Source organism: Mercurialis annua, linkage group LG1-X, assembly GCF_937616625.2.
Source record: "Mercurialis annua linkage group LG1-X, ddMerAnnu1.2, whole genome shotgun sequence".
Lineage (NCBI taxonomy): Eukaryota > Viridiplantae > Streptophyta > Magnoliopsida > Malpighiales > Euphorbiaceae > Mercurialis > Mercurialis annua.
The window spans coordinates 55,711,532-55,783,620 of NC_065570.1; the positions used below are offsets into that span (position 1 = coordinate 55,711,532).

Below are 72,089 nucleotides of genomic sequence, written 5' to 3' on the forward strand. Positions count from 1 at the left end.
GATTGTTCATCGGAAGACGAACAATTGGGTCTCAAACGGCAGCGGTGTCAACGAACCGACGAATAATATTTTTAAAAAATAAACTTTAAGATGAATATGACATTTTTTTGTTTTTAATAGAATTTAAATTAATTATATATCCATCAAATATGTAAAATAAATTTTGGTAAAAAATAGATTAATTTTAATTAGCATTAAATAAAAAATATTATCTTTTAAATATAAGAATTTTATTATAATATAATTAATCATTTAATTATTTAATTTTATAATTAGTTTTATTCACCTAAAAATAGCAAAACTATGCATTTTGTGTCAGTTACAACCAAAACTAATTTAAATATTTCAGCTGTCATGCCAGCCAATTTCTTAGTTAGCAGTGACGTGGACGACACGATGTCAGAAAAACCGGTTCGATTCAAAAATAGTTAAAAAAAAACCGAACATATAAGGTTTGACTAAATATGGTGATTTTTAAAGGTTTGGCTATAATTGACACAAGACGTATAGGTTTGGCATTTTTTGGTGATTAAGCCAAAAAAATATAATTATTATTTAAATTTTTAGAAATTTTTATGAATTTATTTTTATTTGTTATTATATTATTGTGAAAAAATATTTTGATTAATTAACTTCCTTAAGATATTAATAATAAATTTTAATTAAAGATAATATATAAAAATTAATGGCTTAATCATCCAAAAATATCTCATCTTTTCGACTTTTTTCTTTATGGCTCCATTTTTTAAAATTTTCAGCTTTAGCCCATTTTTAAATTTCAATTTTAGTTATAGTCATTTGTTTAAATTGGAGTTAAAAAAAATAAATCAAATTTATCTTTTATATTGCTTCATGTTGAATTTTTTATGATAGTGCAAATTGTAATAATATGAAATAATATAAAAGATATATGGTTTAATCATCTAAAAATACCTTATTTTATGACTTTTTTTGCTTACGGCCCACTTTTTAAAATTTTCCGTTTTCGCCCATGTTTTAATTTTTAGTTTTAAGTATAATCATTTGTTTAAATTGGAGAAGAAAATTCAAATGTGCTTTTCATATTAGTTCATGTTAGAATTTTTTTTATGATAAAAGTGTACATTGAAACAATAATAAGACACGGTAGTATTTAATAAATTATTCTTTAGTAAAAATAAAAAAATTAAATTCAAAATCTAAAGAAAAATTCAATTAAACTATTTATTACGTCTGAACCAGATTAGCTAACCTCATGTTTAGTGTTGCTTAATAAATGTAAGTACAAATTGATGGCAACAAGGTCCATGCCTTCCTTCCTAGCTAGTTAAGAAATGAACCATGCCTCATATTATTAATATTTTTAACTATTCATGATCATGATTGATAAATGATATCATTCGCTTGAAGTCCACCACTTAAGTAGATCCGCATCTTATTTTCTACTAATGCATTCAAAATCAAGTACTATAATTCATTTAAATCAAGCATACTACAAAAAGAATTGCTTTGTATTTTTACTACTTTGAACGTAGGAATTTTTTTATCTATATCAAGAATAATATTCTAAAGTCTAAACTGATTGTAAGAATTCAGGGTTGCATGGTGAAGTTAGAAGTGTCAGCAATGGGGGAATAAAACTGTGGTGACATTATATATATAGTCGCTGTTGTGCTAGTTATTTGTGATATTTAATTTGCTTTAAACTGCAAAAATTATTTTTACATTAATTAAATTATAAAATAGTCATGCTTCTATATTATATTGATAGCTTTTTTCTGTTTTTAACAACTTCCTCCGGTTATAAAAAAAAAAGAAAAAAAAAAACAAACAAACAATAACCCTTGACTAATTGACTTGGATTATGTTAAATAAGAGCATATATAGCATATTGTGTTTTTTTATGGGTTCAAATTTTAAAGTGGGAAATTTTTTACTTATGGTACTTTAATTTTTTGTTTTTCACCTATTGTGGTCTCTAAATTTTGATTTGTAAAGATCTAAACTATAATTACTTAAATTGTAACATCTCTATTTATAAAGAGGGAGAAGACTCTTTCTCAAAATGAACGAATGATCACTTTACCCCCCGAACTTGGTACACAGCATCAAAAACGTTTAAATTAGCAAAACCGTATCACTTGTACCCCTGAACTTGGCAAAACCGGTTCAAAGACACTCCTATGCTGATGTGGCACCTTAAGTGGAGAGTGAGATTCTAAATTTAAAATAATTAACTCTAATTAACCCTAATTAACTTAATCTAATTAAATATTTAGCCCTAATTAATCTAAAACCCATCTTCTTCTACCTCCACCACTACTATTCCTCTTCCTCCATCAACCACCATCAAAAATCCATCAACCACCGCCCGAACCCGTTAATAACCGCCTAAAACACCACCTGCCGCCAAGAAATGAACTCAGAGACGAACTAAGACGAACTCAATTCGTCTCTTGAGAGACGAACTGACTTCGTCTCTCAGTTCGTCTCTCATCTGAGAGACGAAAGCATGAACCTAGATCTGGGTTCGTTTGAAGATGAGCACATCAGAATTTAAAAAAAAAATATTGTAAAAAGAATAAAAAGGTCCTTTATATTTTTAGTTAATAATTTTAATATGTAAGGTTTTAAAATTAAATTGGTTTTTTTAATTATTATGGACTAATTTATACAATATTAAAAGAATTAGGAAAAAAACCACCACGTACTAAAACTAGAGAGTATATCTCACTCTCTTAGGTGAATAAGGGGGGGGGGGGGGGGGGGGGGTTATACCAAATTTGACAAGTTCTGGGTAAAAGTGATCCTCTTTTGCTAATTTAGACGTTTTTGATACTTTGTGCCAAGTTCAGGGGGTAAATGATCCTTTGTACCAAGTTCAGGGGGTAAAAAGATCCAACGGCTGCTGTTTGAAAATCTCCATTTTGGAGCTTTTTTCCAACAGCTGATAATTGTTTCAATATTTTTAATTATTTTTGAAAAAATTACCCCTATTAAAATATACACTTTTTTTAATATATACAATTATTTAAATTATTTTTAAATACTCTAATTATTTATAAATTATATTAAATTATTTTATTTATATTAAAACAACTATAATTTAATAATTTTTTTAAAATAAATCATAAATTTATCCAAAAAAATATCTAAATAAATTTAAATTAAATATTATTTTTTATAAAAAATAATTATTAATATTTTTATTAAATACTATATAAAATAATATATTTATAGTTTAATAAATAAAAATAAAAATTATGCCTTTTACGGTCATTTCATATATAATCAGCAACAACTAATTAAATCTCACCAAACATGTATGGTCTATCAGCTATCAGCTACCAGCCAACAACTAACAGCTATCAGCAACAGCTACCAGCTACCAATTATAAGAAACAGCTGAACCAAATAGTCCCTTAGTTACCGAAAAAGTTAATAATTTATTTTTTATTTTTATAAGATTTGTGAATCAGCCAGCATGTTATCTGTTCTATGTCAGGTTATCAGATTTATTTTTTAAAATTATCCTAAATTTTTTATAAATGTAATTGTTTTATGAGCAAATTACTCTAAAGTACCTCACATTTGTCATAATTTACAGTTTGGCATCCCTTGTTTGAAAATCATACGATTTGGTACCTTAGTTTTGATTTTGTAAACTATAAAGCCCTACTGTAAATATAGGTACTCAATCGTTAACGGAATGAAATGTGAGCTACCAAATAGTTTACAAATGAGGTATCTAATCGTTTACATAATTGAAATTGAGGTAACAAATCGTTTATATAATTAAAATTGAGATATCAAATCGTTTGAAAATAAATTTCAAATTATTAACGGAACTAACAGAAGGGCCTTATAGTTTATAAAATCAAAACTGAGGTACCAAATCGTTTGATTTTCAAATAAGAGGTACCAAACTGTGAATTATGACAAATGTGAGGTACCTTAGAATACTTTGCTCTTGTTTTATATTCGATTTAATGAAATTTCATGAATTCAAAAAAATTATAATCGTATGACTATTTCAAAAAGAAAAATGTTGGACTATATAATTTATTTATTTTTAATTTTAACATTAATATTTGGCAGTCAATCAAAAAATTATTGATTTGTGAAGCATTTCTTAAGTCAAAAACTCAGATTTATCAAAAAGTTTGAGTTTCAAAATTTAGAAAACATCTAAGCGGAAAGTGTTTGACCTTGTATGGGGATCATTTGCGGGGGTTTTTTTTTTTTAGGAGCTGATATAATTTTAGCACAAACACCTATCAGAGGTGGCCCTTGCTTTCCCCAATTTGTTGGTTTTTTTTTGGCAAAACCCATACGGAAGCCCCTCTACTTTATCGATTTTGTTCGAGAGGTCCCTACTCCAAAGTTTGTCACGTCCGAATCCCTGTACTTGACAAAATCCCGATTTTAACACCCTTATATGGATGGAAAATGGCAATTGTAATTCACTCGCCGTTAGTTAACGGAAAAAGGTGACATGGAGTTTCCTTCTATTTATTAATGTCCATGTGGCATCACAACTTAAGGACTTAATTTATATAAAATTATAATTTAATTAAAAAAATGGTAAAATACAATAATTTTGATGGCAAAATTATCATTTCTCCATCATCTTCTTCATAAATCAATTAGACATCGCCTCGTTTTAATAATTCATCATCAAAGGTTTTCTTGATAAACCTTCAAATCTGTAATTAAGTTCAATTAAACACAAATGGATCATCTTCAGTCATACCAAAACGACAATGGTTCATCACCTTCCTCACCAGATTCATCACCACCGCGTCTCCTCCCATTCAGATCCGCCGCACCGAGAGTCGATGACACAACGTTAGCCCTAGCAGTAGCACAAGCAATCAAATTCTTTCCAAACCAACAGATCCCGTACAACACGTCGTCGCTTTTAACCCTACCTATGACCAGCTCTAGGCTCCAATTCAAGGTCCTGCGCATATGTACGCCTAGGACGGAATTGCACAAGAAATGCGTTTTCTGGAGGCAGCGGCGGAGTTTTCTAGAGGCAACGGCTGCAGGATAAGAAATTTCCAACAAAGGAAGCGATAAAAGGGGTGCTTGTTTGATTTGGGTAGACATTCATTTAGGAGAGAAAACTTAGGTGGTTGTTTGATTTATTTAATTCTGGATTGTGGTGTCAAAATCAAAGAGCTAGACTCCATTAATGGTTAAGTTAAAGAAATTACTCCAGAATTAGGACAACTGATTAGACGAGCCTTTATTAATACATTTTATTGATTTGGGTATTTTACCAAATTTTGATTTTTGTTTTGGATAAGAAATTTTTGTTTGAGATCGTTAAATTTACTGGTTTTGGAGAAAACTTTGGAGAAGAAAGGACAAAATTCATTTGAGGTCCTTTAATTTTATGTGTATTTTATGGGGATTAAAAGTTTAAAAAACCATTCTAATTTTTTTTACACACTCTCACATAACGAGAGTGAATTACACTTGCCATTTTCCATCCATGTAAGGGTGTTATAATCGGGATTTTACCAAGTACAGGGATCCGGACATGACAAACTTTGGAGAGGGGGCCTCTCGAACAAAACCGATAAAGTAGAGGGGCTTCCGCATGGGTTTTGCCTTTTTTTTTTTCTTGAAAAGGCCTTTTTTTTTACAAAAATATAAGTTATTAGCTTAGATTGTTATATAATAGGCTCCCCCATAAAAAAAAATTCCCTTTAAAAATCTTCTTAATCTTCTTTCAAAAATATAGTTGTTAAATTTGAATTTTTATATAATTTAACTCTCTTTAAAATCAATCTTAACTCTGCCCCTGACACCTATATAATTATAAATAATGGTTATTCCCAATAATATGCCAAACGTTTGCAGGTTTAGCCAATTATAACAAAATCTTTCAAAATCGAATTTTGCCTACTTTAGGATATTTAAACTTTTTGTAGCCATTTATGAAAAAAAAAACCGAAAAATTTAGCATGCACGAATGGACTAAATTAGCCGATTATGATTGGTTTCGCTAGAAAAGGTTTCAAATATCCCATATCATTCAAAAACGGTTAGTTTAGCTCATTCATGAATGACAAATTTTTCGATTTTATTCACGAATGGCTAGAAAAGATTTTAAATATCCCAAAACGAGCTGCACTAGCTGATTTTGAAAGGTTTGGTTATAACCGATAAAATCCACAGGCGTTTGATATTTTATTAGAATTAACCCAATAGAAAAATGTTTTGTAACCCACCATTTTTTTTTAGAATCAAATTGAAATTCAATTAATCAAAGCTGCAAAATCAGCCATTACATAAGTATGAATTTCTGAAGGGACAGACCCTCTCCAGACAGCATGTTCAGTCTGCTCCATAAGAGCTTTTCTAGCCAAATAGTGAGCAGCTAAGTTAGCTTTCCTGCTTAAAAAACAGAAACCTAAGCAACTACCATCTTTAACCATATTCAAACATTCTCTGGCTATAAGACTAACATCATTGCAAGGCCAATCAGTGTTGTTGAAGGTATCTACTACACTCTTAGAATCAGAATTGATAATAAAAGGAGTTAGATTTTCTTCTTTCGCCAAAGCAATCCCATTTTTAACCACCACAGCTTCTCCCACATCAATCTCAGCATACCCCTCATAATTCCAGATACCTGAAGCTCTTACATTACCCTGCCAGTCAATAATAATTGCTCCAGTACCATATTTTCCATTTCTCGTATCAAAACCAGCATCCACCTTAACACAGAAAGTGTTTTGTCTTGGTGGAATCCATCTTCTGTCTGCCTCTTTAGCCTGCTTTTGCATACTCCTCTGGTTTTCTTTTTTGATCTTGCTTTAAATCTTCTGATACGTATCAATGTAATCCACAGACCATTCTAGAACTTGCTCCACTGGTTTGCTTTTCTTACCAAAAAGACAACTATTTCTATTATTCCATATACTCCACAGCAGAGTTATGAAAATACAGAAATCAGATGTTTTGACACTTCTGTACACATGCAGCATTAATTCCACAACTTTCCAATTTGTCCCAGGCTCTATCCTATCTGCAACACTCCAATTCCTCCAAACCTTCCTAGCCTCCTCACAGAACCAGAAAACATGAATGAGAGTCTCATTTTCCTCTTTGCAACAACAGCAAATAACATCAATCACCATCCCTCTTTTACTAAGACAAGTTTTAACAGGAAGCCATTCATGAAACAATTTCCAAGCAAAAATTTTAATCTTTGATGGAATCTCTAATTTCCAGAAATGTTTCCACCATTTTATATTCTCTACACTATTAGAAGCAGAAGCCCTTGTTGAATAAAAACCCAACTCGTAATACTCGGTAAATACGAGGTCGAACCCACAAGGAGTGAATTTAGGAGTGAATTGATGAGAATGAATTTTAGTTATGATTCAATTCGTTTAGCGACACAAATAGTTGAAGGTTCAAGTATCCAATTACTAACTAAGAATTAAACTAACGTGAAATTGCAATTTAAACAAGTAAAGAGAATTAATTATCAAGAATCTAATTCAATAAAAGGGGAACGTCAAGGAGTTAGTAATCCAACCTAGGTTATGCAATCATGATTGGTCAAAGTGTAAACTACTAAGGACCGAGCGAGGCCTAAAATGTCATTCCCGCTCTCTCGAGTCTCAAGGAATGCCAAAACCGCTATCTAGTCATTCAATCACACCATGCTCACTCTCGTGTTACAAGGCAAACTAAATCAACATCAAACGATTAATCAATCCGCTCCAAGGTCACCTAGGTTCAAACCCACTCTCGTGGAGCTCTAAAATCTAGGTTTTCTAACCTAAAGGTCGATCTAATCAACCACCTCTCGGTGCGTCAATCAAACTATGACATTGATTAAGGTAGCTAATCCTAATCAAGCAATGAGTAATAGGAAAGAAACATGAGCATACAACACTAAGGACCAACCAATCAATCAAACCCCTAAGTTATCATACTAACCCCCTAACAAAGGAAATTTAGCTACTCATATTTAGATTAACACAAACAATCAAGGAATGAGAAAAGTAGAACATTAAAGTAAGAAGAATTACCTTGATTAAATAAGTAGAACAAACAACCATAAAGATAATGAAGATTCACAATAAGTAGCTTGTAATAAAAATGAAGATCTTGTTCTCATAAAGCAAATAAAACTTGCATCAAGCTCCAACAATGGAGGAATCTCCAAGTAGAAGATGGCTAATCTAAAAGAGGTAAAAACTAGAGAATAATCCAAAATGTCTACAACTTGTTGTGTACCCTAAAAAAGATAAAGTGCTATTTATATGGGTTACAAATGAGGTAAAATAAAGGACACCCTTCTAAGGAGTGTTGGGCCTAAAATAGAAATTGAGCCCTTGAGTTTTGTCTTGTCTCGAAATTCAAATTCTGAGCCTCTTTTTAAGGGGCTCGATCGAGCCATCCACTTAAGAGTGAGGGCTCGATCGAGCCTTATGTCTTGAAGAAACTTCTGGACAGCTTTGTTCATAGGGCTCGATCGAGCCTTCTTTCATAAGTGAAGGGCTCGATCGAGCCCCTCCTCTAAACGCCCATATCTTGCCCGTTTCTTCGCTCTTTCAACTCGCTCCTATTTCGATACTTGATTTCTTCATTCTTTAAGCCCAAAACACTTCGCATTGCTTCATTTTACCTGAAACGCTAATACACAAAATAAGCACACCAATACGGGGAAAAAAACGCTTCAAAGTATACTAAAAACAAGCGAAAACAACTCCTAAACATAGGTGTAAAATGCACCTATCAGCCCTCCCCTTGTAACCCACCATTTTAACCCACCTTCTATAACACTCTTTAGGTGACAGTAGTTTATTCGTTCAATTTTTCTTCAAAAGTATATATTTCAAAAACCAACTTTTAATCCATCCACTATTTTATCGTCACATCAGGTAGGTTAAGGAAAATGGGTTGAAAAAGAGGGCTACATAGTATTACTCATAATTAAAAAAATTAAGAGGGCGTTTGATCCAACTTTCTCGTGGAATTTTTAACTTTTACTTTTTAAAAAGTATTATTTAAGTGTTTGGTAAAAAAAAATTAAAATTGCTACTAGTTTTTTGAACCTTCTACGGCTGTTATTGAAAAAACTATATTTTGAAGTTTTTTTACCAACAGCTGATAGCTGTTTTGATTTTATTAACTATTTAAACAAAATTATCTTTAATAAAATATATTATTTTTATAATTAATAAAATCATTTAAAAAAATTAAATAATCCAATTATTAACAAATTGTACAATTTTATCTTATGTACATTATAGTAGCTATAATTAAATAATTTTTTATTTAATTATAAATTTAACAAAAAAATATTTAAATAATTTAAAATTATAATTTATTCTTTATATAATTTTTTAAATTATTTTTATTAAAAAATATTTATTTATTATTTAAAAATAAAAAAATATTCTTTAATATTATATAACATATCAACAATTAATAAAATTTCATTAAACAGATATTGTCTATCAGCCACCGACTACCAGCTATCAGCAACAGCTACTAGTTATAAGTAACAGCTAAAAACGGGGCTTAACTGTCGCAAATAAAGACATGGCTAAGCATTCAAGACTGAAACCGATCAGGCAAAGTTATACACAAAAACCGGGAACTATTAATAGATCTCGCACTCAAAAGACATTAAAATAAGATCAACTTATTTTAAAGCCTAGATCTCGCACTCAGAAGACATTAAAATAAGAGCAAATTATTTTAAAGCATCGCATTGTCATAATTCACACTTTGCCTCCTTTTATTTGAAAATCAAACAATTTGGTCCCTCACTTTTGATTCTGTCAACAATTTAGTCTTTCCATCTATTTTTGGCGTTAGTCGACCAAATCAAAAGGCATATGGGTAAATTAATGTCAAACATGAGCGACAAAAGCATAGCACATCGTTTTTTTTAAATTAATTTTTTTATTTAGTCTTTTTACTCGGTTGACTAACACAAAGAATAGACGAAAGGACTAAATTATTGATAGAAATAAAAGTGAGAAATTAAATCGTTTAATTTTTAAATAAAAGGGATCAAAGTATTAATTATGATAATTGTGAGAGTTTCTGAATAATTTGCTCGTAAAATAACGAATAGAAAAAAGAAATCTACCTAATGCACAAGACAAAACCTAACTAACCATAAAATTGGTTCCAAGTAAACTCCAAATACTACACTGTTACTTATTCTTTTTGGGCGTAATCGGGCATAAAATTCCAAATCTTTTGGCTCTCATGTAAATAAAGTTTGTAATTCTTGTTCAATTTAAAAAGTTAATACTAATTCTAATAATTATTTAATTTAATATAAATTTTTATTATTTTGAAAGATAGATTAAGAATTTATTTAATTTTCTTATTTTACATAAATAATTTTTAAAATTAATTTCTTTAACGCATCATATCATATGCATACTAATTAAGTAAATTTTAAAATTGATTCAGAGTTATTGCAAACTTTAAACTGGATACAATTTTCAAAAAAGTATTACATATTTATAAACACTAATGTCGTTTTACATGTTTCACACGTGGCTCGTAGTGTGACTCGTCAAATTATCAAATAAAATTTGAAATAATAGTTACTTGGAATAGTTTATCTTATTAAATACTTTAGATGACTGTTTTAATTGTTTAAATTTTTTTAATTGGTACTTAAATTTTATAACTATAGAGAATTTTAATAAAAAATATAAAATTAAAATTAAAATAGTAGTTCATTGAAATAGTTTACCTTATTTAGAATTATATACGATTAAAAAATAATTTAAATAGTAATCATTAAATAGTTAAAATAGTCTATTTTAGTTAGTACTCTATACAATTATCTTAATATAGTAGTTTATTTTAGTTAGTATTCTAATAAAGTAGTTTATTTTAGTTAGTACTCTAATTTTAATGATTATCTTAGTAGTTTTTAATTAATAATTAAATTTTATAAGTGAAAAGGACATTAACGTAAATATGTATGTCCCTTCCCCTCCATCCGTGCTTTTATATATAGTATAAATTTATATTTTAAAGTTTATTAAACCTTTTTAATATTTATTACAAAAAGAAAAAAGAAAATAAACCTACTTCTCCTATATTTTAAGATAATATACTATCACTACAGAGACCATATCTATATAACATGAAATAATATCCGCAAATATAATTAATGTCTTACTGTTGCTTGCATTTAGGCCTGGAATATAAATATATGACAAGTTAATTAATACCCTTAAAGAAGTGTATATTGAGACCTTATAAATTGTAAGATTCTTCTCACTAATCCTCGTTATATTGAGCTGCACTATTTTTTTTTATTATTATTTTGAAGAATGTGTGTGTGGAGTGTAAAGAGAAATTTTTGTGTGAAACAAGTTCGCCACGTAGGATAATAAACAATCCATTTATTGTGTGACACGTGGTGTGATTAATATGAACAACCAATCATTAAATGACATATTAATAGGTCATTTAATGATTGGTTGTTCATATTAATCACACCACGTGTCACACAATAAATGGATGGTTTATTATCCTACGTGGCGAACCAGGTTCACACAAAGAATTTCTCGTAAAGTATTCCATTGTGTCAGAAATCTGTGTAATCCTTTCCAATCTTCTTATGTTATGGTTCGAGTATGACCTACGCTCCATACTTACTTATCTCTAATTTGGTGTGATTCAACCTTCAAATAGCTTCTATCTTATTGAGTTATTCTTAGATTTTATAGCTTTAGATTTAACTTTATTGGTGTTTTCGCACATGCTGTTTTAATGATTGTCATCTAACTACTTGTTTACATGAAAATGAAATTATAGTTGAAAATCTGAAGGTGGCTCATCAAGCTGGCCGATATCAATATACTAACTGGAGATACACGCATTGGCTACCATATACAAATGGCAAATTCATCAACTTCATAGGGCTGCTCTGCGTTGATTAATCTGTTAATATAGTACACAATTGATATTGAATACAAGTACGAATCCAGTTAGAGCTGATTTAACAAAAACCAGGGTTTTGTACTATTGCTATTGGATTATTATTAAGTGAGAGTTTGGGATTAAGAAATGATGACAATTCTCTTTCCAACTCTATTTAAAATTTTATCCTCATCTTAGCACCAAAAAAAAAAAGTTACTTAAAAGAACTGCTCAACCTACAAAATCAATTTGTTGCTCCAGAATCTGTCATTCTTGCACTACTGTGGTGGCAATTTTCAGAATTGTGGTTTGCTAGAGGCTATATAGCCCATGCAAAATGCTGAAACGGAAAACTATGAAACAGTGTTTATTATAATAACAGGTTATAAATATAGAATTTCTCTGTTATAAAAGCTTTTTGAAAAACATAAACAAAATGCTGAAATTTATGATTCATCATCTAGACCTGGATCACTTGACTAGCAGCTATGTTCCACAAAAACGAAAAATGCTGAAACAGTAAAACGATATTTCTTTTACAAAAATATATTGTTAATGTAAAATTTTTGAGTTTCAGAAGAATTTTTGAAACTAATGTAAAATTTTTGAGTTTCAGAAGAATTTTTGAAACGAAACGAAATGCTGAAATTTTGGGTTCAACAAATTTCAGTGCAACATAGACTAGCAGTCCTCTACCACCTCAGTCAAGACTCGAGGGTTTAAGTGTTCCTCAGTTTCAGAAATGGAGTTTATGACACTTAGCTGCCAATCACACCAAGTTATAGATTTAGTCCATTTCTGTAGGTTTATTCTGTCACAGCTCGAAAGGCAAATCCTGCAGCTCTCACAATCTAAATTAAGCATTGTCTCAGTAGCATGTGACCGCTGCTAAAAATATGCAAGAACAGCCCAAGAAGTATTTGACCTAAAGTTTCCTCCAGCGATATCAGCTCAAGGAGCTTCAAGACATTATTCCTTAAGCTCCATGCTGCCAGCTTACAGCTGTACATATAATGCCCGCCCTCTGCGACCTGAGTCCTTCAGCAAACATAAAAACCAGGTTAAATATAAGCAAAGAAACAATTCTAAATTAGAAACCCAAGTAAATATTAGCAGATAAGAGATCAAACCTCTTTCTTTTTTATCGTGATTTTCTATAATCACGCTTCGGATGCTGCCACTTAAACTTCGCCCATCAGGCAATACTCACTACAGATTTCGTTTCCTTTATGCACAAGGTCCCAGGTATAATACTTCTCGTACACTATCGTATCATCATCTTCTGAACCATAAATGGTTTCAACTTCTTCACTCGCCAGTATCTATCTTCTATTCCGTCTCTTATTTTTTTATGGAATTCATCATCTAGCAAATTTACATCTCCAAATGACTTCATTGCATCACAAACCAACTTATACGTATACTCCCTAGGTACCGAGCCACCATTAACCAACTCAACTAATAAATCCATAGCCTCCAGCACTCTTCCAGCTTCACATAAGGCATGTATAATTGGAGTATAAGAACTCGAAGTAGGCAATCCATGGTTCACCTCCTGCATCTTCCTTAACATCTCAACAGCCTTATCAGTCTCATTCACAGCACTATAATACCTAATAAAGGAATTATAAGTAATCCGATTTGGAACACAGCCCCGTCTATTCATATCCTCAAAAAGCTCCAAGGCCCTCTCGATTCTATAAGTCTTACAACACCCATCGATCAAGCAATTATATGTAACAACATCAGGGACAAAACCTTTCGATAACATGACCCTAAACAAATGATTAGCCTCGTATATCCTTCGCCTTATAGCCTTTCTACACCCAGTTTGCAAACTGAACTTACAATAAGAACTTATGAATATAGTGTAAGTAAAAGTATCGGGTGGGCAATAAAAACCGGGCAACTCCATTTGTTCAAGCAGGAATTTAGCTTTGGTAAAATTCCCAATTCTACAAAGAGCATAGATAATGGTATTATAAGCATAGACATCGGGTTTACAATGATACTTTTTCATTCTATAAAACAGAGTTACGGCTTGTGAAACTAAACCTTCTTCTCCTAGGACTTTTATCAAACAGGTAACAGTCGTAGTCGTGACGAGTTTAACTCCATCAAAACTGTGTCGTTTTGCCATGTGTTGCAGAAATTTCCAGAGCTTGTCTAGCTTATTTGCTCTAGCTAAAACAAAACCCATTTCTCTAACGGTCATTTCAGTATGTGTAAAATGAAGATCAGTTTCCAACCAATAAAAGAAGTCCATTGCTTTGAGAACACCTAATTTGATTCTTTGGAGGTCTTTATAAGCAGCTGGGCCAAGAATGAGAAGTTTATTGCTGCGTTTGTGGGCTTCTTGCTTGAGATTGCGTTGTTTAAGAGGAGAGCGGTGACGGGTAGAGTTTTGGCGGCCAATTGAGCGGGTGGATTGGAAGAAGAATTTTGGGATTGAACGGAGAATGTCGGAGACTAAATTGAGTGAGAATAAAGAGGCAGTGGTTGAAGAGGCGAGTTGGGTATCAAATGGGCGGTTCTGTATCATGATTGATACAACTTGGTTAATTAGATTGGCAGTATTGTTTGTGTTTATAGGTTTTGATTGAATCATTTTGGTGATTACAATTAGATGAATCCGATAGAAGTATTTGATGTAAATTGATAGGTTAGAAGCTTAGAATGGTAATGAGTCAGTGGCCTCAATGAAATATGAACAGAACAGTTTTTGGCGCTCAGAATGCGGAATCAGAATGCTACACCAATCTGTGGCGGTCTCAAATCTCGATTTCATGACCTATGTGAGCAATCGAATCGAGTCGAGTCGAGTCAAAATATAGTTAAAATTAGATTCTGCTCAGCTTTATAATCTAAAGTTCAAAACTTGACTCAAATTCGATCGAATTTATTATAAAAGCTTAACCTCGATATCAAAAGAATAATTGAAGTGCGAGTTTCATTCGACTAGACTCGATTATCTATAAAAACAATTAAAAATTAATTTTTAATACAAAAATAAAAAATATTATTGTAAATATATACTATATTATAAAAGATAAATAAGTAAATTATCTAAATCTCGATTAGGCTCATAAGTTCATTACTCGAACTCGATTCGGTAATTAACTCGAGTAGTTTGATATTACCGAGATGATTTATTTATGGAATTTGAAAAGAGTAATGATATTTTGAGAGCAGTTTTTGACACATTAGAATAAAGCACAATCTAGTTATATTACAAAATTATTCCTTTATTAGCCAATTTAAATTTTACTGTATTTTTTTAAATTTAATATCTTTTATATAGTTACAATCCAAAATTGTTGATAGTGCAGCCAAATAAATGTTTTTTGATATTTGTGAGTTGTGGAGTTCCAGTTTACACACACTCTTAAAAAATTGACCCGGCTCTTAAAAAATTGACCATGAGTGGTGCTATGTAAATTGTATGAGCAATTTCCTTGACGTTTTGAAAATGACAACTAATTAGAAAGTCCTACTTAGTTAGGCGCTAATTATGGAAAATTTAGCAACGACAGAAACTTAGAAATCTTGTTCCATTTGCCTAATCTTGAAGAAAAAGGTATGGCATTCACATTACAGCTATCCACAGGTCATCTTGCTCCTTATTTTATGGAAAATGGTTACAACTCTTGTGGTTTTCAAAACAAATCAAAATTACGTTTTATATTTATACACAGAAAATGTTCTTCAGAAAAGACCAAACCCTGCCCATTCAGCATCGCTCACAGGTCTTGGAGATGACTGGGACGATGAATTAGATGACATGGATGAATCGTGGAACGGCGACAATGACTTCCGGCTTGATAACGACCACCTAGCTTTTGTCTCAAGGTCGGATACATAATCGGGTTCAGGTGGACGGGTCCTGGTTCTTCTCTTGCTACCTTTCCTCTTCAATAATGGCGACGGCAAGCACCCGTGTGAGACACATTCGGGGCTAACACGAGCAGGTTGATCGAACCACCAACGTTCGGATCGGGAACGTGGAGCAGACTGGAAGGAGCAGGTACGGGGCTCCACAGGAGGAATGAATATGAATCCAGCTGGTGGAGGTTTAAGTTTTAGCTTTTGTTGAGGTTGTGTAATAGGCAATGGTGATGGTGATGATGGTGGGTGGCGGCGGTTAAAGGGAAGTGATGGTGATGGAAGTGCTGGTGGTGTTAGTTGTTTTTGGAGTTGGGTCTTGGGTACACCGGGTCGAATCTCCCACTTAAAAGGGACCGATCCAGGTTTTTTAAAAGATTCATCAACAGACATGTTTTTTAAGTTTGTAACTGAAAATAGTAACTACCAGCACTGATGAGTAGGTGCAAATAAAAGAATTATGTAATTTTCTGTTTGTGTTGGGATTGGTTGATTTATATAGGTGCAGAGAGGTGAAGAAAAAAAAAATTATAGTTTGGTCTTGGCGAGATTAAAGGCATATAGAGTGGGGGTGGTAGGCCAAATTAGATAATGGTCAATGATCAAATTGAATAAGCATGCAAAAAGTTCAATATAGTACCAGTCCAATTGAAATATATGACTAATTGGAGCCAAAGATTCGTTAAATAAAAAAGAAATTACAAAATCAACGTTTTTGTAATTTTAATATAATTTTAAATTTTTTATAATACAAATCACAATCCGAGCAATTGCATTTGACGTTAAAATCTTCCATACTTTGATTTTCGATTGTTTCTAAATTCGAATATTCCAAGATTCATCAAATTTTCAATTGGGGATTCAAATTATAAAATTCAAATACTCATATTTAAATTTCAAATATATTATATTTCATAATTTTATTTGTATTTAATTATTTTTAGTAATACATTCAGTTAATTGATACATCGGAGTCAGTACAATAAAAGTCTGAAAATTCAAATTTATTTTGCAGTTAATGGAAGTGAGAGTAGACTAATGACAATGGGGACCATTTTGAAGTCAGAAAGGAAATTATAAGAGCGCACATGAGAAATTATCTACCAGCATGGCGTCTAGCCCAAATTTTCAACATGAATATGTTTAATATAAAGACTCTGTTAACCGCATTATTAAGCTAATGAAATTAAACACATTATGAAATGATGTAAATCTCAAGCCTATGCCTTACTTTCTAGTAGATTGTATGTAAATCTCAAGTAGTCGGATATAGAACAAAAGTTCAAGTACAGTGCCAGATTCAAGCATACTAATAATCATATTAAACAAAATGAAATAAAAAGGGCCTTGGCAATGGCAAGTGCATTCTAAGCTGACACAAAATCTTACCATGTGCTGCATCCGAGTCTAAATTTGAGCAAACTCCTTAACTCTCATAAGAGAATTCTACTGGCATGTCACAATGAGCTCGCATCATGTTGCTAGCCACATCCAGCAGCTGCAAGTATTCATCGGCACCATCAACAAGACACTGAAGATTCACATCATGTAAAATTTCTGTCAACTTTTACGGCAACATGTTATTAACCGGAATAGAGATGATAAACAATAAAAATAAGCAACGGAATTCAACCTTATCAGCTACACCCAAACTCTTGCATATCCGAGCTTTCTGTTCATCTGATATATCATCAGCTTCAACCACCAGCTCCAATAACTGGACAGAGTACACTATCATTTGTGTGCTTATCTAGTAGCTAACAATGTAAATTAAACAATCTTTATCGAGCAAAGGATGTACCCTAACAAGCATCTGGGAGACGGGATATCCTTCTGCAACTACAGTATTGACCTCTTTGTTTGCCACATCAAAGTCGCCACTTTTGCATGCAGCATAAAGTGCACCTACAGCTTCTTGAGGAATAGCCTGGTGTAAAAAAAATTACATGTTAGTATTCCATACAATATCTTGTCGTAAGTTTTACTGCAAGATCCTGCATATTAATCAGAAATACAACCCTGAATTTAATCATTTCTGAATCTTAAACAAAACATTTTCTGAAAAAAAGAATCATTAAAGGCTACTAGTTATTTGCATAGATGTGTGAAAACGCATGCATGCATGCGTATCATCAACACTGAGATACCGAAAGATATTTGAAGGAAGTATATTGCCAAAACAGATGAAGAAATTCATCACATTACCCCTGATATACTTATAAGGTCCGTTGATGAAATTGTTGATCCATATAATCGAGCAGCTCCCTACAATATTCCATGAAACAAGAATTCAAATTATTTTTGGGCATGAGAAGACAATGCTAAATACAAGATCGTTGTTTTATTAAAACTCTTATGCTAAGACATTGCTCATCAATGCTATAAGCACATCAACAGATTCAATCTATTTAATGAAAGATCCTTGGATAAGAACAGAAATGGAATTTTGGATAAAGATAATAACGCAAATGTCTAGAAGCCTGCGGTAAACTTAACTGAAATGTCTAAGTCAAAATTAGATCTACGGCTCAAGCCCAAAAACCTTTTGAATCTAATCCTAAATTACTAGGATATCTAGAAACCCCACATACCCAAGTACTCAATAATGCCTGCCACCAATAATTGCAGCACTTCAACCTGTAAAGAACCCAATTTGAAAATAGGCTCACATTCAGAAGAAAACTTATAAATTATCTCACTATTTAATTTAGGTAATAAAAGAATTCCTAAATTAACCATAGTCGTTCTAAGAAGCATGAGAAACTCCAGCATTAGAATCTTCTCCTCATCCTCCCAATCACATGAAACTTTAACCTTTCAACTAGTAGATCTGAAAAGTGGTATTTTATGAATTATTCATTTAGGTTTCAAAAAAATTGAGTTCCCCATCCCGGTAGCCACATAAAAGAATACGAATAAGTTCCAGATAGCTGAAAACCTGAAATACAAGAATAAGTTCTGCTCTAAATAATCTGTGTGCCAATAGACTTTGGTGAAATAACATCTTATGGTCGACTAAAGTAACAGAATAAAAGACCTAGTGTAACTGGCCTCTGTTTGTTATTCATGTTGTCCAAAGAAATATTTATCCCAGCCAACATTTAAAAGCAATCAATAGATTGTATACATGATAATGAATATTGCTCGACTATTTCAATTCAGGCTAATCATGCAGCTAAAATCAATTTGTTCTGAAAACACTTCAAGAATAACTCATGCATTCAAGATCTAGTATAAATAAATATGTGGTAGTTGGAATAGTTTGTTTAACATGTGTATTTGGTAGCATTGCCGTAACAGTTGTTGGTAGATAAATTGCATAATTATTACTAAAATGAAGCATATTGGTCAGTTTATGAAAGGAAAATAAAACCATATCTTACTTGCAAGTACGTGATAGCCCGACGAAGATCACCTTGTGATACAGAGCTTAAAGTTGAAAGAGCCTACAGTGTATATCATATGTTCAGTAAAAACTTGATAGTAAAAATAAGACCAACCTAAAGCCGTCAAGTGTGTATACCTCTGCATCCAGCTTAAGACCTTCTTCTTTGCATATATGCAATATACGGCTGCCCATGATTTCTTCTGAAAGAGGCTTGAATCTGAATTTGGCACATCTTGAAGCGAGTGGCTCTATGATCCTATACGAAATACAAATAGGGTTATGCAGTTGCAGAGTCTTCCCTTCAATCATTAAAACATTCCATACAAGGCTATGAGCAAAGATTGACCGGGTTGAATATATCAGTATTCATGTCATATGGTTTTCCACCAAAATTCCACTTTGTTCAAGTTTAGATTAAATAACATATGAGTAACAATAAAGTAGTTAAAATGAAGGACGCGACCAGCAAATTTACTCAACAAACAATGTCTACAATGTTCATATGCTACAAACTGCCAGACATCATCTATATAAACTTCATTTACATGATAATGAGGATGGAATGTGATGCATTGTGAATATCAAAACATATTATTCCATAAAGTCAGTTTGAAACAATTTAAATTGTTAAATAGTGCATCAGAAGAGGTCTGATACAATGAAAAACTAATTCAACAGAAAATCTGCCATTTCAACCATAGTCATGGGCGAACAAAACTATACATCCTTGAAAATGTCACAGCAGCAGAAACACGTTAAAAATTTTCAATTAGGCAGAGCAGTAACTAAATTGCAAGATATCTATCCAAACAGAAAGAGAAAAAAAGCAGCACCAAAATGTTTGGCTAGTATAAGCACATGCAATATCATAAAAATGTAGAGCTAGATTCATGACATATAAGCAAAGTAAAAGAAGAACCTGCTGATATAATTACAAAGAAAAAAGAATCTTGTAACTTTGGTGTAAGTTTCCATCGTACGCCTCAATGCATTCTGAGCATCTTCAGTCATTGAATCTGCCTCATCTAAGATAATTATCTTAAATGGTGGACAAGGGTAGCTCCTGAAAACCATATAACAGGTGAAAAACATGACAATCCGATTCAAAAATATAATCCAATCTACACCCAGAGGAAGTTATTGCTCAATAGAAATGCAAAGAGATACATACCCTGCACGCTGACCAGCACCAACAGCCACGGCAGCAAAATTCTTAATCTTTGTCCGAACAACATTAATGCCACGGTCATCACTGGCATTTAACTCCAAAACCCTAGACTTGTAAAGTTCAGGCCTGTAAAAAGAGTCTCGTTAGATTCTTCGCTTATATCTTAGAATTAGCAACTTTAGAAGCATAATCCAGATAAGCTTCAATTTTTCTGATACAACAATCAACATTATCAACATTACACTTTTTTGCAATTACTACAGCTTCACCTTTCCACAGTCTTAGACCCAAGAAGCACTGAAATCACCTCTCAATTTTAAACAATAACTACATTTTACAGCAATCACATAAACTAATGAATACTTGAATTTAATTTTTATAGAAGTACCCGAAAAGCTGGTGAGCAATAGCCAGAGCAGTAGTGGTTTTGCCGGTACCAGGGGGTCCATAAAAGAGCATATGAGGGCACTACAACAAAAGAACAAAATCCAATTAGCATTTCGAATAAATTAGAAAGAAAATTCAATAAGCTTTACAAAAAAACAACTGACATTGGAGGTTTCGAGAGTGTTGGTAAGCACGCGAACCACTTCTTCCTGGTGAGCTACGTCTTTCACTTGCTTTGGTCGACTGGTTCAAAACGCACAAATTAGAGATCTCTTTCAAACACATAATATAAATAAACTTAATTTCATTTTGTGAAAGGAATAAAAGTAAATACTATTTCTCAACCCATGGTTGTGAGCTCTGCAACAATGGCGCCATTTTTTTTCTTTTTCCTACCGCTCTCGAATCAATTTTATTTTTTTTCATGGTAATAAAAGTCGGGCCTTTATTTATTTGTATTGGGCTCAACTTTATGTCTATATTACGATATTCTGAGTCCACTTTGGCCCGTTGGAAAATATTTTTGCTTTTTACATAAATACTACTCCCACCGTCCCGTTTAAGAAAGAGAAAATGACATAGGATCCCCCAAAATCTACATAGTTTATGTTTATAACTCAGAATATTTTTTTAAACAAAAATCCCCTTTTTATTAGAACAAGTTTCTATCTCTACCCTTTTTTAATTAATTTTCCTATTATATCCTTATGATGTATTTTAGTTATTGTGCTTTTATCACACCAAATTTTCTCTCTCCGTTTCCTTATGTATTACCGCACACAATTATTATTACTCCCTACCTGCTCATTTTTTTTTACACCTGACCTGCTCTTTTATTTTTTTTCACGCTCCTTCATGCACCTTAACCAATATTACATCTAACTGTTATTTGTTCTATATAATTATTTTGTGTGTGTACCCACACCTATTATTCATCCTATAACATAAAACTTGTACATGCACCTTTACAAAAAGAAAAAGTTAAAAATGATAAAAAAATATAAAAGGTTTTTCAATTTTAATTATAAAATTAATATGGTTCTTAAATTTTTAATTTTTTTATCACACCACACCTAAATTAAATTAAGAGTTTTAATGAAAAATATCAATTTTAAAATTTTAAAATTTTAAAATATTTAAATTTATATATAAACTCAATACTAATTTAATATAGAATTAACTTAGGCCATTCAAAATTATTTTTAAAATAAATTTATACTATTGAAAATAAATTTATAAAATAACAAATAAAATAATAATAAACTAAAAGTAATTTTTTTACGATGGTCGGTATATACTTAATGTAAACTCAATATCAACTAACCCAAAGTAAATTCTTAGTAAAATGATTATCAATTTAAAATTAACTTATTCTAATCTAATAAATTTAATAATAATGCTATCGAAAATACTTATTAAATTACAAATAATTTAATAGTAAATTGAAAAGAAATTCAAAGTAATTATTTTAATATATAATTTGTGCGGTGGTCGGTTGGAATTTAATGTAAACTCAATGTGAACTCAATATATATTAATGTAAACTCAATATGAACTTAATGTAAACCTAATGTAAACTCAATGTGAACTTAATATAAACTCAATGTAAACTCAATATGAACTTAATGTAAACCTAATGTTAACTCAATATGAACTTATGTAAATTCATTGTAAACTCAATATGAACTTAGTAATAGATTAAAAGTAAATTATTCAAACTCAATGACGACTTAATGTCGACTCAATGACAACTTTATTATTTATACTATTAAAATAATTTATAGAATGACAAATAAATTAATAGTAATTTGAAAGTAACTTATTTAAGGTGTTATTAAAATGAACCAAAAGTAAATTTAAAATAAGTGAACTGAATATAAACTTAATATGAACTCAATGTCAACTCAATATAAACTCAAAGTAAACTTCATGTGAACTCAATATAATTTCAATGTCAACTTAATGTAAATTTAATGTTTACTGAATATCAACTCAAAGTAAATATTTTGATAAATAATTATAAATTTAAAATTAAATTATTTTATTATTATTATGGTAAAATTATTTTTCTATAATTTATACTTTTAAAATAATTGAAAATAAATTTCCAAAGAGACAACTAAACTAATAGTAAATTGAAAATAAATTATCTAAGTTTTTTACTATGGTCGGCATAAATTTAGTATAAACTTAGTGTGAACTCAATGTAAACTCAATGTGAACTCAATGTGAACTCAATGTAAACTCAATGTGAATTTAATATAAACTCAACATGAATTTAAAATAATCCAATTTTAAATTAAGTTATTAGTAAATTGATTATAAATTTAAAATTAACTTATTCTAATTAACTTATTTTATTAATAATTTACACTATAAAAAAAATAAATTTATAAATTTATAAAATGACAAATAAACAAAAATTAAATTAAAAAAATAAACTAATATAAATTTAATTTAAACTCAAAATATTGTAATTTAAAATAAACTCTGTGTAAATTAATTATAACTTTAAAATTAAATTATTATTTTTAAAAAATATACACTATTAAAATTAATTCAGAAGTGTGAAATTAAAATTTCTAATTAAAATAATTAATTAGATAATTAAAAATCGAAATGAATTAAATCATATATTTATTTAATCAAAAAATTAAAACAAATTAAAAAATAGATATAGTAAGTATTTTCTTGTAGGACCACATGCTAAAGGCAAATTATTACAACAATTTGTAGGAAACTCTTATTGGTCCACATGAACAATTTTCAAAAGAAAGCCACACATGTTCAAATAACAGAAAGAGAGAAAATATATTGAAAAATTCAAGTTCATTGTTACAGTAAATCTTCACCATGCCAACTGTCCATTTGCGCGTGAAGTGACATGCAATATGTGCGGTCCCAGCTGACTAATCTTTTAGGAAGGATAAAATTGTCCTATTTTATGTAAAGACCAATTTATTTTGGGGTATGAGGGATTTGTGAAAACTTTTTTATATTTTTGAGTGATTATTGTAAGAAAAAAAAAGCTGAGGTAAAAATATTAAACTTGAGCACTTTTAAGGGATTTGTGTAAATTACCCTTTAAGAAATGATATATCCTATTTTTATTTATCTCATCTAAAAAGACTATATCGTGTCTTATGTGCCAATTTATATTGAATTTCCACTTTTATCCTTATAGTTATTTCATTATACATTAAAATTTATTCAATACATTTATTCAATTCAATTTACTAATTAATTGGGGTAAATATAACAAAATAAAATATTGTCTTATTTAATTAATATTTGTGCAAAACTCATTCGTCCCTTCTTAAACGGGACGGAGGGAGTATTTTTTTCAGTGGATTCATTATTTTTATACGCTGCAAGACAAATTATGCTTATCAATTTTTGAATTTAATTGTGTTAGAAAAATCATAGGTGTAAAAGTTTAAATTCAAACAAGCAAATAATTAAGTTGATCTTTATACTTGACAAATAAATTTATGTTAGTTTTAATTTACTAAAAAATGTAAATAAGTATGACTATATTAGTAACTAAAAACAACCAAAATAAAAACAACTAAAAAACAATTAATTTTTTAAAAGCAACGAAAAAGCAACCATGCACATCTAAAAAACAATCAAAAATCAACTATAGAGCAACCAATAAGCAACGATATAACAACCACAAAGCAATAAAAGAGCAACCAATGAGTATAAAAAAAGTAACTAAAGAATAATTGAAATTGAAATAAATATTAAAAGCACTATAAATATATCCCTTTTTAGACAGTAATTTTATTCTTGTTACATCAAAATTCATGTAATATATAATTATCTTATAAAATTAAGATATTTTTAGCTTGAATATAATCCAAATACTTCTAAAGAATTAATCATCGGAAGACTACAGTAATCGAGGATTGTTAATGATAAAGTTTATTCTTTTGAATACATCTCGGTCATAGGTATTGCCCATCAACGCTTCATTCTCATCTAAAAATGCCTCGATTCGTAACATGTCTCGATTGAGACAGGAGTGTCTCGATCGAGGCCTCCTATAATATCCTCATGTCTCGAATGAGACATGTAGGTCTCTATTTGTGGAGTTTTGGTTCTACTTCTTTACTAATTATGGTTTAGATCGAGACAAGGTAGGTCTCGATCGAGATCTCCTTTTCGTAACTCAGTTTTGTACTTTTTCGCTCCGTTTTTTCTACACTTCAATTATCGGTCTTGAAACACTCACACACGTAATAAGATATAAAAGACTTAAAATTATAGAATATGATAATGCAAACTAAAAAAATCTGAAAAATAGGAGTAATTCCTGTCAAACCTTCAATAAGCCTTTAAGGTAGTTTTTTTTTTTGAATATTAATGTGTTGTTAGTGGAGCGTGGCACGACCTTTAGAAAAGATCCCACTACCACATAAGTCACTTTCAGCAACACTAACACAGCAACACTTTCGCTACCGTTGCAATAGTATATATAAGACAACAGAAAAGTTACAGTTAAAAACGGTTGCAAAGAAATTAACAAAATTCACAAATTTACAGCATAAGGTAACAGATATGGAATACTGCTGCATTAGCTTAAGAAAATGCAACAGTTTGACTGAATCTAGCAACACTTTTAAACTGTTGTCTTATCTTAAATACTATAAAAAATTTGAAAATTTTTAATTATAATTTTTCATTAAAATGTGAAATCTTTTACTATATTTTCATTAAAAATTCAAAATCACTCTATTAAATTTTGAATTAAAATCTCAAATTTTTTAGTTTTGAAGTTTTTTTATAATTTAATTTTTCCTATTATGTTATATTTGTAATTATCATTCTCCGCTATTTTTTCTAAACAAACTTAATCCATTTCTTCTAGGATAGTTAAGTCATAGTTTTTTTTGTTAAAGTTCTTTTTTTTGTATTGTACGAGACTACCAGTTCCACAAATTTGTACAATTTTCATAAATATGATGACATATTATTAAGTAGCAGTAGATGATGAGATATTAACATTATTTTTCAATTTCAACAATCACTAAATAACTCTATGTTTGGTTTCATTAAAGCTTCACCAAATTACTAAATCAATGTCAATCTCCATATTCTTTTTTGTAATCTCTCTTCGCCATCTCTCTTCGATTAAAGGTAAGCGATCGTTCTTCATTTTTATTTTTGATTTTATTTTTAATTTCAATTTGATTTACAGTGCACAACCTAGGGTTTATGGATCATTTGAAGGTAATCTCAATTTCAATTTCATTCTCTTCTCCATCGATTAAAGTTAATCTCATTTTCAATTTTATTTATAGTGCGCAACTTAGGGTTTACAGATTATTCGAAGGTAATCTCATTTTCAATCCATTCTCTTCTCCATCGATCGAAGCTAATCTCATTTTCAATTTCATTTACAGTGCGCAACCTAGGGTTTACGGATAATTTGAAGGTAATCTTATTTTCAATCTATTCTTTTCTTCATCGATTGAAGCTAATCTCATTTTCAATTACATTTACAGTGCGCAACCTAGAGTTTACGGATAATTTGAAGATCTCTTTTAATGTCTTCACCTACTAAGTAAGTCTAATTTTAATTATAATTATGAGTGTTTTGGTGTACTTTTGATAGTAATAATTTAGCTAAATTAATCTATCTGAATTTGATTTTCATTTTTATTTATTTAGATTTAATGGAAACTAGAATTGTTATTGACTAATCAGTTAAAATTCTTGATATTCTGGTTATGATTTGGTTGTGTGAAGTTTAGTGTTATTTTGCCAACTTTTGATTACAATGGAGTAGTGGGCTTAAGTTTGAGCATTTATAAGGGTGATTTTATTTATCACACAAAGCTTTGATTGTGTATTAGTATCTAATATTTATGATTAAATTATGTGTTTTGACACAATTGTTAGATTCAACAGTTTGTTGTACCACTTGTTTTGAATTGTGTATCAGCCTGCTTTTACTTGTTATGAGTTTGCTGTTCTTTTATTGACATAATCTCAAGAGAAATTTTAAATGATTCATATGTAACCTTAATGACAGCAAAAGTGGTTCTATGGCACAACTTTTATTTTTTTTATTTTGCCTTTCATGCTCATTTACTTTTATTAAGCCAATTTCTCTACTGTCAACTTTTAAACAATGGAGGCTACATGCTTTTACTTTGGACATAGCTATTTGCGTTTCACCATGAATTGATATAGAAAACTATAATGTTCCAATATATTATACCGATGTTTCTGTTTCAGGAATTACTCTTTTACTTATTCTTTGTTGTGATGCTAGTGATACCATTTTGAGTTTAAATGAGCATCAAAATGGTATGCAATGCAGTTTGCGTAGTCTACTAAATTAGTATCCGTTGTTACTAAGTTATGATAGTACATAGTTTGTTAAATATTTTCTATTCTTTAATCATAGAAGTTGAAATATTCAACCATCATTTAAGTTGTAAAGTGTAAACCGGATTCTAAATAATGTTTATGTTTCTTTCAGTACAGTAAATCACAGACATACATGATTCTACTACAATTGCCAACTCAATAAACATTTAGGTGAATAATCACTGTAGTTATTATTTTAGTTACCTACTTTATATTTTAATATGATACTAGACTTCTGGTAATGAATCATTGAATGTTTTATACATGTTTAAAGGTATGTATGCTTGGTCTGAGTTTTGGTTTGCTTATGTTGAATATCTTTGCAGAGTTGCTGACTGGATTTAGGAAGGAAGCAGAGACCGACTTTAAATGTTACAGCATGGATGGAAGAAGTTCTCCAGAATTATAGAAATGCAGTAAGTATTATACCTGAAACACCTATTTTTAGTGCACCACATTAATGTATGTTCTAGTAGCATTTTATTTCTGAACCTGCAACTAATATGAGATAGACCACATGAATTGTATTTTCTGACTCTTTTTGTGACCCTATAAATTTTGTTTGCTTTTTCCCGTCTGCATTTGTTTATGAAATAAGTTTACTCCTTTTCTTGTTGTTATTAATTGCTTGTTTGTCAAAATTCTCATGTAAGGTGTCAGAATTAGTTTTGCTTGTCTAGGAATTCTAAAGTGTCCTCTTTCTTACATCATTGTTTTTATTTGGTTGTTGTTGTTCCTAAAGTAAGGTGTTATAATGGTATTCTAATTATTGTAAGGAGCTTGCTAGAATTCCTTGATGCATTGTCTTTTATGCAGGTTTGGTAAGGAGCTTAACTAAGAAGTTGCCATCAAAGTCATTGGCGGAAATGTTCATTGCCACGCGCAAGAGAAATGCGGGCCGTTTTTACAAGGAATTAAGGGAAGATACAACTAACAAGATTGTAAGATTCCCATCTGTAACTCTGTTTTTGCAATCAGAAATTGTTTCTACTCTACTTTTGTTGAATTTTGTGTTTTATCCAAATAGTGGTTTATATCCAGTTATAGGTTAGCATTATATCAACATTTACAATGATGAAACATATTGTTTGAAGGGAAAATTATACCTGTCCTAAAGTCAAAGTTAAAAAGTGTCGTTTAATTTGTTTTTAATTTAAAGACTTTAAATAAAACACAATATCAAGAATTAATCAAGAGAATTCAGCTTTAACTAAACAATGAAAGTGTTATGTCTCAAGTGAATCCGATGGAAAATGAACGAAGTGAAAAATTAGATTCTAAAAGCGGTTAATTTTTAGTGACAACTCTTCTAGTTAAGTACTTGTTCTTTTGCACATGTATCTTATTATATATTATGCTTGCATATTCTCAGTATTACTGTTTGTGGTTTTGCAGGATTTCAGCAAAATATTTGTGGAAAATGGTTCCGTAGCAAAAAAGGCGCTCAATGTTTAGTTATTTTTAAAAAATACTTTGGTGAACATTTTCTGCTTGTGATGTAATGGATGGATTTTCCGATTCTGAATTTTATGAATAATTTCCGTTTTCTAATTTTGGTGAATATTTTATGTTATTCCAATTTAGTGAATGTTTTCCGTTTCTAAATTTAGCGAATAATTTTAATTTCTGCTTTTAAATTTTGTTCCTCAAATATAAACTGTTGCGCTTTCTATGAACCATTGCATATAGTACTATCCAAATCGTTACCTTACGAAAAAAAATGTTGCCTAAAGTACTATACAAATCGTTGCCTCATAAAAATAAATGTTGCCTTTATAAAAATAAATGTTGCGTAAAGTACTATAAAAATCGTTGCCTAATAAAAATAAATGTTGCCTAAAATACATTATAAAACTGTTACAGTAAATGTTTGAAACCGTTGCTGTTGCTATTAATTGCAACAGTTTTATTTCTATTACAATAGTATAAAAAAACTGTTGCAATAGCTATCAAGACCTATTGCAGCGGCCGCAAATGTAGCTGATTGAAAAGTGTTGCAATAGGCCTAAGGCAATGGTTTTTATACATAAAGCAACACTTATCCGGTGTTGCTGAAAGTGACTTATGTGGTAGTGTCCGCACCACCTTAATTTTTTTGTCAAAGATGATAATCGACTTATTAGAGTCTCATTGTTAGTTATTAATTATGGGAGTATAGTTCAAATTATAACCTCCCAATATATTTAGAGGTGTTTTAGCCTTACAAGTTAAGCCCACGTTGGCCAACCCCAACTTCATTCTTCTGAATTTGGAGGAAATTTAAGTACTTTCTAACTCTGAGCTTATTAACTTCATCTTCATGATGATTACTTTTTGAGTTGGTTTAAGCTAAAACAAATAACATCTCAAGTCTGAGTATCTTTTAGATTCTGTTCTTATATTTTAACATATTAAATTATACTAGTATTAATAATGTAATAATTCATTTGTTATGATAAGTTAAACTTTTATGAAAAAGACTAATAAAAGACTAAGAAATTTTCAAAGTCGAGTTTTTACAAAAAAATATATCAAAATGATTTGTTTTCAAAAACCATGGCAATCCTTTCTTAAAAAGTGACAAAAATCAGAAATCACTATAACCGGCTAGATGCTCTCTCTTCACTTTAAATTAATAGATAGTTTAAAACAAACATATATATATTTTAAAAGTTCTTCATCTAGATAAAATAAAATATTTTATAAAAAAAATTAGCACACTTACCCTTATTCAATATAGTAGTAATTTATGCCTTTTATATTTGTATTGTTTCTGAAAAAATATATTATATTTTTTATAATTAATGAATACATATGTAACAATTAATCATCCAAGTAATAAATAAATGCCTATAATTGGGTGCAAACAAATTAAAATAGTGTATTTCAATTTGAAACGAAGGGAATAGTATTAAGCTCAAAATTTTAAATGAATGATTTATTTTACAGTTTGATAAAATCTACATAAATAAATACATATATGAAATTTGAAGTAAATTTTTAGTATATTTTGAATTATTATTTCGATTAATGTAGCATCAACTGAAAAGTTGAATTGAATAATCATTTAATGAAATTTTAGATAATCTTTAATATTTTTGTGATATATATAAGTAAAAACAAACCCTAATGCAGTCATATGTAAGCTAAGTAAGATTTCCAATTTAAAATTCAAATTTCATTTGTAATTTTGAATTCACAAACATATACCAACAAACCAATATACACTATATTCAATGATGGGGGGGGGGGGGGGGGGGGGGGGGGTAACTTTCAAACATAGTTTAAATCAGTACATACAGACTACAGTTACTATATAGAAACTTTTTAAAATGACCCCTCACATATAATATATGGATTATTAATAATTCTCCCTTGCATTATCAAATCGAGTGTCAACAGTAATTTCTTTTGGGAATTTTTGTCATTATAATGGGATTCAAATTCAATATGCGATATTTATATCGAATTTCAATATATATATCGTTAAACTATGGTTGCCAAGATAGTTATAGTTAATTTTGAAAAGATACTTGAAGGCATTAATGTATAATTTGTACGTACAAAAAGCCCCCTCAAATTTTCTACTTTGTCCGACTGAGCAGCTCAATAATTCAGAAACATGCGCTCTGTGCTTGAGTTACACTTAAACCCTCCAGTGACCGTTTAAAATTCAAAAATTTGAAAACAAACTGCCATCTCATTCGACCCGTCTGTGACTCAACTCTGCCTAAGAAAATCAAACTAAAAGAGTGAAATCCACGTGGCTTAATTTCATTAGTCATTCACAAGGAAAAAAATGAAAGGCAAAGCAGTAGGAGAAGAGATATGGTCCCCACTCTGTTACGCTCCTAACGAATACCGAGCCAGAATGGAGGGTGAGAGATGAATGTTGAATTCAAATCAACCACTTCCCCCGCCTCAAAAACATTAAACAAATATTAAATACCCAATCCCTTATATCTCTGTCTCTGTATATTTCTTTCATTCAAAACGAACGCTGTCTCTGCACAAAGAAAAAAAGTAAAACCCTTTTCTTCAATTTCAAAACAAACACTGAATCACTTTCTTTTCAGTTTCTTTAATTCTTGAATTTGCAAAACAACCCCTCTCTTTCTTTTACTTCTTTAGTGATTCAGAGAAAAAGAGAGGCTTCATTTGGTTTGTTTTTGGAAAATGTCGTCACGCCGCTCATCGTTTTCGTCTTCTACGACGTCGTCTTTGGCCAAACGCCATGCTTTGTCGTCGGAGAATGTTGTGGGGAAGGCCACTGCTACTGCTACTACTACTACGTCGGCAATGACTGCGAGGAAACGTGCGCCTCTTGGTGATATCACTAACCATAAAAATGTGACGCAAAAAGGGTCGAAAACTTTGATTCCATCGTCTACATTGGTCAGTATTTACTCTTTTTAATGAATTCTGTTATTTTGTTTTATGGGTTTTGAAGGACTAGCATAGTATTTAAGTGGGTCCGAGTCTGATATTTGTTTTGGATTTAATTTTATAATGCATGGTTTAGTATTGGGTTTTCAATTCTTTCTTTAGGGTTTTGATAATTGAAATATTTCTTGGGGGGTAAACCAAGATTTTGAGAAATAATATCTGACAGAATGATTGACTTTAATATAGAGAGTGCAAAAACTTTGTAATGAAAGTTAGCGTATTACTTATCATTTTGTTTCTTGAATCTTGATTGTCTTCTTTCTTTTTCGGGTCTTTCATTTGAAGAATATTTTATGAAAAATTACTTCTAATTTCAATAATTAATGTGTTGTTTTGTTTATACTTGCAACGTACATGTTTGTTTTGTTACTTATTAATTTCTTGAGCATTTGTCGTGTCTAATTGTATGTCTGTATATATGTGAAGGCACCATGTTCGAATAAAATTGCTAAGGTGAAAAAGCCTGCTAGCATCACCAGCGGCACAACCAAATACACATCTTTCTCTGCAACCAATTTACCTGTATCTTTGAATGCGAAATCAAGTGCAATTTCCGCTTGGAAGGTTCCAATTGTGTCGACAAGCGATGAGGCAGTAACCAGTATCATTTCTGACCCTTCTCCGTGCAGCATGGATATGTCTCCAAGTAAATCAGACGTAGGTTCTATTTCATTGGACGAAACAATGTCGACGTGTGATTCTTTTAAGAGCCCTGAAGTTGAGTATATCGATAACGATGATATTCCAGCAATTGATTCCATTAGTAAGAAGACACTCAGCAATCTTTACATCTCAGAGCATGTGCAACCAGCAGGTTTAGTTATCTCAGTCAATTGGTAGTGGTAATTATTTTTAGTTTTGCAGCCGCAACTTTCTAATTCCTGAAAATGTTTGGTTGCAGAAAATGTGTGTTGCAGAGGTGCATTTGCCGAAATGGACACGGATGACAAAATTCTAAATCTTGATGACAATTATGAGGATCCACAGCTATGTGCCACAATTGCTTGTGATATTTACAAGCATTTACGTGCATCGGAGGTTTGTTATGCTTCAGTGATACAATTGCATGATTCTAGTAATGCATCTCTTGGGATGATGCTACTCAAAATTCTGTTGCTTACGTTTAATTTTTTGGCTCTCTTTTCAATTTATGGGAATTATAGACGAAGAAAAGGCCTTCAACAGATTTTATGGACAGAATACAGAAAGATATAAATCCCAGCATGCGTGCAATACTGATTGATTGGCTTGTGGAGGTAAAATATCATCTCTGCTTTTTGACTACTATAGTATTGTACACAAGTATTGAAAGTTGCCTTTTTATTAAAGATGGGACTTCCAGGAACCACACACCTTCCTAGCGCTGAATTGCTGCTGTAATGTGCAGGTGGCTGAAGAATACAGGCTTGTACCAGATACATTATACTTGGCCGTAAACTACATAGATCGGTATCTTTCTGGGAATGTGATGAACAGACAAAAATTGCAGCTGCTTGGCATTGCCTGCATGATGATTGCTTCGTATGGAAACATTCTCTGTTACATATTTCATGAAGCTTTCGCTGAATTATATTTATACTAACCATGCCATGATGTCTGTGGCAGTAAGTATGAGGAAATTTGTGCGCCCCAAGTTGAAGAGTTCTGCTACATCACAGATAACACCTATTTTAAGGAGGAGGTATCAGTCCCAGAGTTCTTATGCCAACTTATATTACTAAATTGTTCTTGTTTTTCTTTTATCCCTCACTAGCCTAAACACTTAACATGTCATTTCTGTAGGTTCTGGAAATGGAATCAGCTGTTCTGAATTACTTGAAGTTCGAAATGACAGCCCCAACATCAAAGTGCTTTCTGAGGTAATGCATAAATTTTGAATCTCCCATCTTATGTTATCTTCTTGCTTCTTTGTTTTAACTTGGTTGCATTGCCATGGCATGTAGACGATTTGTTCGTGCAGCGCAAGGAGTCAATGAGGTATTCATTTATTCTTCAGTTAGTGTGTTTTATGAAAAATGTTTCATCTTTCAAAGTTTGATCATAGGAATCAATTTCTTATCGCATACGCATAGCTTCATATTATTTCTGTCAAGCTTCTCTACCTGAGAAGGCATCCATTACAGTTGTCAATGTCAATAAATTTAAAGAATCAATGTTATAGAACCGTGGTCTATAAATATTTGCTTTTTTCTTGTATAGGTTCCATCAATGCAATTGGAGTGCTTGGCCAACTACATCGCAGAATTATCTCTCCTAGAGTACAGTATGCTTGGCTATGCTCCATCACTTATTGCTGCCTCCGCAATTTTCTTGGCAAAATATATACTTGTTCCTTCAAGAAGACCATGGGTATGTATGAGAAAATATGTACTTGTTCCTTCAAAAAGAAAAAGCTTAAATTCTCTTGGTGGTGTAAGCTTTTGAAGACTAAAATATTCCGTCTTGAAACAGAATTCGACCTTGAAGCATTATACACTTTACCAGCCTAGTGATTTGAACGACTGTGTCAAGGATCTTCACCGCTTGTGCTTCAACTGTCATAATTCTACCTTACCTGCAATTAGAGAGAAGTACAGTCAACATAAGGTAAGTATGTCAAACCGAAACCGAACCAAATTTGTCTCTTGAGCTGTTTTTTTTGGGTAAAATGCAAACGTCCTTATCTAACTTGAGTTGTTTTAATTTTCAGTATAAATTTGTAGCAAAGAAATACTGCTCTCCTTCAATACCTCAAGAATATTTCCACAACCAAGGCTACTGACACAGTTCAATTACTCTTCCAATGCTCTGTTGGATATATTTCAAGGAAACAGCGCCTCTTGGTTTAGTGGCATCTTCTAGTTCTAGGAATTGGAAATTCAATTCACTGTATCATTTTTTTTTCTCTTAGAAATATTGACTGAGGCTATATGCTGAGTGTACCCTTTTCAGCAATCATGTTAGTGCTTCATAATCTTGTATCATATTTCTCTATCTTGTTTTCTGCATTCGTTAGTTTTCCTGTCATTTCTGCTTCCATTTGGAACCGAGCCAACCGAAATATAAAAACTGAAATAACTACAATCTGCTCCTGTTCGCTTCGGTTTAGTCTCTATATTACCTGCTTCAATACCCTTGCTACTGATATTTATCAATATTTACGTTTATATGAGGTTTGTCATCTATTTTTTTTTAATAATTGGGGAGAGGGAGCACTTGAGGATTTCAATTTTGACGATTTGAATTCACGACTAGCGCTTATACCATTTGTGATAGAGTTTGCCATCTTTACTATGAAATTTCATTATCATAGCCTCATAGGATTCATAATTCCACCAAAAATGCATTTTTAAAATTTATTTTGACTAATCTGTTTGATCCTTGATAACTCCAAATTAAGAAACTGCATGTACATATAATATGAAAATAATTTAGAAAGATATTGAATATAAGCATGCTAGAGGAAATAATTGAATTGCCTAATTAAGGTAATTGATTGATTAATTATAGTAAAAATGGTTTTTCAATTAGCAATATAATTTTCTTATTTCATTTACAGATTCCTATCGAAATAAGGAAAGAAAAACAAAAAAAAAATCCTACTCTAATTATGATTCGGATCCTACTCCATCGTATATAAATTAAGCTCCTCTACTGGTATCCGTCATAAATAACCTAAATTAACAGCCACAATGGATCCTCCTTGCAGGTGCGAACTCAGTATTTGGGAAGAAACAAGCGATTCAATTCCAGAAGATGATGACCTAATTCGAAACGACAATAACCTCTACATCAACATGAGAACACGCTTTGTCGTTCTTGACCTTGAACATCCCCAACCCCTTACCTATCTCGCCGACACATTCCGCCAAAAGCTCTTTCACAGTCCCTCCTATCTTCCCTCCGGTGAGCCTCCTTCCCAGCGCAGCCAGCAGAAAACCATCGACAGAATCGTTCGTTTCGCCAGAAGTTTAATTAATCAGAACGCCGATAATAACAGCAACAATGTGATTACTATTGGAGTTAAATATGGAGCTACCAATGAAGAGGAGGAAGAGGACGACGATGACGATGATGATCAATTGAAAAAATTACTATCCAACTGCAGTTGATGGATTAAAGACTGAATTATGTTGATGAACATGGCGGACTAGCTGCTATTACTGCAGTTCTCTCTCATTAGGCATTCTTTTTATGAGTAATAAATTACTATTACTATATCTTTAGTGGTAATATCGGATTATTCATAGTTATTATTATTAGAATTTTTATCAGTGCCTAACTAAATCCAAATGTTTCTTTTTTTTTGCCTTTTCTTCGCTCAATTTTAAAGGTTTTAATTTTTAAACGTTGCTGATTCTATTTTATCTGCAGTCAAAGATACTTTAAAGACAATGTAAGAAAACATAGGTTATAGAGGTGCCTATCCGGCTCAAGTGCGGATTAGCCTAAAAATGCCGTTTGCCTTTTCATGGTTGAAATCCGTTTAGGACACCTAATGGTTAAATTAAAAAAGAAAAACATAAGTTATGAAAGTTAAAAACATAATAATTAATTATAGCTACTATTATATGAATAGATTATTTTATATAATTATAAATAATTAGATTATTTAAAAATAATTTAAATGGTTTTATTTGTTATACATATAATATATTTTTAATAAAAATAATTTTATCTAAATAATTAATAAAGTTAAAATAGCTTGTTGTGGAAACGCAATTAAAAATGAAGATGATTTGATCTCAAAAGCAGAATTGTTGATCGATAATAATGGAATTACAGTGAAAGGAAACGATGGAGAAAATTGAAAAGAAACTAGTTGAGATGTATTTACTTAACAATTATTAAATACAACACAATCCATTATCTTCTACTACTTTGTATACAGAGTCTTAACTTAGTTGCACTTTCCAATTTATAAAGATTGAAAAATGCAAATACCATTTAAATTGACATTCAAAGAATTTATTTTTATTTTAAATTTGAGTTATGCTATTACAGTAAATTTCTTGGAACATTCAGTATCTGTGTATTAAAAACAAAGGATTGATAAAGTGTGCATCAAATTAAATTTCTAAAAAATCCAAGTAAAATAGGGAAAAAACAAACATTACTAGAACAAAATCTGACACGGATTGCAATTTAGATTTCTAATAAATACATATCCTATTGAAATAGGGGGAAAAACAAACATTCCTAGAACAAAATCCTACTCCCATTATGATTTAGATGAACCATCCTATATAAATTAAGCTCCTTGCATCCTGCATAAAATAACTTAATTTACAACAATGGATCCTCTTTTCAGGTATGAACTCAGTATTTGGCAAGACACAAGCGATTCAACACCAGAAGACAATCACTTCATTCAAAACGACAGTACCCTTTATGTCAACATGAGAACGCTGTTTGCTGTTCTCGACCTTAACCACAACGAACCCTTCACCTTTCTAGCCGAAACGTTCTGCGAAAAGCTCTTTCAGAATTCCTCTTATCTTCCCTCGGGCAAGCCTGCCTCCGAACGCCGCAAGCGAAAAACCATCCACAGAATCGTTCATTTCGTCAAGCGTTTAATCAGTCATGGCACCGATAATAATATCAACCAGAATGTGATTACTATTGGAGTTAAATTCGGAGTAACGAGTAGTGATGATGAGAGTGGTCGATTACAAGAATTTATATCCAACTGTAATTATACGGTGCCGGGGAGCAAAGCTTTTATTAATGGATTAAAGAAAGTGAAAAATGTTGAAGAAAAAGAATGTTGTATATGTTTTGAAGAATTTGAAATACATGGAAAGGAGATTAAAAGCTTGCCTTGTACGCATATGTTTCATGAAGATTGTATTGTTGAATGGCTTAAGAAGAGTCACTTGTGTCCGTTGTGTCGATTCCATATGCCGGTTGATCGGTTTCTGGCTCGGAGAAGATTATTTCATGAGTTAGCGAGTTTAAGGTCGAGATTAGTGGATATTAGTGTAGCTCTCGACGTGATTATGCTGAACTTGTTGGACTAGCTACTAATGTGGTTCTCTGTCATTACACAGTTTTTTGTCATATAAATAAACGTTATATCATTAGTAGTAATGTGGGATCATTTTAAAAACTGCAGAACAAACAACAAATCAGGACCACAAGCATATCAGATAAAAATGCTTCTCTTGTTCGCAAATTCTAACTCAGATTATGCATCAAAACCATTATTGTGACAAAGGCGCATACAAAAAACTTAACAGACTAATTACATATCTCTCAACTCGCATTATTTTCGCAGAATCAAAGCAAGAACCATATAGCTACTACTTATAATACACACAAACTCATCCTTTGTCTATGCACCGCACTGAACGGTGCTCGACGCTAGTGATTCAACCTCAAGGCTATGCTTCTTGAGCCAGGTCCAGCCTGCATCCTTAAACGAACATTTTGATCCTAGTCCATATTTCGGCCACACCAAGTCTGCTGATTCTAGATGTTTAGGACCCCATGCTGGAGTTCCATCTTCAAATGAATTATGTGTCAACCGTTTTAAACCAGAACCATCCACATTTATGATGTAAATCTCTCCATACGGTTGATACATATGTTGGTTTGAGATTGGTTCTGCTGATAGTCCAGCATAGTCTGTGGTAAACACAATGCTCTTCCCGTCCGGACTAAAATACGGGTGATTACTTCTTCCGCCTGGTCCGCTTGTAAACAATCGTGTCAACCCTGTTCCATTTGGATGGATCAAATACAAATCAAAGCTTCCGGCACCCGGGTCTGCTCGATCCGAACAAAACACGATCCATTCACCATCTGATGACCAATCAGCCATTGTATCGTCCCACGGACCTTCTGTCAACCTTATGAGTCCGCCTTTCTCGCCTTCGACAGGGTCCATTAAGTACAAGTTTCTGTAACCCGAAATACCAGATCGGAAGACAATCCATTTCCCGTCGGGTGAAACAGCGGGGAACGCATTATTATCACGATTAGTAGTCAGCTTTCTGTAACTATCCGGTTCATCAACATTAACTGCAATTATATCAACCTCAGTGGTGGGACTACCAAAAGCAGGCCCGGTACTGGAGTATATAATCCCTGGTCGAACCGGGTCCCAAATTGTGGGAAATGCTAAACGGGGATAAACTTGACGCCTATCAGAACCGTCAGGGTTCACCACATAAAGACCCGGAAATTTAGCAAGAGCAATACGATCACCACCCGGTGACCAAGAAGGAAACCACCCATCAATTCTAAAGAGCGAAATTTCAGGTGCTGGACTCTTTAGATTCTCTAGCATGAACCGGGAACTACTTTTACCATTGGTGGCACTTCTACATCTATGATACCCAATTCGACCCGAGTCAGGCGAGATAAACGGGTTAAAATGATTGGTTTTTGGGGATATCAACCGAGTGAACTCAATAAACTCGTTTTTGACAAGGTCGAATAGCTCTATGTGACGATAATCTGAACCGGTTCTTCTAGTAGCTACTGCTATGAATTTATTATTACCTGGAGAAGTAGCGGGAGTGAACGCGTGAATCCCAGGTGGCGTCACTCTTTCAACGATTACTGAGTCAGTTGAAATCGAACCAGAAGTCGGTAAAATCGCTCTGTAAATGCTTATCCATCCATCTGCTTCATTTCTTCTGTGGAAATAAAGCGTCGACTCGTCGACCCAGGTGGGCCAACCTCCGTTTTCAACAACTCTAACTCGTTGTGAGCCGTCACGAGTCAAGAAAACATAGATATCAGTAGTCAGTACTTCAACTTCACCATTCCACCCTCGTTCACCGTAAGATGCAACAGCTGTATAAACCCCAGACGGAGAAACGGAAGGGCTAAAATCAGCAATTCCGTTAGGAGTGAGACGCCGAGTCGACCCGGTTTTCAATTCGGTTGAGTAAACAGCAGCCCAGCTGGCTCTGGGCTTGCCCGGATCTTCATGAGTTGAAACATAAATTAAGTAATCACCAACCAAACTCGGCTTATCCTTAAACGAAGGCCCAACATCATTCCCCTTCAACAACGGAATTTGAATTCGTCGATCTTGAAACTCAAGAGCTGACCTTGAATCGGTGCTCAGAGAGTTATCATAAGAAAGTACATCAAAGTAGATGGCCGGCGATCCGTCGCGTTCGGTTGCATAAACGACGCTGATAGAGGTAGAATTCTGTTGAGAGGGGGAGGATTGAATTAGGGTTTGATTGGGGAAAAGAGAGAGCAGAGAGGCTGATGCCGACGGAGAGGGAAAATGACCGTTGAAATTGAAAGATTTAGCGTCGGTAATTTGCAATTCGTGTGATGAGGTAATCAGTGAATCGGTTGTAGAAGGAGCAGGGAGAGTGAAGATATCAAAAGAATAAATGTCTCTGCTGCCCAGTGCACCGAAGATGATTGTGGAACCTCCCGGCGGCGAGTCATGGTCTGCCGAAGCACCGGAAAATGCTAATAGCAGGAAATGGAAAAGGAAAGTTAAGTTTAGAAGTTTCATTGCTGCGGATTGTGTGAGTTGGAGGTGGTGGGTTGGGAGTATATTTATAGTGATCGGAGGTCATGGGACAGCCATTTCTATATTATCCTCAGGCACCATTTTAAAACTTATTTTAAATAACTCGTATATTCATGCTACTGTCGTACAAGATACAACCACTATAATTTCTTTTTTATTTTAATACGGATTAAATTTTAATTTGTTTCATTTCTTTTTGGCTAATAATCACCCATGGCACCTCAACTTTAGGGGTACGGGCGCTAAACCCCCTGAAGTTTAAAAACGGGCGCTAAACCCCCTGAACTTTGAGGCGGCGCTCACAAAACCCCTTTTGGACGAAATATGACCAAAATACCCCTGGCGCCGTTTTTTCAGTCAACTGACATTTTAAAAAAAAAAATCTGACACTGTCATATCATCTGACACGTCAGAATTATATCTTAAAAATTTGAAAAACCCAAAATACCCCTAATTTAATTTAAAAAAAAAAAATCAAACCAACCCAATTTAATATAAACCAATCTATCAACCCAAAAACCGACCCAACCACCACCCCACCAACCGACCCGTCACCCGACCACCGCCGAAAAATTTTCCGGTCATCTTCTCCATTTTGAAGATGACCGGAAATTTTCCGGTCATCTTTATCTGTTCCTCAGAGGAACAGATCGTCGGATCTGTTCCTCTGAGGAACAGATTCAGATCTGTTCCTCAAGGAACAGATCGGCCGCGATCTGTTCCCTGAGGAACAGATCGCGCTGATCTGTTCCTCAGGGAACAGATCGCCGCCGATCTGTTCCCTGAGGAACAGATCGCGCTGATCTGTTCCTCAGGGAACAGATCGCCGCCGATCTGTTCCCTGAGGAACAGATCGGTCTGTTCCTCATGTTGAGGAACAAATCTGTTCCTCATGAGGAACAGATAATCTGTTCCTCATGAGGAACAGATCTGTTCCTCAGAGGAACAGATCGGACGATCTGTTCCTCTGAGGAACAAATTTTTTTGATGACCGGAAATTTTCCGGTCATCTTTAAATCGGAGAAGATGACCGGAAAATTTTCCGGCGGTGGTCGGGTCGGTCGGGTTGGGGTATTGGTCGGGTCAGTTGTTGGGTTAATTCATTAGATTGAGTTTTTTTTTGTCTTTTTCTAAATTAAAGTAAGGGTATTTTGGGTTTTTCAAATTTTTAAGGTATAATTCTGACGTGTCAGATGATATGGCAGTGTCAGAATTTTTTTTTTAAAATGTCAGTTGACTGAAAAAAACGGCGCCAGGGGTATTTTGGTCATATTTCGTCCAAAAGGGGTTTTGTGAGCGCCGCCTCAAAGTTCAGGGGGTTTAGCGCCCGTTTTTAAACTTCAGGGGGTTTAGCGCCCGTACCCCTAAAGTTGAGGTGCCATGGGTGATTATTAGCCTTTCTTTTTTGACTATTCTATTACTACTAATACTTCTAATTTAAACACAAATTAAATTTTAATAAACTACTATATTAGAAAACAATTACAATAAAGTATATTAAAATAAAAAAAATAACTCCAAAAAAATTTCAAATTTATTAGTTTAAGTATATCTAACTAAGACTTTAATTTTAAATATATTTTACCAGTTCTATAAATTAGAAAATAAATAACTGAAAATTAAATAAATAATTTATATAAATAATCTACATAAATTAAAAATTCAATAGAATGCTCCATGAGCACTATTTTCATAATTTAAAATAAAAATATTGTACAACTATGGAGAAAAATGGTAATTTTAGCCTAATATAAGAGAAGTGGTAATAATTACTCTTACAATTATAATTTAACTATAATTAATTTCATTGTTGTTTTTGAAAATATCAATGAATTTTGTTTATCATTATTATATTTGTTAAATATATAATTTTTTTTTAAAAAAATTATGTACTAAATTTATATTATTAGGCATTTTTAATGCAAACACTATGAAATGGATAATTTTAAAATTAGGCAAAATTAATTGGGGCAGCTGGTGTTCAGTGTGCAAGGAGTGACGTGGTCTGAAGGGAATAAGGGGATGCATGGCTACGTGGCGAAAGCCAGACAAGAGTTGTAAGAAGTGAGAAGTCTCTGTTACTGTTTTGGTTGGGCAATTATGATTTTGCTGCTCCTTCCTTTCACAAATCAATAACTGCTAGCTGTCAATTTGTGTCCTCCAAACTACACAGTGTTCTTTCATTAAAAAGAAGTGAACAACGAATCAATTCACCCCTCAATTTAATACGGAATATCAAAAAATAATTTTCGTTGGTTTTGATATAAATCAACTCGCAACTATATTTAAGTGCATCAAATCAGCCCTTTTGACACAAAAACACATTAAAAAAAAGTGAGATAGCCAGATTTCAAAATTTATCCCTAATTAATCCTATTAACACTAACTAAATATAATAGTAAAATTTTCATTATCAGCCATTCTAATCCGCCGCCGCCCTGAATTTGCTGGCGGCCACCCTACTCCCACAGCCGGTCACTGTTCTCAGACGAAAACAGATTCATTTGTTTGTTCTCGTCTAAAAACTGTTGGAACAATTGCTGAAACTGAACAGAATCACGATGAGGCTGAGTCGCGGACTAGGTCGCTCTCTTTTAGACGTTTCGCGGCACAGCTCGGTGGTGCAAAGCTGACTAGCAACTGCGGCGTCCCTAGGATAAAACAGCCGGAAAATATACTGCTCTCACTGCACTGTGAAAGCAACTCTGTAAACACTTTCTGAGTATTGCTCTTTTGCTTTGTTTCTATATATTTAGAAATGAAGAAGGGACCAGTATTTATAGGCTGGAGGAAAAGAGCTGTTGAGACAATCATAAAGATTGAAAACGTTTTTGATAATAAATTGTTTACAACAGTCAAAAACGTATGGAGCAGTTCAAAGGTTTATTTGAAAAATAAAAATCTGTTATGTATCAAAAAAAATAATAGTGCCAACCGAACCACCCAACCCAGACCAGACCGGGCCGGGCCGGCCGACCGGACGGACGGCGCGCGCGCGTGGTAAATACGGTAGGATGTAACTCCTAGCCCGTTCACAAAATTGGGTACCCCTTGGGGCCCAAACCCAAGTGAGAAATTCCAAGTTAATAAACTCAATTACTTGAGTTCTCCTAAGCAATGTGGGACAACACATAAACTCTCCATATTCTCATTTCAAATTAGAAGGCACTTCCTTTTTATTTTATTTTCCAAATTCAATTAATTTCAACAATCCCCCACTTTGAATTTTAAAAATAGTTTCTCGAGCAATTTCTGTTAAGATTGTGCATAAACAAAGGTATCTTTCGATTTGAACCTTTGCGTAGTGAGTAAGATTCTGATTCAACAAGAGTGACTCGTAGTCTTGAACTCTATCTCGGATATCAAACCACACACGTTCTTTTCATAAGTGTTTTTGTAAAGCCCGTGCATTTATGGCCCTGCACGTCTATCCCAGTTTAGTGAACGCTCTAGAAATTTTGCCTCAAATTTCATAGGAAGCGGACCCACTTCCACATTCACAAAGGTGAAGCTATCAAGAGTACTCCTATAGCTAGGTACTCCACTCCATATGGAGTATAGACTTCATTAAGAGATTCTATTAACTCATCCTCTACTCGCTTCAGGAATCATGCATTAACATTGCATGTTCTGGCTCATATCATTCATAATTTGTTATTACCCATTGAACCTATTTTTTGGGATCTCCAGTCAGTTAGGTCGGGTTACCATTATGAATGAGTCATTGTATAGGCATTAGTCCCATTCCTTTTGATGTTTTATGGACTTTCTCTCTAGCTAATCCTTTTGTCAAAGGATCTGCTAAATTATCATCTGTGCGTACATGATCCACTCTAACAGCTCCTGTTGAGATGAATTCTCTAACAGTGTTGTGCTTACGACGTATCTGTCGTTTCTTACCATTATAATAACGGTTCTCAATTTTTGCAATAGCCGCGGTACTATCGCAATGGATCAACACAGCTGGTATCGGTCTTTCCCACAAGGGAATTTCAGCTAACAGGCATCTTAGCCATCCTGCTTCTTCACTAGCAGCAGCTAGTGCTATCATTTCTGACTCCATCGTAGATTGATCCAGAATCGTCTGTTTCTTTGATTTCCAAGAAACAGCTCCACTAGTTATACTGAAAATATAGCCGCTCGTGGCTTTGGAATCATCTGACAATGTATTCCAATCTGCATCACTGTACCCTTCAAGTACATCAGGATGCTTCAGATAATGTAATCCAAGATTCATTGTTCTTTTAAGGTATCTCATAACCCTTTCAATAGCATGCCAATGCTCAATACTAGGTCTACTAGTAAACATGCACAGTAATCCAACGACATATGCAATGTCGGGTCTAGTACAATCAGTGGCATACCGAAGGCTGCCAATGATGCTCGCATATTCAGACTGTCGTACACTATCACCAGTGTTCTTAAAAAGTTTTACACTTGGATCATAAGGTGTACATGCAGGTTTACAGTCGAAGTAGTTATACTTCTTTAGAATCTTCTCAACATAGTGAGATTGATCTAAAGAAATTCCTTTTTCAGATCTAGTTATCTTTATGCCAAGAATGACATTCGCTTCACCTAGATCTTTCATATCAAAGTTAGCACTCAACATTGATTTCACAGCATTCACAACATGAATATTTGATCCAAAAATCAGCAAGTCATCTACATAAAGACATATGAAAGTGCAAAGTTCCTTTTCAGATTTGTAGTAAATACATTTGTCACTTTCATTCACTTTAAAGCCATTTGAGATGACAAGATTATCAAATTTCTCATGCCATTGCTTAGGTGCTTGTTTTAGACCATACAAAGATTTGTCTAACTTGCACACCTTCTGTTCCTGACCATGTATTACAAAATCTTCAGGTTGATCCATGTAAATTTCTTCTTCCAGTTCACCATTTAAAAAAGCAGTCTTAACATCCATTTGGTGTACGACCAAATCATATAGCGCAGCGATCAAAATCAGCACTCTAATGGATGTTATTCTAGTAACAGGTGAATAGGTATCAAAGAAATCAACGTTTTCACGTTGTCTGTAACCCTTGGCTACAAGTCGAGCTTTGTATTTGTCTACTGTGCCATCAGGTTTCAATTTCTTTTTTAAGATCCATTTACAACCTATGGTTTTGCAACCGGGAGGCAGATCAGTCAAATGCCATGTATGATTGGACTCTAATGAATCCATCTCATCATTTATGGCTTCTTGCCACAAATCAGAATCTAATGAAGTTAAAGCTTCCTGGAGGTTTGTAGGATCCTCCTCTAAAGAATAGACATGGAAATCAGTTCCAAAGTCTTTCGAAATTCTAGCTCTTTTACTTCTTCTGATCTCTGGTTCTTTATCATTAGTAATCTCATTATTCCTGACCACAGGAACATTACTAGATGATTCGTGTCACGACCCGATTCACGGATCGAGACCGGCGCTAGGGAATGGGAGTGGTTGCTCCGAAACCCGTAGCAAGCCTTAAAATAAAATCCATTTTTCCCATTAAAACAATTTAACTTTTCTTTAAAAAGTTTTCTCATATAAATTTGTTTCGAAATTCACTATAAATTTTTCGCGGAATAAAATCATACATTTTAAATTCCGAAACGTAAACATTAGGTCAACCATTTCACGGGACCTCTTTTCCATTTTCACAACATGTCAATTTTTGTAACCCTTTTTCAAAACGTTTTTAGGGTAAGACATGCAAATCACATTTATGCCACGTCGGGCCCACATACACATTTTGCCTCGATGCCAACAGTTTCATTTACTGTTTTCCACATTTATCTCGGTATCTCAAATACCCGAGAGGCATTGCAAAATAATCATAATAAGCATGCATACATATACATAAATATAGGCGATGAAAATAAAACAGAGTTATAACGTGGCAGTTCATCGCAAACTAAGCATGCTAATGTACGTCCGTCTAGACAGTTCTACTGCAGCACTAAGATAGATAAATATTTACAAAAAATACCACATCGTCCAAACAGAGACTTCATGAAACAAAAATATGAAGCCTCACCAAAAATGACAGTCTACGTACCTGAAAAATTGGTACAACAACGGGGTCAGATTAACTGGTGAGTTGACATCTTACAAACACACATTAAATAATTTAACTCGTTATAAAATAGATATATTTAAATATTTACTACCGGTTCAATCACAGAAACGTAAATCTTTTGAAATGAAATGCTGTTTCTAATCCATATTTCTCTAAGTCTCCTTTCAGACTTAGATTAATAAACTAGTCGGCTGAACCCGTAGATTCACTCGACTCTAGTTTATTTTCCACTATCCTTTACAGTTCTAAACCTTTCTTTAGACTGTTCCCAACTTTTCTCATGAACTCAACGACCGATAACATTAATTGTTTCATGACGCCGTTAGTTCTTAAATCAATCGGCCGAACTCTATCGTTCTGTCACCGTTAACTTGTTCGGGGTTCTAGACCGTCGTCTTAGAAGCTCTCCCGCAATGTCTGGACCGTCGTCTCAGACTTCTAGACCGTCGTCTAGATTTCCACATCCACTTAACGTAAAAATAAATATGCATGCAATAACTAGTGATCACATAGTCCTATTATAGCCCAAATAGGATGACACGTTTCATAGACTCATTCCATAATAATTTTATTTACTCAAAATAAATATACGATATATTTAAAATGCTTTATGATATTAATTTTCCCACATTAAAGTAATAATAATAATTTTATTACTTTAATGTATGCATGTAATAATGCAAACTCACAGACTGTCGTTCCACAATTATTTACGCACGCTAATCCACATTTAGCTCCTCGGCAATTATTCAACCATTGCCCCGTGAATGTCTCGCATTCCGAGATTGACCTTTCGTCAATTCAATAAACGTTTGATAATCAAAACGTTTCCCACTAATCATCACGATCGACATCGTTGCCCGTACACACACTACGTATCGGGTTCAATCTTAGGAATCCAATTAAATTCATAATTTGGTCCATTCTAAATCCTTAGGTAAATTTTACCATTTTACCCTTTCGCAAAAAAAATTTCCATATATTTTAAAAAATATTATTCGGTCCTCATTAGTTTTCCATATTCCAAAATACCCTTATTTCAAATCCTTTTTTATAAAAATACAATATACATATATACATCCTTTAATTAAAATTTTCCAATTTTAATTAAATAAAACATTAATTAGTTTATATCTAACTAATTAATTCTTACCCATTAAAAATATAAATCTTTTGGGTCCAAGCCCAAATTAAAATTTTAAAACTTAAAAACTTTTAATTTAATAAATCCAAGGTTCCACTTACCTTTCAAGTCCACCAAAAATCCATTTAGGACATACTAGTCCTTATACTTTCAAATCTTACATTTTAGTCCTTTTACCACATTTTTTTTTAATTAATTACTTACCTTTTTAACTTTTTAACTTTGGGTCCAAATTATTTAGTCAAGTCTAAATAAAAGTCCAAAGTTCTAAGTCCGGGATCTAATTACGGTTTTGGCGCCACTTGGCCCCGGTCCATAATGGTTCGGTTTTAACCCGACCAAATCTTGGCTCGGTTAAACAGAGACACCGTGCTCCGTTTACCGGCCGGTAGTGGTTCGCCGACCACCACCCCACTCTCTAAACCACCTATGCCAAAATTTAGCCAATCAATTTCAAATTGAACGAAATTTAACTTTACTAAAATATTTAATCACACTTGATTAAATATTATAACACTAACTACATCATAAACAATTAAACAATCAAACATCATATAGCCATCTATTCGGCCAACACACCAAAATTACCATATATCACAATTTTTAACAATTAAACATTTTCATGGCATGCTTATTAACTCAACTATTAATCAAGAAATTTAAAAGTACAATTTCTTTTAAATCATAGGTTTATTCGGCTTCTAGCCAAAATTTAGCATTTCAACATTTAAATCCATATAACATATAACATAATCTCAATTAACATCTAATCACCAAATAACATGCCATCTAAACAATAAAAATTATTTATTTGCATTTTTCATTTATTCGGCCAACAACTATTTATCATTCAAATACATTTTTCAAATATTTGCATCCTAGGCATATACTTACACCATTTCATGCAATTCACTACCAACACAATTTATCTAACATTTTTCATACTATCAACATGTAAATCACAATACATCACTTAAAATTTCTCAATAATTTTTCTATTATATTCGGCCATAATAAAATTAAATCAACACATGCTACAAATTTCTATTATTAATCTCATTTTAACATAGCATGCAAGACAATTAAACATGTATATATTACATACAAAAATTACCTAAAACATACCACAATAATCATAGAAAATTTCATACATATTTCGGCATACCCACTAAATAACTTTCATAATTTATACATGCCATAATAAAAACATATTCGGTCAAATAAAAATTCCACTAACATATTTTACCAAAATTTCTATCATGCATCACATTTAAATTGGTCATTTAAACAATCTAAATAATCATGCAAAAATTATAATAAGCACAACAAAATATCAATGAATAAGAAATCATAGTACAATTCGGCAATTACAAATAAATTACCCACAAATCTTTATTTCAAAATCTTAAACACATTTCACATATATTCACCCATTTAACAATTTTTAAACTCAAAATAATTTATCTCATAAATATTTCTTTTTAATCCCATTGTTTTCGGTTTCAAGGAAAAATTATTAAATTTCTACACTTTGAACTTTGAAACCGCCAAATTTTCTTAAGTAATTTAAAACATTTTAAATCATAAAATTTTAAACCCTACTTCATGAAAAATCATGAAAATATTCGGCTCATTACACCACAAACTTAACCCTTTAAATTTTTCTTTTTAAAACCTTTAATTTTCCTCAAGAATCAAGCTTTAACACCAAAATATAAATTTCCAGCTTTTTAAGCTTAGTTCATAACACTTGTTCAAGTTAAAACAAAATTTAACACATAACTACTTTAAAAATTTTGAATCTTTCAAAACCAATCTTTACCCATGTTTTATTTCACTCTTTAACACTACAATCCATGATTGCATGTAAGTTTTAAACTCTTGAACTAAAATTTTATTAAAACCGAATTTTTTTCAAAAATAAATAACACCCAAATATTTGATTCTCTTAAAAACCCACATTTTGAAAGAAAGATCACATTTTTAAAAAAAATTTGAGTAAAATCTCCCATTCAAGCACAAAATCAAAGAAGAAGAAGAAGAAGAAGAAGAATAACCCAAAAAAAATCACATAGAAACCATTTAAAGAAGCTTTTAATCTTACCTTTCTCAAAAAGCTTGAGTTAAAATTAATGGGGTTTGTTATTTTTCTTAGAGTTTGGTTCGGCAAAGACAAGAAAAAGAGAGAATGACTTTTGGTTTTCTCAAATAATATTTTTTTACTTCTAAGAAAATGGAGAAGAAAAAGATTTCCAATTATAGTATTTTTGATTGAAAAATTGTGGGGTCTAAGTTACCCTTTTTAACTTCAATCATTAGAACCACCATAGTCATAATCTTAAGCTACATGCATGTTGACAAGTGTCCTACATGTGTCATTTCTTACCCAATTGCTTCCTCTCCAAGTTAAGCTAATCTAGCTTAATTAATTATTTTTTACGGTTTTCGAAGTTCCGTAAAATCTTTCTCGAAAAATGTTTCCGAACTAAATTAATCTCTTATATGATCAAATCTTGAACAAATATATTTATAACTTAATTTTTTAACGTTTTAATTATTTAAATCGGTTTTATCATTTAATGGCCGAAAATTACAAAAATGCCACCCATGCACAATAAATCAATTTACGTAGCCATGCACACGTAAACATTTAAATAATTAATCAAACATCGCAAATAAATCAATCACATGCATTTAAACACCGAAAATTAATTTCTAAGCCGGTACTCTACCGCCGCTAATTTCCGATTCACCGCATTTTCAAAAATTCCATATTTTGAAAATTAGGGGTATTACAATTCGCCCCCACTATTTCCTAATTTAAAAGGAAATTTCTGTTTATAAAAATCAGCATCTACTGATTCAATAATAACTCGTGCAGTCAAGTCATGAAATCTATAAGCCTTGCTATTGACTGCATACCCAATGAAAACACATTCATAGGCTCTGCTTGCTAATTTTATTCGTTTCGGATCAGGAATCCGAACATAGGCTACACAGCCCCAAGTTCTCAAATAAGATAAATTTGGTTGTCTTTTCTTTAGGATCTCATAAGGTGAAATCTTCCTGTTTGATTTCGGGACTCTGTTGAGTACATAACAAACAGTCAACAGAATTTCACCCCACCAATAAGAAGCAGCTCCAGAATTCAATAAAATAGACACTACTGCTTCTGTAAGTGTTCTATTTTTTCTTTCGGCTTTACCGTTCATTTCAGGAGAATAAGGTGCTGTTCTTTCATGCACAATACCATGTGAGTTATAGAATTCTATAAACAAGCTAGATTCATATTCAGTACCTCTATCACTACGAAATCTCTTGATTTTCTTATTGAATTGATTTTCAATTTCTGTTACAAATAACTTGAACATGTCAAGTGCATCACTTTTATTTTTCATCAAATACACATGTGTAAAATCAGAACAATCATCAATAAAAGTGATAAAATATCTTTTACCATTTCTGGTCAAGGTACCGTCAAGTTTACATATATCAGAATGTATTAAATCTAAAGGTTCAGATTCTCTAATTACTGATTTATGTGAGTTTTTAGTTATCTTAGCTTGACTACAGAATTCACATTTTTCAAACTCAATTTGGTTCATTTTAGGAATTAATCCTAGGGTGCTCATGTTGTTAATTATTCTTTTATTTACATGACAGAGTCTTGCATGCCAAGTATTAAAATCACAAACCATGTAAACAGAAGCAACATCTTTATTGATAATTTCAACATTCAACTTAAACATACCCTCACAAGCATAACCCTTTCCCACAAAGATACCATTTCTAGTAATGGTGTACATATCTCCACCAATAGTCTGAAAGAATCCAGCCTTGTTGAGAAGATAGCCAGACACCAAGTTCTTCCTCATCATAGGAGTGTGCATCACATCCTTCAAGATTAGTGTTTTTCCTGAAGTAAATTTCAGTTCAACACTTCCAATTCCAGCAACAGTAGTGGTGTGAGTATCACCCAGTAATACTTTCTTATCATCCACGGCAGTGTATGTTTTGAACATAGCACGATCGTGGCAAACATGGCGATTAGCGCCCGTGTCTACCCACCAACCACTTGATCCACCAACAAGGTTGATCTCAGCCATCATATCTGTTATCATAGCCGTAAAAGGCTCTTCAGTCAAGTTAGCCTGTGGAGCAGTACTTGGCTTGTTCCGACACTTGCGTGTCATATGACCCGGTTTTCCACAGTTAAAGCATAGAAATGGTGGCAGGTCATTCTTAACAGGTGGTGCCTGTTTCACAATATGGTTCCTTGAAGGATTACCATTCTGGTTCGCTTTGTTGCGATTCACATTTTGGTTTTGGCTCGAATTGCGATTATGATTCTTAAAATTCTTGCCATTAGACTTCAGACCCATCGAACTAAACTTTCTTGTGTTGTTAGAAACAACCAGCACTTCATCTTTTAGATCCTGTTTTCTCGCCTCTTCCTCAATCCGAAGACGAGTGATCAAACTTTCCAGCGAGAACTCTTTCCTTTTGTGCCTAAGAGAATTCTTAAAGTCCCTCCACGAAGGAGGTAATTTGTCAATTAAAACAACAACTTGAAATTGTTCATCAAGAACCATACCTTCGGAGATGATCTCATGAGCTATTTTCTGCAATTCATGGGATTGCGCCTCGACAGATTTTTCATCACTCATTTGATATTTGAGGTAGCGGCTGACTGCGTACTTTTTAGTCCCCGCCTCCTCGGTATCATATTTCTTTTGCAGCGCCTCCCAAGTTTCCTTTGCAGTCTTTCCATCATTGTAGTAATCATAGAGATCATCACTTAGTGCATTAAGAATAAAATTCTTGCACAAGTAATCATTAGTCATCCACTGTTGAAGTTCACCGTTCTGTTTTTCCTTTTCTTCTTCCTCGGCAGTTTCATCAACGACAGGTATTGCCATTGTCAAAACAGAAACCACCTTCTTGATGGTTAGGAAAAATTCAGTCTTCTGTTTCCACCTTTTGAAATGCAAACCTTCAAACCAGAATGGTTTGTTGGCATCAACATTAGAGGAACCGTAGGCAGCAACCTCATCGGAGTTCATGGCAGCAATTGTAAAGGGACTCGTCTAAAAATTGTTGGAACAATTGCTGAAACTGAACAGAATCACGATGAGGCTGAGTCGCAGACTAGGTCACTTTCTTTTAGACGTTTCGCGGCACAGCTCGGTGGTGCAAAGCTGACTAGCAACCGCGGCGTCCCTAGGATAAAACAGCCGGAAAATATACTGCTCTCACTGCACTGTGAAAGCAACTCTGTAAACACTTTCTGAGTATTGCTCTTTTGCTTTGTTTCTATATATTTAGAAATGAAGAAGGGACCAGTATTTATAGGCTGGAGGAAAAGAGCTGTTGAGACAATCATAAAGATGGAACATAAATACTGAAAACGTTTTTGATAATAAATTGTTTACAACAGTCAAAAACGTATGGAGCAGTTCAAAGGTTTATTTAAAAAATAAAAATCTGTTATGTATCAAAAAAAATAATAGTGCCAACCGAACCGAACCACCCACCCAACCCAGACCAGGCCGGGCCGAGCCGGCCGACCGACCGGACGGCGCGCGCGTGTGGTAAATACGGTAGGATGTAACTCCTAGCCCGTTCACAAAATTGGGTACCCCTTGGGGCCCAAACCCAAGTGAGAAATTCCAAGTTAATAAACTCAATTACTTGAGTTCTGCTAAGTAATGTGGGACAACACATAAACTCTCCATATTCTCATTTCAAATAACAAGGCACTTCCTTTTTATTTTATTTTCCAAATTCAATTAATTTCAACAAAAATAGATGGATCTGTCCTCGTCTACGAACAAATCGGTTCATCCTCTTTGAATATAAACAACATCCCTTATTCATCCTCAAAGAGGATGAATCCAGAGATCGTGAACAGATCTGTGTTCATCCTTAAAGAGGATGAATCGGGTTAAGCCTCACAAAAAAGATGAACAAATCGAGTTCATCCTCGCAAAGAGGATGAAGGAAAATAATTTTTTTTATCCAAAAGGCCTCTGACAATTTATTAAAAAATTAGTTTAGTTTTTGGAGTTTAAAAGTATAAAGATTACAAATTAAATTAAAATTTATTAAATGTCAATTTGAAAAATAATAAAGTTAGAGATCATTGTAAACTTTTTTATATTTTTAAATGGAGAGTGTATCTCACTTGCGAACGTAAGTGTGGGGAAGGGATGATTTGATGCTCTTTACATAGTTGCAGTTGATTTGTACCAAAACCACTGACAATGATTTTTTTAATATTTCGTGTCAAATTCAAGGGATGAATTGACCCTTTATTCAAAAAGAAGTGGTGGTGTATTTTTTTTTTTTTTAGAAACTGAAAATAAAATGATTAGAACATCTCTACTCCTATGCTAAATCAACCTCTCAATGGAAAATCTAGCATTTAGAATGAAATGCACCACTCCATTGCAATGCCATATCATGAACTAAATTTAGCATATGCTAAATTCTGTGCTAAATTTGGCACCTAGTTTAACATATGCTAAATTCATTTATTCATTTAAATTAATTACTAAAATGCCATTAATAATAATTTATTTAGCCTAATTATACCTACACAATTTTATTTAAATGTGACAACATAAATAAATTCTATTTAATAAATTAATGTATAATTATTTTTATTATAATGACAAATGACAAAAATATTATCAAATAATTAACTATTACTATTAAAGATAATAATAAAATAATTAATCAATATTATTTTATGTAAAGAATATTAAAATAATTCTAATTTTATAGTATTTTTTAATATTTTGTTCCTTTTATAGTATACTTAAATTTAAAAATTACATTATTGTTTTTATTTAAATTATCTATTACAAATATGCAATTTAACATTTAATTAATAATTTATTAATGACACTTAGAAATTAAATTAAAATTACAAATAAATCATTCTGTTTTTTGTATATAAAATAAAAATTAATACAAAATTAAATATTTTTCATTCAATATAACATCATGTAATGGAGTTAAAATTCAAAATTTGTGCAATATGTAACATTTTGCTATATTTTGTGCTAAAAATAGCACAACATTTAGCACATGCTATGAGATGCTCTTAGTGTTGTTCGTGTTAATTTAATTTCAGTTTCTATCAATAGGTACCTTCTATCACATTTTAGAAGTTTTACTTTTTATTTTTGAATGTTATATTTTAAAAGTTTTATTTTTATTTTTAAAATAATTTCATATTAAATTTCTTTTCTTTCCCTTCATTTAGACATCCAAAAAAGAAACTATCTGAAAAATTCAATTATCATCAATAAGAATATAACATGTAAAAAATAATAATAAATGTTTTTAAAATTTTTGAGTACAATTTTTAAAATAGGACGAAGAGAGTATATTAAACAAGGACAAATATTGTATTGTTTAATAAATTAATTTATTTTATCAAGATAAATTAAGTTTTTTAATACTTGTAAAGATAAAGAGATTAAAAGTTAAATTGACAATTAGTAAAAGTTTATATGCAATAACTTAAATTAGTAGTTTAGGGATTGATTAGATAAAATGTACAAATGGTGAAATTGTGCACTAAGAGCATCTCCAATGCACTATTTAAAAATGTCAAACTCTTCATTTTAAAGAGTTTGATAAGATTCTCAAAAAAAAAAGAGTTTGATAAGAAATCACAAGTCCAATGGACTCTTTAAAATTCAAATTTAAAATAGAGACTCAAGAGTGAATTTGACTCTCCACATGTAGAGAGCCAAATTCACTTTCTATATTATATCTTGTCAAATTTTAAGATGTTTTTGATTATTTCTTTTCTTAAATATATAATATTGTTCCCTTTTCAACATTATAAAATAATAAAATAAAAAATCTGGAAAAAATTAATAAATAAATATTATTTCATATTTATAAAAAGAAAATAAAATAAAAAAATTGTCAAATTAGGGAGGCTATTAGACTAAAATAAAAAACCACACATTTTATATTTGAAATGCTCTTTATATTTATAAAATTATTATTTATTATAAAAAATATTATTAGAGATGCTTTAATCCTCTCAAGTATGAGGCTGCATTTTCGGCTGCCTTAATTATTAATGAATTAAAAATAATGAAATTTTAGTGTATAGGAGGGAGTATTTATCAATTTTTAAGATCCTTTACATATTAGCAATCCACTTCTAATCAAACCCAAAAAGAGTTTGCTAGAAGTGGTTTCTGTTTCCTCGAAAATGACATTAGTTTCAAATTAATGTCAGATAGAATCGGTCGTCATAAATTTGACAACAACTTTTCTTATGTTTTTATATTACAAACGTGAAAACAATGAACACTCCTTTTTATTTATTTATTTATTTTATTAATATGAACACTCCAGTTTTATTTCTTTCTGCAGCTGTCTTTATTTTTATACTCCCTCCGTCCCGTAAAGATAGAAAAAGTTGCATTTTCACAAGAATTAAGAAGTTAGTTAGTTATAGTTAATTTGTGTTAAAATTTCTAAAATACCCTTTTATTTTTCTAATGGTTTACAAAAACCAAAGCCACTACATAAATATTGTCCAATGAAATTTCATATGTTTAAAGTCACACATTGGAACTATAAATTAATTAATATTGATATAATCAATTCTAAGGGTATTTTAATAATTTTATATCTAACTTACATCACTTTTTCTATTTTTATGGGACAAAAAAAATGGCTACTTTTTCTATCTTTACGGGACGGAGGGAGTACTATTTTTCATTAGGAAACTCAGATCTGTCTTTATTAATTTTTCTTACGTTTGTTATTTCCCTTTCTTACTGAGATGTTAGACTCCCAGGGAGTCTTTAAATCACTCCTGAAGTGATTTCATCAAGGTTATTTTCCGTTTTAATGTCAAGTTCCTTTAACTTTATTACTTGGAATTGTCGTGGTGGCCTCGGTCACTTTCGAAAACAACGTGCTATTCGTTCTTTTGTGACTCAACATCGTTTGATCTTTGTGGCATTAGTGGAAACTAAGAAACAAGTTCTTGATGTTTTTTTGGTCAGAAAACTTTGGCCTAATCAGGATTTTGAATTCTGTTCTTCGGATTCTATAGGGGCGTCTGGAGGTTTGGCTTGTATATGGAATTCTAGTTTAGTAACTCCAACTAGAGTTATAACTAATGATAGATGGATTGTGATAGACTTTACTTGGTCTTCTTTGCCGATAAGATTTGTTATAGTTTATGCTCCGAATTGTTCGTTAGAGAGATCAGTTCTTTGGCTGAACATTCTCCCAGAGTTGAACTGTGATAGATTATGCTTCATCTCAGGGGACTTTAATGAGATTTTGGAACCTGCAGAAAGGTTTAATTGTGATACCTATTCAGATTCTATGATTGCTTTTTCTAGATTTGTTAATGATGCCAAGCTTATTGATGTTCCTTTGCAAGGTCGCTTTTTCACATGGCAGAATAGAATCTCAAAATCAAAAATTGACAGATGCTTTGTCTCGCCTTCGGTTTTGGAGAATTGGCCGAATTTAAAACTTCAAGCTCTATCTCGCTCTTTTTCTGATCATATCCCACTGCTTTTAACTTCGGTAGCTTGTTTTGATTGGGGTCCAAGACCTTTCCGCTCTCTGAATGTTTGGTGGGACAACCCGGTTTTTTATGATTTTGTGGAGACTTGCTGGTATTTGCTAAAGGATCAATCTTCGTTGGTGATCAGACTTCGTGAGCTGCGGAAGCAGATTTCAGCTTGGAACAAAAACATATTTGGAGATTTGAATTGCAAGATTGCTGCTGTCAATGTTCAAATTTCAGACTTAGAAAAATCTGCAGATTCAAGAGAATTACTTGAAGAAGATTATTCGGCCCTCTCTTCCCTTAACAGAGATCTTATTGGCTTATCAAAACAACTGGAAGTGGTTTGGTTACAGAAATCTCGTTTGAATTGGAATCTCCTAGGAGATAAAAACACTTCTTTCTTTCATGTGGCGGCCTCAATTCATGCGAGAAACAATCAAATTGCAGAGATTACTATTGATGATGTTTGTTATTCCAGTCCGAATGATATAAAGGCTAAGATTAGTGATTATTATCGCAGCCTTTACAAGGAAGATAGTCAGGTTAATTACTCACTTCATTTGTTATCTTTTAAGACTCTATCAGCTGCTCAAGTTACAGGGCTTATTTCAGATTTTTCTATTGAAGAATTAGACTCGGTTGTTTTGCATTGTAATGATAATAAAGCCCCGGGCCCCGACGGGTTCAATATGTTCTTCTATAAGCGTGCTTGGAAGTTCATGCAGGAGGATATTTTTCGGCTTATCACAAATTTTCACAAAACAGGGTTTTTTCCCGTGGGTTTGAATACGGCATTCTTAATTCTGATTCCGAAGTTTAAAGGAGCTAGTAATATTAAAGACTTTCGTCCAATCAGTCTTATTAATGGCATTTTCAAGTTTTTGTCGAAGATTCTTGCGAATAGGCTAGCTCCTTTATTACCTTCTATTATCTCTGACAACCAATTCGGTTTCATCAAAGGGCGTAGTATTCATGATTGTCACTCTATTGCCTCCGAAATAATTCATCTCAGTTCAAGACGTAAGGATTCAACTTTCATTATCAAGTTGGACTTTCAGAAAGCTTTTGATTCTGTTTCTTGGCGTTTCATTCTTGAAACTATGCGTATGATGAATTTCGGATCATCTTGGATGAAGTGGATTACTGCTCTTCTGAGTTCTTCGCAGTTGTCAGTTTTGGTTAATGGCTCATCCACAAAGAATTTTGTTATGGAGAAGGGTGTGAGGCAAGGAGACCCTCTTTCTCCGATGCTTTTTGTTATTGCAGCAGAAGGTTTTAAAGCGTTAATTGAAAAATCAAAGAACTTGGGGCTGCTTGAAGGCGTTTATATTGATGGGTTTCGGGAATCTTTATCGCTGCTTCAATTCGCGGACGATACTCTTATGTTTCTCCCAAACGACTTAGAAATGATAAGAAATTTGCTTCGTATTCTTCGATGCTTTGCGATAGTTTCTGGGCTTCGCATCAATTTCCAGAAGAGCTCTATTATTGGTTTGAATGTTTCAGATTCTGATATTGCATCGGCGGCCTCAATTCTGAATTGCAAGATTGAAACATTGCCATTTACCTATCTTGGTTTACCTATTTCTCGTCGGTCTTTAAATGTTTCTCATTTTAATCCGATAATTCAGAATTTTAACTCCCATCTAGCTCTTTGGAAAGGGAACTTGCTCTCTCCGGCTGGTAGGCTTGTCCTAATTAAGTCAGTTCTCTGTAGTTTGCCTGTGTACTCGATGTGTTGTTTTTCCATTCCGTCGAGTGTGTTATCTTCCATGGAAACTTGTATGCGAAACTTCCTTTGGTCAGGTTCGGCTTCAACTAGAGGTATTTGTAAAGTTGCGTGGAGTGATATCTGCTTACCGCTGTGTTCCGGAGGGCTTAACGTTCCTTCCTTGCGCTTAAGAAATCAGAGTCTTCTTTTAAAATGGGTGTGGAAGCTGCTTTCTTGCGACAGGGATTCATTATGGTATTCAGTGATTCGTATTGGTTCAAACTTGAATTCTTGGAATGATTTAATTGATCCGGGAAATAGGAATTTATCAACGCTTTGGAAGGGTGTTCGTAAGATTTGTGTCCCGCATGATCAGGTTTGGAGTTCGTTCTCCTCTAATATCAGATTCAAATTAGGGAATGGAAAAGATATTGTGTTTTGGAAGGATTTATGGCTGCCTAACCAATCAATTCCTCTGAGTTTGAGTTTCCAGAATTTATTTGTTTTAGAAAGAAAAGCAGCTCCTGCTCCGGTCTCCCTTTTTGTTGCAGATTCTGATCAGATGGACGATCAGTTTCAATGGTCTTTTACCTGGAAGCGTCGTCTTCGGTTGGGAGAAGAAGAATCCCTTCGGCAGCTTATTGCTATGCTTCAGCAAGTTACTATATCAGTTAGGCGGGATGGTATCTTCTGGCAGGGATCAAATTCGTATAAAGCAGCAGATTTGGTAACTTTGGTTCGAATGAGGGCGGGGAAGAATATGCAGAGTGATGGTTTCTTGGTTCAGATGTGGAAACACAATATTCCTCCAAGACTTCAGTTTTTTGTGTGGTTGTTACATCGAGGTCGTATCTCGTCTAGAGAGTTTTTGGTTCATCGTCGCGTTTTTGTCGAGGAGCAGATTTTCTGCATTTATTGCGCAGATATAGAAACAGCAAATCACATAATCATGTTTTGCCCTTTTGCTTGGCGGTTTTGGACATATTTCCTTCATTTTATTGGTGTCTCATCTTGGACTATGCCGGGGGAGGTTTCGAGTTTCTACTTTCAATGGATGGATATGGCGAATCAAAAATATAAAAAGCTTTGGGCAACTATTTGGTTCTTCGGTTTATGGGAGATTTGGAAGGCTAGGAACAAGAGAATTTTCCGTAATGAAGAAACGTTTTACAAGGATTTGCTTTTCCATTGTATCAATAAAGGTGTGATTCATTATAGATATCACAATCCTTCTTTTGTTTATGATGGTAATGATGTATTTCGAGGCCTAGATTTCTTTTCGAGATTCTAGCGCTTTCTTTTTTTGCCTATCACATCTTGTGGTAGTGCTAATATAATTACCATTTATCAAAAAAAAAAATATATTAATTTTAATTCTTTTATTAAATATATCAACAACTTATTTAGAACTAATATAACACAATATTATATATCTACTAGTCGTACGCCCGCAGAATTATGCGGAATTAATTTAATATTATTTTAAAAAATTAATTGTGAAATTTAATTATGAATTATAATAGGGAATTTATATTATTTTAACTTAAAAATATTATACTACACATAATTTTTATTTGTTTCCGATTTAAATTAAATTTAATGATTGACTGCTTTATAAAATTAAATAAATAATTTATGTAAATTAAAAAAATTAAGAAATTAAGAAATTTTTCTATAGTAAGGACTCTTATAATGAAAAAAATTAAAATTAAAAATTTATTTTTTATAAATTAAGAATTTATGAAAACAATAAAACTCATAAATACTCGTATAATATAAAACTTACTGCAGTAGTATATTGACTAATTCAAAATAATTTAATTAAGAATCATTTCAATTATTCGTCATTCATATCGCTATTTATGATGATTTTATTATAACACCAATTGCAACCTTAGAATATTAAGACACTAGTCGTAAACCCGTGCATTTGCACGGAATCTAATTGATAATTATATTTAACAAAAAAATCATGAAAATACTTACCATAAGTATTTTATTTAAGTTAGACACTAATGAAAATTATTTAGTTATAAAAAAATTAAATATTAAATAAGTGTTTTTTTAAAGTTGAGATTTCATAAGAGTGTCTTTTGGTCCACTTAATAATATAAATATATAAATTTTAAAAATATTATTTCAGATGTATTTCTGATTTTTCATATTATAAATAGTTTGATTGTTTTATTACATATTACTAATGACGTTGTATCCAAACAAATTCTATATGTAAAAGTAAATAAAAAATTATTTTTTACTACTTAAATTATTATTTTTTATAATTTTTTTTAAAAACACAAATCAGATTTTATTAAATATTCACATATATTTAAACGGTTAATTACAATGTAATTTTTTTTAATATGTATTTTGTATTATGATTTTTCATTGTTAAATAGGTTTACAATTACAATTAACAATCCAGTTTGTTAACATATACTAAAGTCTAATCATTCAAAAATATACTATCTTTTTTATTTTTGATTTTATACTCTAAATCTTTAAGATTAGCAATTTAATCTAATTTCGTAATTTTCAATTTCCACTATACTCATTTTTTAAATGGAATGAACAAAAATTTAAACTTGCACTTCTTATTTTTTGAATATGATCTTTTGTTGGAAAATCGGTAGACTTTATTGCAAATTATAATAAAAAAATGAACGTACCATAAACAGTTAAATCTGATGAATGGTTAATTAGCTTCATGGTTTCTAACCTAAACATTATTTGAGCTAATTAAGGTTTCTGATCATACTTACATATCTTTATTAACTTTTAATAATTTGTAGCTAACGAAATTGACTTATAGTCACATGCTGTAGCAATTAACTTAAATTTGAAAATATTTAATATGATTAAAATAAAATTAAGATTAAAACAAAATTAATTTCTCATGTATAAATTACCCGCATCATTATGCGTATAAATCTGCAACCAAAAAAACCTTATTTCTTGTTGCCATATTAGTTTCACTGGTATATCAAAATAGTAGAATAACATTGTTATTATCGTAGAGTGGAATTGTTATTCGTATAAATTAAACAAATTGTACAATTATCACCTTCTTAACAACTCAACTATTAAATAGGCATTAATTTAAACAAAATATTTTATATAAACTATGAGCTTGTTAAAATTATAATGAATTTCATATATAATTGAATATTATGATATGTAGAGATTAGAAGTTAATATAGATTAGAACACTTATTAAATAATTATAATTTAAATAAGTGATTTTAAAAAGGTGGGAACTGATGAGAATGCTCTATTTGGTGAGAATTAATGAGAAGGCTCCGTTGGTCCTCTCAATTATATAATATATAGATAAATATAAAATCAATTAAAGTAAAATAGGTAGTTTAAAAAAATTGGAGACTACCACAATGTTCTATTTGGTGAGAATGAATGAGAGGGCTCCGTTGGTCCTCTCAATTATATATATAAAACTTATCAATTGAGAAAATAAATTATAATTTTTTATTTTTTAATTAAAATTGTAGTAAAAGAACAATATTAGAATAGGTGGTTTAAAATAAATGGGAACTAATGAGAAGACTCCTTTGGTCCTCTCAATTATATAAGTATAAATATATGCTTAAATCAATTAAAATAAAATAGGTAGTTTAAAAAAATTGGAGACTACCACAATGCTCTATTTGGTGAGAATGAATGAGAGGGCTCCGTTGGTCCTCTCAATTATATAATATATAGATTAGCTTATTGTAATTATAAACCAATTAAGAGTAAACAGTACGCAAATTAATCTAATAAAATTTTGTAGCTTATAATTTAAATAATACAATCAAAATAATTCTTATAGTATGACTATGAACTTTATATAAATTCAAAAATATCGTTTTTATCTTTGTCATTATTAAGGACATTAGCTTATAGTAATTGGTTATTAAATTTGAAACTTATAAGAATTCTCATTTGAATCTTGATTTTTTTTTTGATAATTATCTTGATATTTTATTTAAATCGAGAAATTAATGAGAATTATCTATTAATGATAATTTTTAAAATTGAATAAGCGATTTATCTAAATTGAGAATTCATGAGAATGCTTTTTTGGTCCTCTCAATTAAACTATTAATAAATATTAATAATAATAAATTTTAAAACTCGTAAGAATACTCATTTGGTTCTTTAGTATAATTATTTTATTCAAATTGAGAAAGTAATGAGCATTATCTATTAATAACAATTTTTAAAAATTAAATAAGTATTTTATTTAATTTAACAACGCATGTGAGTGCTCTTTTGGTCCTCTCAATTAAACTATTAAGAAATATACAACCATAACAATATTTAAAATTTAATTTTAGTATTTTATCTAAGTTGACTATTCGTAAGAATGCTCATTTGGTCCTCTCAATTATATAAGTTTATTTGTGCATTAAAATTTTAATTTTTGTATTATATTTGTATTATATTTTTACAATTTTAAAACACTTTTTTGCCTAAATTTTATGTTTTTTGTATACTAATGTTAAAAGAATAGCCCCTCTTTGATTTTTTATAGAATTACTTATTTTATATAGGTAAATTAAATTTTTTAATATTTGTGTTTATCTACTGTCTATCAATTTGGGATGGAGGAAGTAGTATTTAGCAATTCTTAAGATCCTTTACATATTAGCAAAGCACCCCAAATAACACCCAAAATAAGTGATTTCTGTTTCCTTGACTTTTTAGCTATTTCAAAAAGTGAGAACATGTTTTTATTTATTAGTTTGAATTTAGAGAAGCTAAAAGTAGGTCATCATAATTTTGACAATGGCTTTTATGTTTTTGTATACTAATGTGAAAAGAATAGCCACTCTTTGATTCTTTTCGCACAGCAAACATTAATAATCATCTACGCTTTGTTTGATTCATAGATTGAAATATCACAAAATAGAATAGATATTCTTTAAATTTTGAAAGGAGCATTTATTTCACCAAATAATAAAATAGCAATTTCATAAAATAATTATTTCATGAACAAAACTAAAAAGTAGTTACTCTATACGGAATAGTCATTCTGTTCCGCACTTATTCCACGAACCAAACACACTACTAGAAAATAGAGAATTACCGACGAATGTTTTTTGATTTAACAACGGATTTTAGCATTTACCAACGGAGAACTTAATTTATCATTTCAGCCTTTAGCAACGGAAAAATCTGTTGCTAAAATGTAATTTTCTAGTAGTGATATAAAATAACTTTCTTTCATCGAAAACAACTGGTTTTACAATTTTTTTGTGAATTTTTAAAATAACATTTAAAACTTTTGAACTTTCTACTTCGAGAATGCTTTATTTTTGAATTGTTTTAATAAAAAAAATCAAAAAAAATGACCAAAAGGTTTTAATATGTAAATTCGAAACAGCTCTAAAAGCTCTTGATCCAAAAAATCTACACACACAAGCATTAAAAATCTAAAATAACATCATTAAAATAAGAAAAAGTCCAAAACATAACTGAAAAAAATAAGGGTAATCTACACAAATCACTCAAAAGAGGTCCTTTCTATTATTTCTACCTCAAGAATTTTATTTTGACAATAATCTCTCAAAAAAAGAAAATTTTTTCATAAATATCTCATAACCCAAAATTGGTTATTATTTTAATAAAATTGGACAACTATACCCCCCCTTCTTCCTACCGTACAAGAGAAGAAGAATATACAGGGTCCAATCCGGCGAGGCTACATCACGGTTTAAGGGTTTCGATCACCGGGAAAGTTGATTTCTCGGCAATCTCTTGCGAGAAAGATTAATCCTTTCTTGTTATTCTTAAAAGATCCATAGTGATCGGCGGCGAAAAATTCTAATTCTATTGAGATTATGTCCGGCGAATATTATGATCATCCTCCGCCGTCGCTGCCTCTAGTACCGCCGGTGAGCATGATGCTTTTAGGACGTGATGGCTACAGTGTTGCTATTAATGTCGATTACGGAAAATGGGTGAAGGAGTTGCAATTGGAGAAAGAACGGTACTTGATGAATATGGGTCTGGGTTTTGGTTCCGGTACGGGTTTCAATTTTGATTCGGATTATGGTTAAGAAGAAAGATTGAATGGAGCATAGTATGTGAAGAATACAACAGCAATATTAGTGAACAGAGAATTAATATTCAGTTCAAGTGATTTTAGTTCAATAAATTTGTTGGTTTAATTCAGAAAATGTTTAACAAAGTTTATCTTTTTTATAACTTTTTTATTTAGAAACATATATTGTCATGGCCATTGAATTTCAATTGTGAGAGCCGCTGTTCACAATTGAAATTGATAGTTTGTTAACTATAATTACATCAAAATCTGTAGTTTGATGCAGATACAAGCACTGTAACTAAAATGCTTAAAATTTTGTAACTGTGTGTATGCTCAAATGTTTCTGCAACTTATGTATCTTACTATGTTTCTCATTTATTTGATGTTTTTGGAAAAGTAATCTAGGCTTGTTCTTAAATTTTTGAAAACTTTGATTGATGTTCCTTTTGGAGTAGAAAAGATTCCAAAAGCAACTAAAAGTTTCTTACTATGGTAAGACAAATTTGATCTCTGTCCTTCTCTCTTGTGTGTCTATGTTATGTTTTTGTTCATGTTTATGGAAATCAAGATATAAATTATTGTATCTATATCTTCATTATCGGATGAATGCACTTGTAAACAATAGGTTTTCCATTTAAACAAAATTTGATTTACTTGTATTCAACTTTTTACTTACAAGGTTGCCATTCTTCCCAATAAATTTGTATTTCCTTCTTTTAGCTGATTTTTATAATATGATTAAGAGAAACCCTTTGATTGATCTTTTGTATAATACAAGAAGTAGTTGTAATTTATAAACTGTCAATTACATTTCACTTAAAAATATTCAATTTATATAATAGATTATATCTCAAAATTCTCCCTATATAAAATATCAGGAAATTTTTTTAAAGAGCAGCAAGACAAATTTTGTAAAAAATTAAATTAAGGTAGTTCAGTTAATGCAGGTTCATATCAGGTTCACATCAGGTTGATTTTTGGTTTTATAGACTGTCAAATATATTTCACTTAAAGAGATATTCAATTTGTATATTACATTAAATCTCAAAATTCTCTTTATATAAAATATCAGATAAAATTGTAAAGAGCAGTAAGGCAAATTTTGTTAAAAATTAAATTAAGATAGTACAGTTGATACAGGTTCATATCATGTTGATTTTTGATTTTATAGACTATCAAATACATTTCACTTAACGAGATATTCAATTTGTATATTACACTAAATTTTAAAATTCTCTCAATATAAAATATTAGATAAAATTGTAAAGAGCAGCAAGACAAATTTTGTAAAAAGTTAAATTAAGGTAGTTCAATTGATACAGGTTCATATCAGGTTCACATCAGGTTGATTTTTGGTTTTATAGACTGTCAAATACATTTCACTTAATAGAGATATTCAATTTGTATATTACACTAAATCTTAAAATTCTCTCTATATAAAATATCAGGTAAAACTGTAAAGAGTAACAAGACAAACTTTTTTAAAAATTAAATTAAGGTAGTTCAGTTGATACAGGTTCATATCAGGTTCACATCAGGTTGATTTTTAGTTTTATAGACTATCAAATACCTTTCACTTAAAGAGATGTTCAATTTGTATATTACACTAGATTTCAAAATTCTCTTTATATAAAATATCAGATAAAATTGTAAAGAGCAGCAAGCCAAATTTTATAAAAAAATTAAATTAAGATAGTTTAGTTGATACATGTTCATATCAGGATGATTTTTGGTTTTATAAACTGTCAAATACATTTCAATTAAAAAGAGATATTCAATTTGTATATTACACTAAATCTCAAAATTATCTTTATATAAAATATCAGAAAAAATTGTAAAGAGCAGCAAGATAAATTTTTAAAAAAATTAAATTAAGGTAGTTCAATTGATACAGGTTCATATCAGGTTCACATCAGGTTGATTTTTCGTTTTATAGACTGTCAAATACATTTCACTTAAAAGAGATATTCAATTTGTATATTACACTAAATCTCAAAATTCTCTTTATATAAATTATCAGATAAAATTGTAAAGAATAGCAAAACAAATTTTAAAAAAAATTAAATTAAGGTACTTCAGTTGATAAAGGTTCATATCAGGTTCACATAAGGTTGATTTTTGTTTTTTTATACTGTCAAATACATTTCACTTAAAACTTTTCAATTTTTATAATAGACTATATCTCAAAATTCTCTCTATATAAAATATAAGATAAAATTGTAAAGAGCAGCAAGACAAATTTTATAAAAGAATAAATTAAGGTAATTCAGTTGATACAGGTTCATATCAGGTTCACATCAGGTTGATTTTTGGTTTATAGGATGTCAAATACATTTCACTTAAAAGAAATATTCAATTTGTATATTACACTAAATCTTAAAATTTTATTAAAAATTGAATTAAACTAGTTAAGTTGATATAAATTTTATTTGTCACTTTATAAATTTATTTTTAATATTATAAATTTTTAATAAAATTAATTTGATTAGAGTAAGTTAATTTTAGATTTATAATTAATTTACTAAGAATTATTTTAGATTAATTTACATTGATTTGATATTAAGTTTATATTGAATTGATAATAAATTTACATTGAATTGACATTAGGTTCATATTGAGTTTATATCAAGTTTATATTAAGTTTACACCAACCATTCTAGGTCCCGTGTAGTATTCTTTAGTGTGTGTGTTTTCAAGTTGTCTTTGGTGTTTATATAAGCTCAAATTCAAGAAGCATTGTTCTCCAAACATTACTCTTTAACTATATACAAGTAAGCTATGTTTCATATAATCATTATACGAAATAGACAAAGCTCGTAACATAGTACATCTACTGCATAATCCTCAAACATATATAGGACTTGTCAAATTAATAGAAAGGTTTGTCATTAATTGCATAACCTACAAATAGTTAAAAGAAAAAGCTCATTTCAAAATATATGTAATAAGTAAGCAACAAGTTCGATATCTACAAGCAAAATTGATCTCCATAACAATTTTGATATTTTCTCATGGCCAATAAACTTAGGAAGATCAACCATAATGCCTTTTTTGAAAGGACATACCTAGAAAATATATGAAGAACATTTCCTATGACTATAACTTTAACTGAAATTCTACTTGGCTTATCAACTTTTACAATTCCATGAACTTCATACATTCTGATCTCATCTCTTTTCTGGCCACAGTCACTTTTATCACTATTTCCAACACTTTCTAATTCAGCATACTCCTCTTCATCTTCTGGCCAAAATTATCACTTTGGTCTTCAATAACTAATCTCTGCAACTCATCTTATTCCATTATGTTTAAATCAACAACACATTCATTTGTTAAATAATAAAAATTAATGGCAACTTATATATAAATAACAAATTCAACAGCTTCTAAAAAATGGAAAATAAAATAAATAAATCCAGCAATACTTTTACTGTTGGTTTCCCCCGCTGCTTAAAACCGAATATCAATTAACCCAATGGTGCAGATTCAAACTATCACACTCACTTATCAAAGCAACAATATCTCCAATTTTGAGACCACATAAATCTCGACTAATGTTTCTCTATTTATACTGGCCCGCAATTGATTGCGATTAACAGTGAATCAGTAATTAAACATAAGAAAAAGAACGATTTAGTGTAAGAAGATCCCATGATGTCGGTGAATCGAAAACCTATGTGTTGATTCATTGTGCAGAGCAACCTCGCGAGGAAGATGATGCTCTAGTGGCAAATTGAGTGGTATTTTTCCGGCGCCACCGTGTAAAACGTGCCCACCTCACTTTCTCTATTTTGCTACCTATTGTTTGGACATATGAAGCTCTGATAATCAGATCCAGTCGTAAATTTATAAGAAAGGTTGAAGCTAATATAAACAAAAACATTTCCGACGACCGACCACCGACAACCGACCACCGCCAATTTGACCAACAACCAACCACACAGATAACTTAGCCGATAAACTCTAAATCCCAAGTGAAGGGTAAAATAGAACTAAATTATATTGAGGTACACTATGAAAACAAATTTTAGAAAATAAGGGATTGTTGCAAGAAATAAATTTCTGAGTCATTAACATAAAGTTTTCAGATTTTGGGTGATTTGGTGTAATTTTCTCAAAAAATAATACTCCCTCCGTCCCGTTTAAAAAGTCACATATTCTATTTTGGGATGTCCCATTTAAAAAGTCTCATTGCTATTTTTAGAATATTTTTGCATTGAATACCCTATTTTATCCTTATTTTAGTTATCTTAAAAGAACTCTATGAAAAATTTCACTATCATTAATAGGGGCAAAACATGAAAAAACATAAAAAGACAAGAATAATTAATGTTTTCTTAATCTGTGTGTAAAGTCAAATGGGACTTCTAAAGTGGGACGGAGGGAGTATAACTTATATATAGATATAGTTACATAACTTTCCAATGATATACTGATCTATAATGTTAAAAAAATATTAATCACTCCTGAATTTCAAACAAATTAATAATTTTTTTGAAATTAACATGGAAATTTACATTAACTTAAATCCATAACAGTTATAATTGCATGTTCTAAGTTTTCCTGATAACATGACATTGAACAATACATCTTGGCTATGATACAAGCAACTCGATCGCAAATCACCTTACAGACCTTTAAAATATTAAATTATATCGTTGCGTTGGAGCTACATAAACCTTACATTTTTTTTAAGAAATCCATATACAAGTGTGGAATATCATAAAAAAAATCCATGAATAAATAAGAATCCGCAACATATAAACCAAACCATCACAAGAAAAATTCAAGTAACCAAGTAACATAGCAACGAAACATGACCCATTAAGAATCAGAACAGACGATCACACTAAATTATAAAAGCTTGACGGAATCTATAAAATATCATCACAAACCGAAGTAAACACACCACAAACTAAATATTACCACATCCAACATACTAAAGCATATAAATCTTTATGAATGAGTTATTTAAATGATAAATGAAAAAACTATAAATACAAAACGGATAGACAATGATATTCGGCCATAAGCCGGAGATTATTCTCTTCCTATATTCAAAAACAACTAATTTTAATTTTCTTTCTTTAGGAATTATGTTTACAAGTTTTGACATCCTTTGCGATAAGTTCATAATATCAAAAGATAGACCATGACCATATGGTAGAATTTAACTCAAGCTCGTTAATATGTCCTCAGTTCATATTAGGAATGCAGCGGTTTCTAAGGAAGATGGAAGTGTTGATTGGCGAGCTCCACCAGAAGGGTGATTGAAGGTGAATACAGATGCAACTGTTTTTCCGGGTAGGCAGAGAGTGGGAGTGGGGATTGTAGTCCGAGATTGGTGTGGTAACCTCGTGCTTGTTCGCCAATGCAGCTGGTTGGGTTCTTTTTCACCAAGAATTGCTGAAATTATGGGCATAGGGAGGCCCTGAGTTGGTTGAAGGGCCGAGATAAGTTGATTGTGGAATCAGATGCGCTGGAGTTGATTTTAGAGATTAGAAATTCAGAGGTTGTGAATTCCGAGTTGCTAGTTTGAGGATTGTTCGGTTTTAGCGAAACAACTTGCTAATATTTATTTTTTGTTCGTGAGGCGATCTGCTAATCGGGCGACGCATATTCTTGCGCAACACACTAGTTTCTATTCAGGTCATCAGGAGTGGGCTTGTTATTTTTCTAAATTTCTCACAAATGTAACTGATGGATACCGAATCCTACAATAAATAGAATGTAGCCGAATCACAGGAGATCCACTCTCGTGATACTGGACTCCCCATGAAAGTCTGAATATATGAAGGAGATACCGAATTCCCTGAGATTCGGTAATACGCCAACAAAGACCGAATCTCATAGGATCCGCCTAAAGCGCGTTAAATCCGGGATTCGGGTAGACTGCCAAGACTGGAAGTATTCTCCTATTCGGACACAAACACCGAATATGGAAGGATAAACTCTACCTTAGGAAGATAAGACTATTTAGAAAGACGTTCCTAAATAGGACTCTTATCAGATTAAGGTAGATCTCGACAAATCAGGAGAATCCCTACCATATAGCCGAATCCCTACAAAGTAGGATTCACTTACCTATTATGATTCTACAAGGTATATTTGACTACTATAAAAGGAGTATGAGATATGCCTAGAATCACAATTACATTCATATACTCAAAAACGCTGCTTAAAGCTCTAAACTGACTTTAGCATCGGAGAGTTAATCGGACAACCACCGTCCGGTTAGCTTCTACCTTGTTTTGCAGGTCTTACTCACCGGCTCAGAAGGCAGACTCCATCAGTAACTGTTTCAGATTTAATTTAATTTAATAGAATCATTTTTCCATTAGAAAAAACTCGAGCTCGTTAATTCGTGTAAAGAAGATTTCAGTTTCATTGATATTAACAGTTGAAATTAAAATCTCTAAAGAAATATTCAAACAAAATGATATCAATTATTTAGTTTTATATAATAGTTCTAGCAGCTCATAATAATAAGAACAATGGCTAAACCACACAAAATTTATACCACTGTATCATCATTTATAAATCTCATATAGGCATCTTCACACAATATATATAATAGTCAATGCGTGTAGTCATGAATTAAAATTAAAAAGGGAAAAATATATTATTTTCTGGATAATACATAAAATTTAATTATTATTTTTAAAATTAAAAGGAACAATATATAATTTTATCTAGATAATATGTACAAATAAAAATTAATTTTATATAGAAAATTATATTTTTAAACAAATTAATGGAAACAAATGCTTATTATGCATGTGGCTCCGCCACTAAACTTATGACACATGGTCGTCTAATACTTTTTGAACAACCAACTCAAAAACTCTTCATTTTTGGGTTAAATTATCCCATAATTTATATTTTTATTGCAAAAAATAGTTTTGGAATAATTTTATCGCAACAATTAGGGAACTTTCTAATTTTTTTTTCAAATCGCTCACTTCCGATTTGTATTTCACGCGTTTTTAAAATACAATTATGGAGTAATTTGACCCAAAAATGAAGAGTTTTAGAGTTAACTGCTAAAAAAAATAAAAATTAGATTAAATAACATATATAATAAATTTATAGGGCGCGTTGACCCTTTGTTCGTTTAACAATGTGAATGATTTTATATTTGACTTCTTCTAGTTTGAATTTGAGTTAGATTATGTCACTTAGATAAATATGCCGACATTTACACATTATTCATATTTGAAAGGTGTCAATTTATACACCGCATTAAATTAACGGCTTAATACATCATTTGACATCTAAATTATACTATTTTATTTTCTGTGACTTCTAAATTAATTTCGTATTTTTTGGACCTCTTAACTCTTTTTTTTGATTCTATTTAACCTCTTATTCGGAATGTGCACACCACGCGCGATGACGTGAATAAAATTGCTGACATGGCTTTGCGGATATGGGGTTAAATAGAATAAAAAAAATAGTTAAGAGGTCCAATGGAACACTAAAATTGTTTAGAGGTCATAGGAAATAAAAGGGTAAGGTTTAGGGGG

General features: G+C 31.7%; 7 protein-coding genes and 1 long non-coding RNA gene across 9 annotated transcripts; 4 read left to right on the forward strand and 4 right to left on the reverse strand.

Annotated features, from left to right (window-relative positions):
- Nucleotides 1-12,296: 12,296 nt before the first annotated feature.
- LOC126664230 (pentatricopeptide repeat-containing protein At1g77405) lies at nt 12,297-14,744 on the reverse strand. Of its 2 annotated transcripts, none has more exons than XM_050356513.2 (2): nt 13,044-14,744; nt 12,297-12,951 (listed from the first exon to the last, which is right to left on the reverse strand). In XM_050356513.2, exon 1 carries the CDS (start codon nt 14,519-14,521, stop codon nt 13,178-13,180), a length of 1,344 nt encoding a protein of 447 aa, XP_050212470.1. In that variant the 5' UTR covers nt 14,522-14,744; the 3' UTR covers nt 12,297-12,951; nt 13,044-13,177. The 2 variants fall into 2 exon arrangements, with proteins under 2 accessions (XP_050212470.1, XP_050212471.1); XM_050356514.2 differs by having other exon boundaries at nt 12,297-12,944; nt 13,044-14,743.
- Nucleotides 14,745-15,450: 706 nt separating this feature from the next.
- Nucleotides 15,451-16,448, reverse strand: LOC126664233 (proline-rich receptor-like protein kinase PERK9). The gene has a single exon (XM_050356516.2). It carries the CDS (start codon nt 16,186-16,188, stop codon nt 15,619-15,621), a length of 570 nt encoding a protein of 189 aa, XP_050212473.1. The 5' UTR covers nt 16,189-16,448; the 3' UTR covers nt 15,451-15,618.
- A 550-nt stretch (nt 16,449-16,998) lies between these two features.
- On the reverse strand, nt 16,999-21,181 carry LOC126664231 (replication factor C subunit 2). Its single transcript, XM_050356515.2, has 11 exons — nt 21,073-21,181; nt 20,903-20,981; nt 20,740-20,819; nt 20,355-20,477; nt 20,103-20,246; nt 19,319-19,439; nt 19,179-19,241; nt 18,001-18,060; nt 17,597-17,722; nt 17,429-17,512; nt 16,999-17,326 (listed from the first exon to the last, which is right to left on the reverse strand). The coding sequence occupies exons 1-11, from the start codon at nt 21,162-21,164 to the stop codon at nt 17,222-17,224; spliced, it is 1,077 nt and encodes a 358-aa protein (XP_050212472.1). The 5' UTR covers nt 21,165-21,181; the 3' UTR covers nt 16,999-17,221.
- Nucleotides 21,182-25,770: 4,589 nt separating this feature from the next.
- Nucleotides 25,771-28,619, forward strand: LOC126664235 (uncharacterized). Its single transcript, XR_007637382.2, has 5 exons — nt 25,771-26,178; nt 26,249-26,307; nt 27,446-27,535; nt 27,936-28,060; nt 28,515-28,619. It is a non-coding gene; the product is annotated as an uncharacterized LOC126664235 (long non-coding RNA).
- Nucleotides 28,620-31,021: 2,402 nt separating this feature from the next.
- Nucleotides 31,022-34,550, forward strand: LOC126665935 (cyclin-A1-1). Its single transcript, XM_050358870.2, has 11 exons — nt 31,022-31,493; nt 31,971-32,358; nt 32,446-32,582; nt 32,708-32,800; nt 32,932-33,065; nt 33,150-33,225; nt 33,327-33,403; nt 33,488-33,521; nt 33,744-33,893; nt 33,996-34,130; nt 34,234-34,550. Exons 1-11 carry the CDS (start codon nt 31,275-31,277, stop codon nt 34,303-34,305), a joined length of 1,515 nt encoding a protein of 504 aa, XP_050214827.1. The 5' UTR covers nt 31,022-31,274; the 3' UTR covers nt 34,306-34,550.
- Nucleotides 34,551-35,215: 665 nt separating this feature from the next.
- On the forward strand, nt 35,216-35,635 carry LOC126673366 (uncharacterized). Its single transcript, XM_050367484.1, has one exon. The coding sequence runs from the start codon at nt 35,216-35,218 to the stop codon at nt 35,633-35,635; it is 420 nt and encodes a 139-aa protein (XP_050223441.1).
- A 1,182-nt stretch (nt 35,636-36,817) lies between these two features.
- Nucleotides 36,818-37,543, forward strand: LOC126673372 (RING-H2 finger protein ATL63-like). The gene has a single exon (XM_050367497.1). It carries the CDS (start codon nt 36,818-36,820, stop codon nt 37,541-37,543), a length of 726 nt encoding a protein of 241 aa, XP_050223454.1.
- Nucleotides 37,544-37,668: 125 nt separating this feature from the next.
- LOC126685349 (uncharacterized) lies at nt 37,669-40,101 on the reverse strand. Its single transcript, XM_050379555.2, has one exon. The coding sequence runs from the start codon at nt 40,009-40,011 to the stop codon at nt 37,858-37,860; it is 2,154 nt and encodes a 717-aa protein (XP_050235512.1). The 5' UTR covers nt 40,012-40,101; the 3' UTR covers nt 37,669-37,857.
- Nucleotides 40,102-72,089: the final 31,988 nt, after the last annotated feature.

What these genes read in the sequence shown, in the direction of transcription:
- LOC126673372 (XM_050367497.1), top strand. Translation starts at nt 36,818, where the DNA reads ATGGATCCTCTTTTCAGGTATGAACTCAGTATTTGGCAAGACACAAGC.
- LOC126665935 (XM_050358870.2), top strand. Translation starts at nt 31,275, where the DNA reads ATGTCGTCACGCCGCTCATCGTTTTCGTCTTCTACGACGTCGTCTTTG. An exon ending in TGATTCCATCGTCTACATTG is followed by an intron (nt 31,494 to 31,970) that starts GTCAGTATTTAC and finishes ATATATGTGAAG; the next exon opens with GCACCATGTTCGAATAAAAT. An exon ending in AGCATTTACGTGCATCGGAG is followed by an intron (nt 32,583 to 32,707) that starts GTTTGTTATGCT and finishes TGGGAATTATAG; the next exon opens with ACGAAGAAAAGGCCTTCAAC.
- LOC126673366 (XM_050367484.1), top strand. Translation starts at nt 35,216, where the DNA reads ATGGATCCTCCTTGCAGGTGCGAACTCAGTATTTGGGAAGAAACAAGC.
- LOC126664230 (XM_050356513.2), bottom strand. Translation starts at nt 14,521, where the DNA reads ATGATTCAATCAAAACCTATAAACACAAACAATACTGCCAATCTAATT.
- LOC126664231 (XM_050356515.2), bottom strand. Translation starts at nt 21,164, where the DNA reads ATGAAAAAAAATAAAATTGATTCGAGAGCGGTAGGAAAAAGAAAAAAA. An exon ending in ACACTCTCGAAACCTCCAAT is followed by an intron (nt 20,820 to 20,902) that starts GTCAGTTGTTTT and finishes CTTTTGTTGTAG; the next exon opens with TGCCCTCATATGCTCTTTTA. An exon ending in ATTGCTCACCAGCTTTTCGG is followed by an intron (nt 20,478 to 20,739) that starts GTACTTCTATAA and finishes CTCTTTTTACAG; the next exon opens with GCCTGAACTTTACAAGTCTA.
- LOC126685349 (XM_050379555.2), bottom strand. Translation starts at nt 40,011, where the DNA reads ATGAAACTTCTAAACTTAACTTTCCTTTTCCATTTCCTGCTATTAGCA.
- LOC126664233 (XM_050356516.2), bottom strand. Translation starts at nt 16,188, where the DNA reads ATGTCTGTTGATGAATCTTTTAAAAAACCTGGATCGGTCCCTTTTAAG.